This window comes from Electrona antarctica, assembly GCF_951216825.1.
Source record: "Electrona antarctica genome assembly, chromosome: 15".
Classification (NCBI taxonomy): domain Eukaryota; kingdom Metazoa; phylum Chordata; class Actinopteri; order Myctophiformes; family Myctophidae; genus Electrona; species Electrona antarctica.
Genome location: NC_136796.1, coordinates 33,216,065 through 33,288,153, shown reverse-complemented (window position 1 = coordinate 33,288,153; position 72,089 = coordinate 33,216,065). Strand labels below are relative to the sequence as shown.

Sequence of the window (72,089 nt, the reverse complement as noted above, 5' to 3'; positions counted from 1 at the left end):
TAACTTCATGTCCTCTTTCACTACATCCATAAATCTTCTTTGGTCTCCCTCTAGGCCTCCTGCCTGGCAGTTCCAACCTCAACATCCTTCTACCGATATACTCGCTGTCCCTCTTCTGTACATGTCCAAACCATCTCAGTCTGGCCTCTGGCTTTATCTCCAAAACATCTGACATAATGAGCTGTCTCTCTGTACTCGTTCCTGATCCTATCCACCCTTGTTACTCCCAGAGAGAACCTCAACATTTTCATCTCTGCTACCTCCAGCTCGGCTTCCTGTCTTTTCCTCAGTGCGACTGTCTCTAAACCATACAACATAGCTGGTCTTGTACATCTTACCTTTCATTCTTGCTGATACTTTCCTATCACACATCACACCTGATACTTTTCTCCACCCAACCTGCTTTCATGCTCGTTTAACATGATTCATTCGTGTAAATTGCTGGTAACCGTTTAATGAAAATAATAACTTGAAGCTGTGATTTTGCATTCACATTGTATAATCACAATGTATCACGGTCTCATTATTCCTTGTATATGTAATAACTACATTGTTTCAAAGCCAATATGATTAAGTTCTGGTCTTCCTATTTCCTCTCGTCTCACTACTTCTAGTATCTCACACTACATCTGAATTTCAGTGTTATGGCGTCTGGGAATCTCGGATGGCTCAAAGAGACACTGGTCTTGCCATTTGCCTGCTTTTTTTTTTTAATTAAAATTTTGAAGAGAATTTAGGCCAAAATCTTGTTCTCTGCCTGGTATAATAGACAATTCATTTGACTTTGTTTGAGCTAGAAAAGAACATGACACAATATTGGTGCATAAAGAACAGGTGATCATTATAAAACGCATAAATGGCAACATGCAGGATTGCCGGTATGGAACAAGTTTTAAGCTCAGCACCATGTCTCAAGCAGCATAAAAGTGGAATGGGGAGATGGACCCTAGACAAAACTATTAGTGATGAGCTCACCTGTGAAAGACAGATTGAATATAATCAACATATGCATCCATATTGAAATGTATAAATATCAAAGTACAATCCTAATTATATCAGCAGCTCAGGGGAAGACCAAACGAAGCTCCATAAAACCAACAGAGCAATGATAACTGACGATAGATGAACTCCTCCACTGTCCCCTGAAATACTGTTTTCCATAGTTGGGTATTTTGTTACTGTTAACTATTCTGGGTGTTATTGAAAAAATATTTTTCAGTAAAAAAAAAAGTCTGTGTTTTGGCTTCTGACCTGTAACTTTGACTTGTCTTTGCAGAGGGCCAAAATGAGCGACTTCGACCGCTTCAAAGTAATGAAGGCAAAGAGGATGGTAAGTTTAAGATAAACACCAATGCAACCCTTTCTAGCAGCTGCTTGCTCCAATTTACACCCTTTGCATTTTTAACCTTTTTCATTCTTGACCCATATTTATACTTTTTTCACCCTTTGCACTTAAATATAAACCAGTGTAGAAAAAGCAGTTTTTTCTCTTTCTCTTTTTTTTATCCTGGTTAATATTGAAATCTACCATTGTGCAGCTAAAAGACAAAACTTCCACAGTTTCTTATTTCATTTTATCTAAAGCATGTCTTTCTGTGTTCATTCTGCAGAGGAACAAGATCATCAGGACTGAAGTCAAGAAACTGCAGAAGGAGGCCGCTGCAAAAAAGTGATCTAATCCTGAGAAACTAAATAAAACAGTCTTGACTTGTTCATTGTTATCCTGTCTCTTTTACAAATGTAATTTTACCTGATTAGTTAAAGGTAGGGTAAATTATATTTATTGATGATAAATGTGTTAAATGGCTCTAATACTGATAGTAATCATTGCTATAGTCAGACTGTTTGTTCATGTTCACTTGTTCAGTAACGGATCTCTCCAGCTTTAGGTTGGTATTCCAATTCCAACAGGATAAGTCAAATTGGGAGAGATGAGAGAAATTTGCAGACAATTTTTAAACTGGGATACTATAAATTTGAAGTTGATAAATGGGTTGGTTGGCTGAAATTGGCAACCCTTGAAATATATTTTCTGTTTATTAGCAACCCTTGAATATGTTTTGTTTAAAGATCTGAGGAGTTACTGAACAAATGCTGTATCAATAATTACTACCTGACTATTGAGCTTTATATTTTTAAAACATTTTTTTTTAACAAAGTATCACCCTATTTGTTAAAAGAATTAAGCATGCTTAAAGCCTTATTTAGACCAGTGAATTGTTGTGAAAAGTTCAGCCAACTGAAACTGTTTGGAGCAAGGATTTAGCAAGTTTTAGCTGTTCAGATCGTTTCAGGTACTTTGTAGTGAACTTGAACGTGTCAGGTCTACAATAGTTTTTGGTCTCTAGGTGTTCTTTATAGGTACTGTATACTATTTATGCATTTCTCCAAGTATGTTCATTCTTGTGGTTAAAAATGTATGCACTTGTATCCCTGTAATAGAAATGGTGTGAACTCAGATGGCCTCCCAAGGCTCACATTAAGCACGTTATGTCAAGTAGTAATGTGAGATGGCTGCTCCAAAGAGTAATAGATTTTCACAGGGCTTTGCTTTGCATCGCAACTTCTAGCATTTTGGCTAAATACCATTGGTGATTTCTACATCCACTAGGTGGCAGCAGAAGATAATTGTAGGCCAGACAGACAGATTGCCCTGGCCTAAATTAAACCTAACGGAGCCAATGCGAACGAAAAAAGCCTGGGTACCGAGTCCTACATTGACTGGATATCTTAGAAGTAGAAGATCCTTGAAATATATCACTGTGGACTGGTTTTATAGTCCACGTTAAGCAGTGTTTAATCTCAATATACAGCTCTATTTATTTTTTGCCGAACTGTCCCCATTGAGTTTTTCCACCCGATGCACTCACTTGTTTTATTTGCATTGTGCCATTTACTCATAAGAAACTGCTAAATGTGTTAGGCCAGCCTACATTATTCATGTTTGTTTCTGAGAAAGGTCATAGCCATCTACAAGGGTCAGTCGGTATTTATTAAACCGACACCAAATGTCTAGGCTTACTAACGTATTTCCCCAAATCATGGAAGTCAAAATATAGGCTGCAGTGTTATGATTACTGTCAACGTCGGAAAATAGCTGATCTGCAGCTCACCAGGGTTGGCTATTTTAATAAGCTACCAGTAGTTAATTGACAGTTGACCTACTTTTACGTATTTTGCAGTGCAGTGACGTTTTGGCTATTTTCTGGGTGTTCATTTAACCGAATGAATACATTAATCAAGAACACTTTAACAAGGTTCTATACAATGTAGATCGGGTGGTTTTTAACTGTTAAATCTGTTAATTGAAAATAGCTGATCTGCAAGCTCACTAGATGGATTACATTTACTAATAGTGATATATAAATAAAATCATGACATGACCAGCTAGACACCCAATTAAAATCGAAACCTCATTGATTATATAAATGTGTATGTGGCTTAATTAAATGACCAGTGCTTGGCTGTTCTGCATGAATGCATGGTTCTGTGCGCCGTCAGTACACATTTGAAACTTAGTCCAGACAATAACATCATTCCTTCTAAAGTCCTTCTGTTATGGCGCAAGTATGAACCGAGCAAATCTGCACCATTAAAGTAGTGTAATAGTAATAGCATGGAAAAGTCACTGTTCGGCCACGGAGCCGACTTGGGGACCCAACGCAGCTCCTCCAAGGCAAACAAACAAAGGAACGGAGCTTTTTTCCCCCCTCACTGTATATGTTTCTTTTCCCTTTTTACCTCCATTATGATGAATTCCTGTTCTGTTCTTTGTCTATATAGAAGTGTCTATTTGTACGTCTCTAAATGTTTTGATGAATTGAACATGGTGGACCCTAGTCTTGTAAACAAGTGTAATGCTTAATTGGGTCGTCCACAGTTAACAGCCTTTGTATTGAGTTTGTGCTTGAAATGTACTGTAATTCTGCAAACTGTTAATACATATTTCAATCAATCAATCAAATCAATCTGTTTAGGCTACAAGCTCGTCATGTCACTCTAGCAAAGTGATTGATCTGTGTCTCCTAGGGCGGGGGGGGGGGGCACAACCCAAGGAAGCTCTGAGAAGGAAGTGAAGTGGTCACGTGACTGGGCTGCGACATGACCCCATATAAGGGGCCAGTGAGGCACTCCAACGTTGAAGATGCCACTACCTACTGGCGAAATGTGGAATTGCAGCACTTAATGGAAGTGGACGGACGTTCATGACGTGAGCCTAGGAGGGCTGGGCTAGGCTAAACTTCCGCTCGCTCGAGCCATTGAGTTATCATTATACTTCCGGAAGTCTTCCGGGTGCTTCAAAACGCCACTGAGCAACTTCCACTGAAATGAATAGCGGGGGGGCGGGGCTAACGCTCCAGTTCGGTCTCTATCCTTTATATACTCTATGCCCCATTATACTCTATGCATGACCCGCTGCATATGCATCGCGAGACTGTCAACGGCCAAAACATCTCACCAAAACAAACAACGCATGCTAGTCAACGAGTGAGAGTGGCGTTCCAGCCTCACTTTCTTGATCATAACAGTCTGTGTGTGGAACCGACCGGAGGCGGAGGAAAGCAAGCTGAAGTCTAGCCCCATATGTGCCCTCTCCCTACGCTCATGAGCGTAGGGAGAGGGCACATATGGGGCTATCTGAAGTCAACAAAGGGGGTATTGTATTGAAATTAGATAATTTACGCATGAATGATAATAAATATAGCTTTGTGTGTTCCTAAACTTCCTAATACGAAGATAGAAGCCATTAGTAAATTGGCATTATCATCAAGTGAGAACCTAGAAAGAAGTGGCAGCGGTGGCCGAACGGATTGCGGAGCGGTCTTGATACCGGAAGGTCGCCAGTTCGAATCAGCGGTCCGACACGTTAAAAATTACCACCGCTGAAGTGCCCTTGAACAAGGCATTGAACCACTACGATGAAATGTGTTCTATGAGCAGGGCCTGGCTGGAAACAAGTTCTTGAGCTTAGCCCAGATACCCTGGGTAAATATAGTAATAATTTCATTTCAAGTTATAATACTCTTAAGATATTCAGTAGTTAATTACATTGCAGTTACATTTAATGTGCCCTGACCCATTTAAACAGTGCTTTACATTGAACAAATACTTGATTTAGCTGAACATTTAGCTGTCACATTAGAGCTCTTGCTAGGAGCCCACTAGCCCCTCTCGGAACCCTCGTAAAAGGTTTCTGACATTTGGATGTTTACCTTTAACATCCAAATGTCAGAAACCTTTTACGAGGGTTCCGAGAGGGGCTAGGAGCCCACATACATAGAAACATACGTGTGGTTGACACAGACAGCATAGATTAAATGGTACACCGCTATGAATGTGCCCTACAGTTTTGACCACCTGTCTGCAGCCATGCCGTCTTAACTGTTTGTCTCTCCCCCCTCCTTTTTCCATCTATAGCCTACAAGAAAATAAGTCAGTGCTGGGACAGACATCTAAGGAATGCTTCTATTTAACACTTAATTCAAGATATGAGGTACCTGCCTATAAACATTAAGCCCAACTTATCAACTTCACATTACTGTCAGATCACAGGATGTTTGGTGCAATAAGATCCATGTTTATTATATTTACTATAGGCTACACATAACATATTCATATGGTGCAGTATGTACATGTGTATGAATATATAGCAGCACTCACTGTACATTGGTAGGCTGTTCAGGTGCAAAAAGATAAAATAAAAATATCAGCGCATTGTACATGATATTAAGGTGCAAAGAGTAACAACGCATTGTCAGGTTCAACCAAGTTGAAATGCTAAAACAAAGGTTTTTTTAAGGTGCAAAATATATATATCAGCGCATTGTACATGATATTAAGGTGCAAAGAGTAACAAACAAAGGAAAAATGCAGGCTTCTTTTTACCTCTGCACTAGGGCTGGTCAATAAACTGAATATATCAATCAAAATAATGTTGCTTAACCATTTAAGACCTGTATTACGAAAATAGCACATCTACAAGGACAATGCATTGATTTTATTTTTTAAAAGGTAGGAAAAAAGATATGTAAAAGAAAAAAAAACATTATTTAACAGATGTCGCTCTAAGGGCAGACTTGCTGTCATATTGTTAGATTTCACCAGTCTGGCTCGTTTTGTGCTTTACGAGCATATGCAGCTTTAAAGTGGCCAGTCTCTTAATAATTTTTCTTGTCACATTGTGACACGGAGGGAGCCAGGTGGTGGTGGTGTCCATCCACCTCATGACGACATCTAAAGGCTTCTCCATTGTGAGGAGTGCCAGGTTTGCATCCATGAGGTGGTGGAGCCTCAAATGCAGGTGATGCACATCTGAGGATGGGTGCAACAGTTTCCCCTTGCTCTTCACTGTAGTGAGTACTGCCTCTCACTCCACGGGGTGGAGGCTGTGATAGCCGTGCTCGCTAAGAGCATTGCTTGAGAGGCAGTACTCACTACAGGCTTCACATCCAGTCTTCCGTAGTTCTGTGAACACGGCCCATCCTGAGAGGTAATACAGAACCTTGTATCAAGGGCAGGGGTTGTTGCTCATCTGAGGCCTGAGCTGGCAAGTCTGGGATGTTGACTGGCTCTTCTGTTTTGGCCAAGGTGTCCATGTAGTCAACCATAGTATATTCAGTTGAGGGGCCCTTAATGCCTTCATATTGTGAGAGGGCAATAGCCTTCAATCTCCCACGGCAGGTTTTGGCACTGGGGTGGATCACGTTGTCTGCCCTCAACTGAGAATGCAATTTTAATTTGCATCCGTGGAGATGCGCCCAGTGTAGAATCGGTTGAGGGCTGATCCTTGCCCTGTCATCTGCACCATCCAGACCCTGTTTGCTGGCAGGAATGACGGGGGAATGGATGGCAGGTGCTGCTCCAGTTCCTCTGGGAAGAGAGCAGCACCTGCTATTACCAGTATGGTGGTGGTTGCCATTCTCACCCCAGTCTGCGATGGCTTCCAGGCTGTGAATAAAACAGATTAATTTAGTATTGTAAGTCCCATAACTGCTGCCATTAATTCTGCTTTTGGTTGTTTCAGGCACTTACGTTGCGTCCCCCTTTTTCTTGTTGCGAAACACGATGGCATTGAATGTTCCCATGAACTCCTGGAGCCTCTCCAACTTCCACTTTGCCCCGGCAGTGGCGTTAGGTGGATAAAGTGCTGCATAAATCAAACACATGTCATTAGTGTCAAACACTGCCTGGGCTCAGTTGATTTCTCAATCAGGTGTTCTTCAGTGAAACAGGTAGGTATACTGTATATTTATAAATCCCCAAAGTTCAAGTTAAGAAGTTGTGTGTGTGTGTGTGTGTGCGTGTGTGCGTGCGTGCGTGTGTGCGTGCGTGCGTGCGGACCATAAAGGGGACCTCTCGATGTCATCAGGTCGAACCAGTCATTCACCATGTCGATAAACCAGGCTGTTGTTAAGGCCTCATTTGGGAGTTTATGACAGTGCACCAGCATCCGGATGGCACTTGCGGTGCTGTGTGAATACACCTTACATGCAGGTAGGACCTGAAGAGAACATAAATGTTAAGTATAGAAATGACTGCACATACCCTGTCTGTCTGTATCTAGATCTACCTCATTGTATGTCAGATAAAGAGAAGACACTTGTAGTATTTGATACACTCAAGGCCAGACCAAGCCTTTTGTACCTCATTTTAGATACTGTCTGCACTTAAACATTAATCATTGAATTTAAGGCCTTTGTACATGAATATGACCGTCAGTGTTTACAGTATACCAAACCGTAAATGTGTGTTGTCAGTGCAACATACTTTCATTTTCTCAAAGCTGTTGCCTGTTGATATGGCTCTTTCAGTCAGACCAGGCACCAGTTTCTCTGCAGTGTCAGCCTGCACAGAGATAACCTTCTCAACCGCACATATGGACACCTGGAAAACATTTCAAGCATTCAGTAAGTACAGTATATCTCATTTTGGGTGAACATTTATGAATGATGTTGCATGTCAAAATCATCATTAATTTGCTTTTTGGTAATTGGTAATTGATATGAGTAGCATCCAATCAGTACATGTACTCACTGTATCACCAGGCAAACTATTGTTCCTGACAATGTCATCTGGTAAGACAAAGTCATGTTTACAGAGTGCTGTTTTCATGGCTTTTAGCAGGTTTTTGTCAGGACAAAAGAAAAGGTATGCTCCCTCAAAATACGGATGGGATATATATGTCCTGTCCATCGATTGACCAACGCGAATGCCAGCCTCCCGCCACATCGCCTGGTTGGACGAGTCCATATCAGAACACTAGAAGGTGATATAGAAGGTAAGAACATTCATTGACATAATTTTAATAGCAAAGCTGAGAATTAATCTTTACAAAGCCATTAACTGGTTTGTTCATATACAGTGTGGTGGTAAATTAAAGGCTAAAGCCTGAACGTACCACAGCAACGACTTGTATGCCCCGCTCCGCCACAATAATGGACTGCATGTAGGCCCAGAGATCTTTCCCTGGCACCAACGGCCCAGTGTAGTCGTATGCCACAATCTGTTTAAAGTCCTTTGTTAAGGAGGCCAGAATGGTGGTCAGCACCTTTGTTGCTCTCATCTCATTTCGGAGAGGCAAGGTCACTGTACCCAAAATAGCTTTGCTCCCTGGGTCATACTGTATTTCCTTTTTGATGGCCATTTCATCAATCTATTAGAAAAAATATATATTCCATTAAAAGATCAAATGTGCAGATGAAACAATACTGTATAGGATATGGGAGTGAAACAAACTCTTGTCAATAAGCAACACGAGTGTAAGTTCAACAGTGTGCAGTCATGAGTCTGTATGTCTGTTCTGTAAGTGTCTTTTGGGAAATACTATACTGTATGCATTTGTTGTTGATCATTCTGATTTTATCGCACTAATGAAACTATACAAACAAACTTTAAATTTTCATTTTAAGGCACCTTAAGGACAGCAAGACGGGCACTGGGAGGAAGATCCTGCAGTTTCAGTGTCATTAAATTCAGGATTTCGTGTTGGATTCCTGGTGAGAATGTTATGGCCTCCAGGCGCGCGCTGAGTGTCCGGTAGCATGGCATGGGCAAATTCATCTCTAGAGTGTGTAAAGATATATTAGCGAAGTTTGTACTTTGTAGTCTCTTACTCTCTTCCTTGTTAGAAAAATGTAAATATGTTATAACAAGTCTAGGGCTCATACCTTTTCTTAAATATTCATAGCCACTGATCCTGGTGGCAACTCTGACTTTTAAGCATTTAGCTATGGTTGCAGATGACCATTTGTTTACCCTGTCTGCAGACTCTGCTGGTTGAAATCTACAGTATAACAGAAAAATTAATTGAGAGAGACATGAACAGGCAAGCACTGGCAGCGACTGTCACCCTACCAATAACTGCAACAGTGGCTTGGTCCTGTGTGTGTTGTAAGTCTGTTTGTTGACTGTATTGGTATGGTTTAGAAATTGTAATCTCATCTCCCAATCTTCCCCTATGTTCAGACTCAACCTGATCCATCCATGATCTTACGATTTCAACTGTAAGTATTGGAACTTCAATGTAAGTCACACAGTACACCACGTGTGTTGCTTGGCCCAGACAGGTCGACATTTTCAACTAGACTGCACTACTGGCCACAACCTGATCATGATGTAAAAGTGATATTACATCATGTTTAGTGTGTGACCAGAAGTTCAACATAGAGTTAAATGCAACAATAGTTTTCTGAACTTTACAAGTGAACTTTATTGATGTTACTCATACTTTCCTTCTTTGGTCTGCTACCACCTTGCCCTGTAGTACTGTAAGTAGTGATGTAGTTATTATCTCACCTGTTTTCAAGGCTCTGAATTTGGTCAGTGTTGAAGACCAGGCCAAGCATCTTATTCTGAAAGAGGAATAGTGAATGGTTATGGCAAAAGAAAGGAGAAAGCATTTTGCATTAATGAAGCTTCTGAAACATTTGGAGATAAAGTATACATACATTCATCTCTAGCTGAGCTTCAAGTTCAGCGATCCGTGTGTCTTTGCCTTGAACACTCTCCTCTACAGGTTCTTCAACTCGTTCTACAATCAGCCCTGCAGGAAAGTGGACAGTGTCAGTGATAACCCAACCTCAGCATGGCTGTGATGGAAGGTGTCTGATGCATCTAAGTTTCAAAGACTATGATGGTGCTATCACGCTTTGACAGCGAATAATAATGTACATTAATGGTAACATCTTCACAATGCATACTGTAGTTTATATGTTTATGGTTTACATTTCAAGAATAAGGAAATACGTCAAGTATTCCCACATTTAATTAACAGCTGCATGTTTTGGGAAATCATTGTCAGTAACTAATGTGACTTGTGTACAGCAGGCTAAACATGCAACGCTACTGGCATGGTCCTTTAATATACATGTATGATACATATTTATTTAAACATTAAATTTTATGTTCATGCAGACCTAATTAAAAACAGAAAAATGTTCTGCATGACTGCATCCCATGTCTCTTTACCAGTTGATTGCCTGCTATAAGTGTGGTCACTGGCAGATCCCATGGGTGTTCTGTTGCCATTACTCGTGGAAGAGCCCTCAGTGGTGAAGATGCTGCTCTCAGTGGTACCGGGGAGGTTCAGTTGAACACTGACTGCTGTATGGAGAAGACAGGCTTTTAAAACTGATTATGTTCATCATGATTACTCTTGATTAAAATGTTGATGATGAGATTATCATGTCTTTATTTATTTATTTTGTACCAGTTGAGTGCTTGCTGTAAGTGTGGCCCATGTGTGTATTGGTGTTACAGGGGTCCTCACTCATGACATCAGGGACCGCATTGGGCAAAAGACGCCCATTATGTTCAAACTGGGTGCTTGAAAAGTGTTTCTAGTTTAGAATAAAGAAAAAATGAGTAGTGAACTCCTGTGAAAGTTTTGACACTGAAATATCCTTGTGTGTTTGATGTACTATACCTTACAGAGCCTTGATCCAGGTGTGGCTTTCCAAAGTGGTAAGCCATCTAACCCAGCTCTTTTAATGGCTTCTCACTGGGTCATCAGGAAATCTATAGAAAGAAGTGTTGCATTTTGGTGCTGCACAGCCAACCATTGTGACTGTGAAAAGACGCATTAGATGTGCCCAGTAAAGCTCATAACATTGCATCTGAACTGCAATCTGACTGTATTATGACTTGATCATACTTCATAATTGATATTTCTAAAATTATTTGCAAATTAAATCAGTAGTAACTTAAACTGCAGTTTGAATTATTACAAAACAGACATATTGTGCCTATATTGTAGAGCAGCTGTAATCAAGGTGAGTTACTGTACCAGTGCCTGTGTCTGTTTACTATGACAAATGAAACACTAGTCTGTCTGTATACACTATGTGAGATACAGTATGATCATATGCTACATGCTGCTAGGGGTCACCTAGTTAAACAAACCCCTGAACAGATGCAGCATACAGATCTTTAATGTATAGGGCAATTACAATATGGAACACATTATCAACTGATCAGTGAACTACCCAGTAAGACAAGTTTTAATTGTTTTAAACTCCTTAAAAGACACAATCAATAACCCTAATGTTATTAACTGAACTGAATAACCTCAATGGAATGTGATATAATGGATTGTACTGTATACTTTTATTGTATACAGTTTTATTGTATTGCTATTTTATTGTATTGTATAAGTACAAAATATACTGCACTACAATGTACAATATCTGACTGGTTGTTCTGTAGAGTAAATCAATAAAAGAAATTGCTCAGCAGTCCTAAGACTCACACAAAGCAAGCCCACTTCTCAGCAAGATGGTCAGACAAGGACAAACCAAGTTACAGGCTAGTGTAAAGCCTGGTGTAAACACATGTGGATGCTGGTTAATGGGTGATAACTATGGAATGATGTAATTCGCATACCCCCAAAACAAACCTTTATAAACATAGTTCCTGCAACATACTAGCGTCATGTCCAAGGGGTGTACTTGTACATCAAGCTGACTCACACTACAGAAACAGGATAGGCCCCTATGCTCAGCAAGGCCTACTTACTTTCTAAACATAAGATAACATGAAATATTACTTGGATTATGTAATTAAGGTAAAGGACCGACTGCTGTCGGCTGTCCACAGGCGTCGGCTACTGGGTGCGAGTGGGGGACCTCAGGGCGTGGTTTGAGGACCGCTGCCAATCACTTTTTCTGCCCTCACTTTTATCTTCAATATGTACTTTGGTCAGCCAATCAGCCGGCAGGCTAAGACTGGGAGATACAATTGTATGATGCGCACAATGAAAAGATAATGATTCATAACCAAACGAAAGCTCAAGTTTAAAAATGATTTACTTCCCTTTTCAGTACACCAAATATTACAATATACAATTTCCAATACATATGTAATACATATGTGCAGAGAAATAAATAGTGAGCAAATACGAAAAGTGAACTCCAAGTTCAAACATCAAGGTGCGCAGGTGAGAGCCTGTACTAATTATTCTGGGTTCTGGACTGCGCATATTCTGAGTTCTAATATCACTCCGATGTTCGATAATGCGCGTCTTAAGTGCTCTTGTCGTCATACCAACATATGCCAGTGAATGTATACTGTACCAACTATATAATAATTTATAACCTGTTCTAAAAACCTTATTTGACAAACAAAATAAAAACATCTTAAATGTGCTTCAGCTCTTCCAGTTGTTGTCTCCCACTCACCCACTCTCACTGCTCACGCACTGCACCGACTGTCTCTCTCCCACCCATGACCCTTCCATCCTCTCTGCAGCCATGGACCGGTCCTCACCGGGCGAGACCTGGCAGATAGGCCTGGAAAAAGGTTTCACTTGCCAGGGTTCCTGAAAAATATTAAGTATTTGCAACATGATTCCTTCCTGGTAAATATCCCAATATAATTATCTTAATATAAAATAAGTATTACAATTATGTTTTATAATTACAGTCTGAACGCAGTCATTCTATTTAACTATCTTTTAAATCGTTTTACAGTTATAGTTATGTTCAAAGTGTGAATGAGCACTGTTAATGTGTGGCCAATTCACCTGGGATGAATTGGTTCATGTGCAAATGAAAACTCTCCAGGGAAGTTGAGCCTCTGGCACACCGGTATGTGGGAAGCACATGCCCAGCCTTCTTCAGGGTTCCATTCTGTGTGTACAGCGGGAAATCTAATGGTTCCTGTAGTCAGGGGACGTGCTTGCTATGTCTCAAAGACAATCTTCATATTCTGGGTGTTGATGTTGTGACCCCTCTCTCCATATTTTATGCACTGCTTCAGCATGGTCTGCGTCAGTCCTTCTGCAGTGAAGCTGCATCTCTGATCTGGTGATGTTGCATATCATGTCAGCTTCTGTGGGACGCTGCTGGCTGCTTCAAGCTCTGCACGTTTGGCTTTCCTGAGTCGGTCCAAGTCAGTCGCATCCCACTCAAAGATGCAGTGGCTGAACTGGTCCATGATGCTCCTGTAGAGAGGATGGGACTCTGTGAAGCATGCAGTGGCAATCCTCCACATGAAGTGCCATACATCCAACCAGATCTTCATGCCTAGCCAGTTCTTAAAGAGCTTGAAGAGGTGAGAGTTGCCGCAGCAGTCATGCTCCACATATAGGATCTCTGGGGGTGGCATCTGATAGATCTGTGATCAAATCAACATATATTGATTAGTTATGGATCATTTTGTGTTGATTTTAGCATGTCCCCTTGGACTGACTAACCATTTGTATGTGTATATGGTCAAAGTGTCTGCACCTCACAGACATGGTTGGTTGGTCATGTTTTCTTGTGTTGGGCTCCTTCTGCCTCTAGAGTTGCTTAAAATGCCAACAATCCTAGTTGCCCAGGGAACTACGTATGTCATGATGGTTGACGTGATGACGCTTGACGCAACCAGATGTAACATTCCATAATATGTACTGTATATAACTCACGTCAGTATAGAACAAATCTGGAACTATGCCTTTCCAACGCTTGTAACATCTCTTCTCTGGAATAAACCCAAATAATATTATAACAAGAAGTTTCCTCTCGGTTATTGATTTGGTCTATGGTAAATGGTGCATTTATATACTGTAGTGCCTTTATCCAAGGCGCTTTACATAGATTGTGCATCAATTCACACACACATTCATACACTACACCGATGGCGGCGGAAACCATGCAAGGCACCAACCAGCACATCAGGAGCAGAGTCTGAGCAGTGTTCAGTGTCTTGCTCAAGGACATTACGACGCTAGCTCTGGGGGAGCCAGGGTTTGAACTGGCAACCTTGCGGTTACCATCCGGCCACTCTACCCCTGAGCCACCACCACTGCCGTCTATAATTTATATACTGTCAGATAGATATGAACCAGGACTTACAAGGTTAACCCAGCTTTTTCACAATCTTCTTTGTGGAGTCCATTTTGAGGCCTGCCGAGGACATCCTGTGCATTGATCTGCATCAGCCAGCCATGTTTTGCCACTAAAGGCATAGCTGGTTGCTCTTGGTTGATTAAACCATCCGCGACATCTTCGTGGATGCAGGAGTGCGTGCGTGCGTCCGTGCATGCATGTGCGCGTGCATGTGTGTGTGTGCGCGCGTGCTTGCGCGCACATCCGTGTATTCATGTAGAAAGTAGAAACACTGAGACGGACGTCGTTGGATGAATCAGAGAGAGAGTCTGATTGAGGTCAGATCAACTTAAGTCATATCATAACGATCTGGCCCAGAATAAGCTATATTATTTCATGGTGAAGATGTCCTGGAAATGACGTAAAGATCATCCCCATATGGGCTGTGATCTGGCTTAGTCCTGAACGTCATCGGAGTCACTGGAGGACGTCATCATGATCATTTGGTCATTTGGCTTGCTGGGTTTCCTTCCTCTTCTTCTCAATGGCCCAATGGCCCCTCAGCATACGATGAGATGTACTCAGTGAGTGCACGTTGGTTGCTCTCCTTTGAGTTCTCGTTTCTTTTCTTTTTTTCCCCCGACTGCTCAAGACATCATTCAACAGAAACGCAGCACAGCCAATAGCATTTTCAGCCGACAATTTAAATGTCTCACCTTTGAATGACCATATATCAACGCTTGCTTATAATTCGCACCGCAAAAGGGTACGGAGGCGTGGACACGGCCGCCTTGAGTGACAGGCACGCTGGCCCCGCAGGGCTGCTGTTACTAGAAGCAGGTTGAAGATATCGCATCAGCATTGGCTTTTGTGGATGTCCAAGAGTCTGCCAGACACAGAGTGCCATCCTTCTCCTTTCTGAATATACGATCCATTCTGCATGCTTGAAGAAAACAGCAAAGACAACAACAACAACAACAACAAACCAACAATTAGAATATGCTTGGTATGAACTCTTTACCTCACTTTAGCATAATTCTCCCTTCTTACATTCTACCTCAGTATACTGCATGAATGGAGCCTGCGTAAAAGTCAAGAATCTCTGCCATTGCATTTAAATGATAAAGTTGGAGAACACTCCATCCATCATGTATTTATTCCACCCTTTTTTATGAATTGAGTATGAAGGACCCCAATGGAAACAAGTCATAGCCCTTCTTGGGTTTTAAATCCTCTTAGCAGACTTGTATTGAACTGTAGCCTACTTTTCCTGTGCTTTTTGCAAGCTGCTAATAAAGTATTCAATCAAGTTGACAGTGTTTGCCACGGGACACCTTCGAGAACAAAGCTTAAATCACAGCAGTCATGATATCATACAAAGTTAGTTTTATGTAAATTATGTTGATGGATATCGTGGCAGCGCTCCTGAATGTTATTGACAAACATTAGCCTAGTATTGAACATTAGCCTAGTACAAGATGATATAACGGCAGTCCATGTAGCCTATTGGTCTGTCTGATTGATAGATTGAATAATGGGTAAAGCATTGATAATGTACCCATGGGGCACCCATGTTCAAATCATAGGCTATAGGCCTACTTTACATTACATCCAACCACTTCACAAAGCATTAGAACAGCAAATACCTGGTGCCCACTATACTGACTAATCTCAGATGATATCAGACATCATTAATTGGTCTTGAGTAACATTTCTAACGCTATGGAGCTAGGCAAAAAAATCTTGAAGAGGTGCTGTGGTCTGGTTTGTTATTATCGCTCCAGCCAGGTATACAGGGGATGGGATGGGTTAACTTCAGCGTGGAACTGAGACGTGACCTTGAGATCAGAGGTGATTCCTAAATGTTTCCCAGTCAGATAGATACCTTGTACAGCTCACTGACTCTCCTGGCTGTGGATGTATGGTAATAAGCCTCGTAGTCAGCAAACACTTTGGAACTGCAGAGAACAACAGAGCACACAGGTGTGAATATTATCATACTTGCATTGAGTAGAGTACCTCTCTGACTAAAATAAACCATTTACTGGCCAAATGACATCTGAATCATCAGATTTCACTGCTTCCCCTGAAAGTGAATGGACCCATCTGATCAATCAAAATGTATGTTCCATCAGTAGGATATGTTGACTCATCTGAGTGGATGAGTTAACCCAAATCATACTTAAATGTGCCCAGTTTTTTGGGGGGGGGTTACAGTTTTCCCTATTTAATACTTAGTTAAAATACCCTATCTACAAGCTCACAGCGAGTCCCAGCACAACATATTGTTAGCTTGTATATTGTGATGGCTTTGTGTGTGATCATGTCATCGTCGATTCCTCAGAGGTGACACATTGCCATCAGTGTCAGTAAATGTTGGAATAAGGGGTGAGCCGTGTATTGTTGTAACTCACTGACAATCAATAGAATCGCATGAGGTTTTCATGCAAGGCCCTGTTGTAACAGTCCAGTCAACATGGAGGCAGCATACCGTAGGTACAGTAGGGCCACTTTGAGGGCAACGTAGCCTAAGATTTAGACTCTCGTATGTATTTTATCGATTCTGACATTTTCAATCAAAATGTCAGAATCAATCAATTATATCTACGAGAGTCTAAATCTTAAGATAAGGCCAGCGCACATCACACCAGTATAACTGGCCACCAAATGGTGTCAGCATTGCACTGTAATATTAACAGATCGATAAAGCTGCATGGATGTAGTTTCCACTAAGACAGTGGTTTTCAACCAGTGGTCCGGGCCGGCGTGGCTCAAATGCTGAATAAATAATGGGCCTTGATATGAAACGGGTTGAAAACCACTGCAATAACTCACAGAACTTGCCGTTCAGAGGATGCTTCTTATCGTTCTGGGAATGGCGTACCGTTGTACGGAGAAGTACACAACACACAGTCCATGCGTTCAGAATGCTTACTGGGACTTTCCGGGAGGCGGGCCTAGGAGTTTAAGGAAACCGCGGCAATCCAAATTGGCAATTATCCGTCATCTTCAGTCAGTATCATCACAGACGCATTTCTTCTTGGTAAGCTTAATTTAAACTTGAATTATACTTCTGTATACTGAATAAAACATGTCATGTTAGTAAATGTTTTGATTGATTGATTGATTGATTGATGAATTTATTAAAAGTTTGCAGAATTACAGTACGTTTCAAGCACAAACTCAATACAAAGACAATCAAAATGTGGTATCAAATGTGAAGATTCTGAATGATATTAGCTAACATTGAATCTGTTTGTTTCTCTTTCTACAGAAAACATGACCAACAGGCCAAATGCGGTGGGTAAGTGTTTCTTGTTTTATCATTGTTATCATTGTTAACGTAGGTGATTATTTAATTCACAGTATGTAGAATGGGTAGCCTACATTTCAAATGAAAGCACAAGTCAATACAAAAACTGCTACTTTGTGGACCAAACCATATCAGGGTCCACCATTTTCAATTCATCATAACAATTAAAGACATACAAATATACACTTAAACAGTTAATCATCATAAGAAAGTAAAAAAGGGAAAAACATCTGGGAATGAGGATAATAGCCTCACCAATTTGTTTTGGGAAGTCTTGAGCCTTGTTTTTCATAACAAACAAGGGACTAAATTCTTTCCGCTTTTATTCCACCAAAATGTGGAACGCCCTACCAACAGTCATTAAGACATGTGATTCACTTGACTCCTTCAAAACCGCTCTCAAAGGGCACCTATGGACGGCTGCAATTCGAAACTGGCCTCCGTAGAATCTGAATCCCCTACCCCCACCACCCTACCGTCACCACCCACCCCTTAGTGTCTATTTGTACGTCTCTAAATGTTTTGATGATTTGAACATGGTGGACCCTCTTGTAAACAAGTGTAATGCTTTATTGGGTCGTCCACTCACAGTTAACAGTCTTTGGATTGAGTTGTGCTTGAAATGTACTGTAATTCAGCAAACTGTTAATAAATATTTCAATCAATCAAGAAGTGATTTGTGTCAGTGTCATATTCGATATTGAAAGTGCTAAGCTTGTGATGGCCTTGTTCATATATCAGTGTGCATGGGTCTCATGATATTGGAGGCAAGCAGCTGATGATGTTCTTACCCGCATACAGGTCTGTAACTCTGAGAGTGTACAAATGGACCATTACGGGTCCATTATATAGCCTAATAATAATCATTATTTGTGTAGCACTTTCCAAAAGCAAGTTTACAAAGTGCTTCACAACACAAACCACAACAAATGTGTGGGTCTAAAAACATTAAAACAAAAGCAACAAAATAGTTAAAAGCCATAATATAGATTCGAAGTATAGTAGTATACAAGTACAGCTTGTTTCTAAACAAACTATTCATTAATTTATTCATTTTCAGTCCAATTATAAATGAATGACATTCTTATCGAATATGTATTCTTTTTCTTTTTTATAATATTTGTTTTTGGCTTTTGTGCCTTTATTGATTGTTACAGTGAAAACAGACAGGAAAGAGAGAGGGGGAGAGACATGCAGCAAAGGTCGTCATGAACGGGACTCAAACACGCGACACGCTGTCAGGCCATAGCCTATATGTGGCATGTGCCTGGACCACTAGGCCAGCGGGCACCCATATTTATTTATTCTAACAGTGTTTTCGGGTTGTATTCTCCCAACCTGGTGGAGCATGCACTGCAGAATGAGAAGAGACCCAGCGAGCCTTTGAAATATTGTTCCCTCTTGCAAAGAGTATTGTGTATTGTGTAATGTGTAATCAATCGTCAAGCATCACTATTAACCTTTTTCTTTCTTTTTTATTGTCATCCCTCAGCGTGGGACGGGACCAACCCAACCCCCCTGGAGTTTGAAATACACTGGGTAAGTTTGGACACTAACATCCATTTTTAATTAAGGTTCAAGGTTAACTTTATTGTCCCTTGTGGGAAATTGGTTTGCAGCCAAGTAATAGTAATATACATACATCAGATGAACATCAAACTTAAAAAACAAACAAAAAAACAATTAAAAAAATAACTTAAAAAAAAGGACGTAATTTATTCTAATTGTTGTTATTGCAATTTACGAGCTGCGTTCGCTTCCCGCGTTCACGCGTCTTACTTGTATCCGGCCCTGGACTTTTTGACTTAGTGTGTCTGATGTGTTTTTCCATACTTTTACTGTCAATGACTATAGGGCATCTTCGACCTTCCAAAAGTCCGGGTCCCAGCCCCCGGCCCAGGCCCGGTCCCAGTCCCCGGCCCAGGCCCGGTCCCAGCCCCCGGCCCAGGCCCGGTCCCAGTCCCCGGCCCAGGCCCGGTCCCAGCCCCCGGCCCAGGCCCGGTCCCAGTCCCCGGCCCAGGCCCGGTCCCAGCCCCCGGCCCAGGCCCGGTCCCAGCCCCCGGCCCAGGCCCGGTCCCAGCCCCCGGCCCAGGCCCGGTCCCAGTCCCCGGACAATGCGACCCAGGCGGATGGGCTGGCAAACTGCCACTGCAGTCCTCCAGAAACTCCAGCACCTGGGTGTGGAGCCCAGCCCATTACCATGTAATGTTCTGGTGTTCTTACAAAATAGTAGAAAAGCTTTGTTTTTATGTTGTAGCATTTCTTGTACATCCTGGTTTATTTTGAAATCCTGAGAAAGGAGAGAGGACGTTTTAAAAGCTCCCAAAGTAATTTATTGAAGATAGAGCGGGAAAGAAATAGGCCTACAACGTTTCGACCTAACCGGCCTTCGTCAGGTATACTGAAACAGCAAGTCAAGTCAAGTGCAATTGATGTTGCCCTATAGGCCAGCACTTTCAGTATACCTGACGAAGGCAGGTTAGGCTGAAACGTTGTATTTCTTTGTCTGCTCTATAAATTACTTTGGGAACTGTGCGGAACTCTACTCTCCTTTCTCAGTCTTTTTTTGGATCCTTTTTTTGGATGTGCGTGCACCTCTTCCAATATTGTGAAGCTAAAAGACAAAACTATACATGTTGCATAACTGTACTGCTTTCATCAACTTCCCCAATTTCTTATTCCATTTGATCTAAACCATGGCTTTCTGTGTTCACTCTGCAGGGCTGAAGAGGAGACCACCTTTTTTTTCTTCTTTTTTGTTCTTAATTGTGTTGTGTTCTAACTCATGCAGCATGCACTGCATAATTAATTGTTCTTGTTGTTAAATAATAAAAATGTTCATGTTTATCCTGTCTCTTTTGCAAATATAATTTCACCTGCGAGCAGCTCAGACGATTTAGGCCCTTATTTTATTTGTAACAGGGTGCAAGTAGAAAGCGACAACGTTTCGATGTGTCAGTTACATCTTCGTCAGGTCATATCCCGAGGGGGCAACACAGTAAGGCTTAAGTACACACATGGTGCAGGGGGCAGGCACTTAATTAACCAATGTCACACAGCCAGCAATCATTAGTTCATACATAATTTTCATGTGGAACCTAACAGTGAGGGATTATCCAGATGAAAGTTAAAGTGCATTGAGACTATAAATGTACAGACTATAAATACACAGGTGTAGAAAGAATAGTACAAAAATAGAACATATTTGGTTTTCGAGACAACTATCAAGTTCATATTTAAGTAAGGTGTCAAATACAAAAATAGAGCAACATTTTTGGATTAAGAGACAACTGTCAAGTTCATATTTGAAGTACATACATTAATAAATATATAAGATTAAAACCAAAATTAAGGCAGAAGACCAAAACTAGTTTGGGGATAGACTGCTTTGGGGGCCAAGTAAATGGCCAAGGACATAAAGCACAAATAATAATGGGGCCCCAGTAGGGGGCGGGCGGCAAGGACAGCGCAGCAGCAGTGGTGTAGAGCAGAAGCAGCCTGAGTGGTGGTCTGGTGGTGACACACAAGGGAAAATTAGAGGAAGCAGGACAATTTAAGTTCCTTGTTTAGGCCTATGGGTTCGAGTGTGTTAAGAGTGTGTATCCAATGGGCCTCTCTGCATAGCACTTTCTTAATAATGTCTCCACCTCGTGAGGAGGTAGAGATCTTTTCTATGCCCCAGAAGCGTAGTGATGCTGGGGAGCCATTGTTGGCTTGTATGTAGTGCCTAGCCATGGCATAATCTAGGTTGCCAGTGCGTATTGCAGTTTTATGTTCCCCAATTCTAATTTTTAGAGATCGTTTGGTTTGGCCCACATAAGCCAAGCCACATGGGCATTTCACTAAGTATACCACATGTGTAGAGTTACAGTTGATGAAGGATTTAATTTTGAACCTTTTACCAGTACGGGGGTGTGTGAAATATTTGGCGTTGGAGGAGTTAGAGCATTGGGCGCAATTCCCGCACTTGTAGAAACCCTGGGGGGGGTGGGGGGTTTAAACCAAGAAGGGGGGGCTGGGGTAAGGTCAGAGTGCACCAGACGGTCTCTCAGGCTACGACTGCGTCTGAAACCGAAAAGAGGGTGGTCAGTACAGGTATTGGACATTTGTGGATCACTTTGAAGGACATGACAATGTTTTAAAATGATGTTTTTAATAGAGCCTGCTGCTGGTGTGTATTGAGTGGAGAAACACTCACCTGATTAGTTAAAGTTAGGGTAAATTATTATTATTATTATTTTATTTCTTGATTATAATAAGTGTTAAATGGCTCTATACTGACTAAATAGACTGTTAAGTAACAGATCTCCAGGTTTATAATAAACCTAGTTTTATGAGTATGGTTAGGTTTACCCTTTATTGCCCTTGGTGAGTAACTTGACTCAGAGCAGCAGAGAGTACACTGGGTTCCAACTTGGTGAGTAGGTGAGGGTATTGACTAAAGAACAGAAGGATGTGATAAATCATAGTCATATCATGTTAATCCACTAGGTGGCAGCAGAAGGTAATTGTATAATCTATAATTGTACTAGGCCGCCGTAAACCTAACTATGAAAGTAACACAGTGTTTTAACCAACCCTATGGGTTTTAACTTTAAAAAGACACATGTGCAAGTGCTTGGTGGTGGGGGAGTTTATCCTGGCCAGGTAGCTTCTGCTTTCCACTCCAGACATAGCAGGTAACGAGGTAAGTGCTCAGTGCTCACAAACGTTACATAACAGCCAGCAGGGGCCAGCTTTCATTCCAATGTGATTTCACTAATTAGACCTGTACCTGTCAAGTAAACTACATTTATTCATTGGGTATTTAATCTAGGCCTAGCATGCAGACTGAAGGAGAGTCCGTTTAATTTGAAAACAACTGAAATATTTTTGGCTGTTTTTGGTTGGATTATTTATGTTCTATAATTACTTTTAACGCTCTCCGTGCTTTTTAATATTGAACTACGTGAGAGACAAATGGGAAATGGCCTCTATATAATAAGTCCAATGTGTGTGGTGTTTGTTTATTATTATCTAAGATTATTATAGGCCAGCCATGATGATGATAAACATGCTTCTTGAGTACGTAGTTGTGACGTCAGGGATGAATGGGAGCTATGCAGTGAAGGAATCATACAGGCAGTCTGAGGCAGACATTACATTTGGCAATTTGACAGATTTACACACGGACGCAGTGTGTACGTGGGATAACAACCCAGCATGTCAGTTTGCTGTTATTCACTACAAAATATGCATCAGCTGTAGCATATTTCAATCAGATACAACCCACGACAGAGTGTATAGTGGACCTGCGCGCCTCTGGACAGTGAAACGGTCTTCAATAACATTATGCGATGGATGAGGACGTTTGACGCGGCTCTCACCGCTGATTCATAAAGCGCTTCACTATATGGTAAGTAAGGAGGCTATGATGATACTATGTTTGGTTTTTAGCTCCTGGGCGAACCTCCATGCATGATCATGCGCATCCTCCAATAAGGCGCATTTTATTATGCTGCCTATATGTTTTATTTTGACTGTTCCCGTAGCCGTAGATAGTTCTATGCAGGCAGGTGATTCTGGATGTACAAAAGGCAGGCTGTGCGACAGTGGGTGAGTGGGCTGTTCGACATTCAATTCAAAATGTATTTTGCTGAAGGGCCTTATATATATAAAAGGCCAGTTGTTTTAAACTATAGTATACTATAGTAGGCTATGGAGTGTGTTTTTGTGCCCTAAATATCTCGTGGACATTTTTGGTTGCAAATTAATTAAGACAGTGAAAGTGAGTGGATCAGTAAATCGATTGTGTGCTGAGAGGTCACTGCTTTGATAGGCCTATCCATGATAATAACATTAGGCCTTGACTGTGTGTGTGTGTGTGTGTGTGTGTGTGTGTGTGTGTGTGTGTGTGTGTGTGTGTGTGTGTGTGTGTGTGTGTGTGTGTGTGTGTGTGTGTGTGTGTGTGTGTGTGTCAGATGTTGGACAATATGAGCCCAGTTGACTGGGGTCAGCTCAGCAGGATGTAACATTGGGTGTTCCTAATTAGATTTGACTGAAGATTGATAATATTAGGGACAGCGTTGGGCTTGAGGTAGGATCAGCAAATAGTGTGTGTGTGTGTACATACTGTATCTATTCTATCAAGTTGTAAACCTAATAGAACACTGGCTCCATGTACAGTTATACAACCGACCGAAGTGCGTCCATGGTATGTTTGGAATGTAACCTCTTCACATCAAGGCTGTCTGGCTGTCTTTTGTACTTACATTTTCAAAATGTAGTTTTAGTTTGTGCACTGGGATCACACTGAGCTTGAAAAATCATGAAATTGACCAGGAAGAGACATGCACGCATGCGCACGCGCGCACACACACACACACACACACACACACACACACACACACACACACACACACACACACACACACACACACACACACACACACACACACACACACACACACACACACACACACACACACACACACACACACACACACACAGAGAGAGAGAGTTTATTCAATGTGTTTATGTCCACACACAGGAAAAGCATACAGGGAGTCAGGGACACAGTAAGGTTACATCCACAAACTCATGGTGGATATGTCCTCATGATACAACACATAATGTTACTCAGCACTCCATGGGCACAAGTATAGTGGGGCTCCGCCATATAGAGACGGCACAATATACTTTGCCAGCCTTTTGGCCTCGTCTTTGTTGTCGAAACCCTCCGACAACCAGTCCGTGGGTATATCCTAGGCTGGATCACCAGACTTGCACTGCTGCTTGGTGTTAAAGCGCTCTCTGTAGTTGTTCTCATGGCATGGCTGGGAGTCCGTTGTCTCTAAACGAGAGGGCTAGGTCAGGTAGTGTTGGCTGTTTATAGACTCCACCGGTGAGCAGTGCCTTCTTGTATGCAAGCTACATAGTCCACAGAAGTTGCGAATGCATCCACTGCACCTACTATATTGACGATGGTAGTTACAGCGGAGCAGTTTAACGTCATGAAACACACACACACACACACACACACACACACACACACACACACACACACACACACACACACACACTGTTGTAATCCGTTCAGATCTAAAGGTGATGCAGAGATTTATCTCGTCATTTATTCAGTGATATTTGAATGTTATCACCCTATCACACAGACGACTGACATCAGAAATCTGCAAGGTGTTAGTACTTGGAGGGTGTTAGCTGTGTGTGTGTGTGTGTGGGGGGGGGGGTAATATGAAAGACAGAGACATGGAAATGTTATTCTCCTATTATAAGCAATATGAGTCATTCGTTTCTCACAGTCTTAGTCCTTTGGCAGTGCAACGCACGCACACGGGCACGCACACACAAGCCTACAGTGGGTTTCATGCTTTGATACTTTCTGCATAAATGTTATATAACTGCTCGTACGACTCTTCAGGACATCTTTGCATTGGTTTTCCACGCAGTCACGTCGATGGGCATGCTGGTCCCTCCCTTGACAACTGTGTTTGTCTGCCTAGCGTATCTATGGTTCCTGACTGTGTGTGTGTGTGAGTGTGTGAGTGAGTGAGTCCAATTGAATAGAACACACCCAGCCAGAGGGTCACCTGTCAGGAATGTGCTCAGCGTGTCATCTTGTGTCTGTGTTGTTCCATGCTCTTGGCGCGGTGGATTCCTAGAAAAGGATCAATGCCACACCTCCCTGCGTTACATAACATACCGAGTTGTACAGCAGTGCACACCTAGGTAGTTTACGTTGAACCAGTCTGCACATGATGGATGTTCTTACCAGAGCAGTTCATTATGCATGGATTTGTATTCATAGTTTTTCATTCTTGCTTTGTACATTTCAGTCCCTGAGGGAATGTATGTACACTGTTGAATTGTGTTGTTATCTTGTTTGAATTGCTTAAACAACAAATGCTCATGTTGTTTAAGAATAATGTGTAAAAGTAGCTCTTCTGAACCTCTCTGTCGACAGGTAACTTACAGTACATGGTCACCATGAAAGTGTCACTGTGTCATTCAGACTGTAACCAGTTCTATATGAATACACCCATCCCTAGTACTACTATACAAAACCCTATCCAGTTCAATATGAATTCATCCTACTAAACCAGTGGTTTTATACCTTTCTCGTATCAAGGTCCATTATTTATTCGGCATTTGAGCCATGGACCACGATGAGATTTAGCCTCTCAGACCCAAAACTAACGAATATTTTGTTATTGTTGGATAAGATTTTGTCCACAATTCCATGTTGTATTGATGTGTGGTACCATAGGAGAGATAACAGGCAAATAACAATAATTTGAAATTCTCTAATTGTGTAGACTTCTTTCATTGTTTCTTTAAAGCATTCCCAAAGATTGACTGATGCGGGGAAAGAAGTTAAAAGAAAACTTGAATGGAAAATCTTCTTGATTGTACCATAACAGCAGAATAATCTGTAATTTGTGAGTTTCCAAAAGTATTTCAATACATACAATACTTTAGACATAAGTGAAGGTACTTAGAAATACTGACTTTAGAATGTATTTTTAGAATGACTTTAGAATACACCGAAGAAAGCTGCTAAATTACTTAGAGTACTTGTAATTAGTTTACAATCTATTCAGGATTCACTCTCAGTAATTTCCAGTTCCTTGTTGTGCATTTATTTTCAATTAGAATGTACTTTGCGTGCGTGCGTGCGTGCGTGCATGTCTCTTCCTGGTCTATTTCATGATTTTTCAAGCTCAGTGTGATCCCAGTGCACAAACTAAAACTACATTTTAAAAATGTAAGTACAAAGTACATTCTCGCTCCCTGTTTCCCCCTTTTCTCCCACAGAAGACAGAAATGCAGTGTGTCCTGTTACCATCATATCCTTAGAGGGCCCGACCACATCCACCTGGGCTGGAAGCCTCACGTTGGTGCATTGTCTGATACCCCGTCCACCCAGCCGATTAAGTCCTAATCACTGACACCTGTGGAAGCATGGAAAACTGACCAGCTGCGAGGAGACAGACGCCAGGCTCCTTCCGGTCCGCAGCCATGGCAGGGTTCAAGCGCGGACACGATGGGAAAATCGCTGGACTGTATGACTTGGACAAGACACTGGGCCGTGGACACTTTGCCGTGGTGAAACTCGCCAGGCATGTCTTCACCGGGGAAAAGGTACACCTGCTCTAAACGTCTGTTTAAAATGTACTTATGTGTGTAAGCCCCAGCCCCCACTGCTCTGTTGGGGGGGGGGGGGTCAAAGGGTACAGATGACCATGGAACAATGTCAACAGGTGGCTCAGGCAAAGGTCTCTGTGGTTGACCCTTAACCATGTGAACCCTAGCGTCCCTATTCTGGGTATGACATTCTGCAAAAACAGCAGATCTACATGCTAGATCGGCTATTTTTGGCAAAGACATTTGATGTAGAGGGACGAAAGAAAGAAGTACAGACTCCTGCGGTACCCGGGTGAACAAAGTATATATATGGTTTAAGTGGTTATTAAATGGGATCAAGTACAACAGTTTACTGACTGACATAAAATGAAAATTAAATGTACTGAAATGTGCTCATAAAAACCCATTTCAATGTGTCATCTGATACCCCACACCCTGCTGTTATTGTGAAAATGATGCAGTTCGAAGCACATAACCATGCAGTCAGATGTTCAGAACAGATACACACACACAACCCACACACAACCCACACACACACACACACACACACACACACACACACACGCCGTTTTTGTAAAGTAAGTACCTTTAGCTTAGATAAGTAAAATGTATCACCAAAAATCAGGAGCTCCAAAAAGAAAATCCAAGCTACAGAGAGAACGAGAAAATGAAAGGAGCAGAGAGGTAATTGCCAAGTCTAGCCAAAAGAAAAGTGTGATGAAGCTCCAGCCGAAGCTGAATGTGCCAAACGCCAAAGGTCAGAGTAGCAAATAAAACATTAGATAGCTCACAGGGTTTTCTAAGTGGGGGCTGCCAGGAAGCGGAAAGGAGAGGAAATTGAAAAAATAATAAGAAGAATATTAAGAAAAATAATTTTAGTTCATAAGCTTATTTTATTTTAAGCCGTTTCACATTAGGGGGACTGTAGCTAGAGGGCTCTTGGCATGGGAAACCCTGCTTTCGGCAGATTCTAAAAAAAAAAAGCCTTCTAAATCAGTAGTTTATTACCCTTTCAAGATTTTTCAATTATTTTTCTTCAAACATAGCAAATGTACAAGTAAGTTTTTATGTCTGCTATTTTTGAATAGCCAACGCTAAAATCTTTTCCAGTTTGAATGGGTAAAAGTAACAGCATGATCACGTAACCACTGACAGTAAACTATATACAGTACTATAAACTTTACACTTAACTCTTTGACCGGAGTCCCCCAGGAGTCTATACTAGGCCCCTTCCTTTTCCCCTCTTCCACTTTTCGCTGAAAATAGCTGGGAGGCTGATCGCTGCTGCTGCATTAACGACTCCTCCAGGCTGTTCAGTGGGTTGTGGAACTGAGAGGAATAGCGTGTTCCTCCACATGCGTCATATCATGTCCACCCAGTGAAATTCCTCAATGTGGATTGGAAGAGACACATGGTTGTCGATAGCCTCCCACCTGACCATCTGTAGTGGTTGGCACTAGTGACAGTCAGGGACTACATGTGAGGGGGAAAACTGAATTTAGCAGAATGGCTAAATTGAGAGAAATGGGTTGTAACAAAAGTAAATGTATTATTCCACTTATGATTGAATGTCTTGCCAAAACCGTAATTCGTAATGGCTTGCCAGGCCCCAGCGTTAATTAATAGTTAGTTAGTTAATTAGTTTGTTAGTTAATAGTTTGTTAGTTAGCTAATAGTATTACATGTGAATGGGTGAATCTACCCATTAGAAGGGAATGAAACGCAGAGATACAGAAGTTTTGAATCATTTTTGAAATACAATGGGCCTCATGCGCCAACCGTTCTTAAGAAGTTCTTAAGAGGAAATTTGTTCTTAGACCCACTTAGGAAGTTTTTAAGAAGGTTTTGGGATCCCTCAATGTTTTCTTAGCTGTAATTTGTTCGTAGGTAAGAACAGAATCTACGCACACTGTGGAGCACTCTTAGGGTGCCTTTTTTGTTCTTAAGTGCAATCTGAAAACAAAGGAAAAACAGCGCCCTCTGCATGATGCTCAAAGTTTGGTCTGAGGACCTCAAAGGGTCCTTGAGGAAGTTCCAGGCAGTCCACGGCAAAATATGGAACATTTTACCACTTTAATCCCATTTTATACTTTGATAATAGCCAATCTACAAGCTCACAAACGTGTCCCATTACTGCCCATTTTGAGCTTGTAGATCGGCTATTTTCGAAACATTTTGATAAATCTTCAAAACATTTCCCTAGCAGAAAATATTTTCATATGGGGGTCTGCAGAATGCATGTCAATTTGGGGGTCCTTGACATGAAAATGTTTGAGAACCACTGGTTTAGACTTTACAACCCAACCCAAACAAACACACCATACCCACCACATAACCCCCACCCCACCCGCCATCATCCCCCCCCTTTACACCCCCACCCCGTATACCAACAGCCACCACCTCCATTTTCCTGTAAGCTTCCTACCTGTTAGCCCCCCTATCCCACCCCTTGCACCACGATATCACCCTCAACACCCCTATTTCCTCACCATTACATACCAAGCAGTTGCTGCCTTAAAGCCCCTCCATATCCATGCACCCTCCAGTGCTAACATGTTTTATATCCACTACTATCCACTACTTCTGAACATGACATATGGATAATATGATAATTTCAGCAAATTTACATTGATGTCTAGTGGTGAAAGTTGACTATTGTGAGATAAATAATAAAATACATTCATGAATATTGAAAATATTGAAATATTGAAAATATGAACATTTCTGTTCACTTCAGTACCTCCACACCACAGTACTATTGCTTTTTAATGTTTGGAGTCTGGTGTTCCACCATATTTAGACTTTAGTTTAGGTATTCTTGACTTCACTCAACTATATTTCTGTGTATGAGGTCCTGTGATTTCTGTGTGCTGAAATCACACACAGGTGTGACTGCAGGCAAGGCCATGGAGTCATGCAAAAAAACACCCACCTGGGTAAAACACAGGTAGGAAAGTGAATTCCCAATGCCTTATATGGGATTGTGGGGCGGTTCCCTATGGTAATTAGGATGCTAATTAGGATATTTGGGGCGTCTACCTATGATAATTTGAATGAACTGGCACACCCCTTCAAGTTACGAGGATTTGGATTCATCATCATAAGAACATGCTTACGAACAATTCTGCCTACTTAAGAACGTTTCATGAATCTGACTGGACTTCACTTAGGAATTCACTTAGGAAGAAATGTAAGAGGAAAAGTTAGGAACTTATTGGCGCATGAGGCCCAATGCTCTTTATAGAAAATGCAATATGTTGTTTTTGTCTGACAATGTGTGTTGAGGAGAAAGGTATGGATTATAGCATGGCTGATATGACAATATGCACCTTGCAGGTGGCGGTGAAGGTAATTGATAAGACCAAGTTGGACCCGGTGGCGCGCAGCCACCTGTTTCAGGAGGTGCGCTGCATGAAGCTGGTCCAGCACCCCAACGTGGTGCGCCTCTACGAGGTCATCGACACGGCCAACAAACTCTACCTCATCCTGGAGCTGGGCGACGGAGGAGACATGTACGACTGCATCATGAAGCACGAGGGAGGCCTTGCCGAAGAGGTGAGTGTGGCAACACTGGGAGTAGCGTAGAGTCAGTGGTTTGCAACCCTTTTCGTATCAAGGCCCATTATTTATTAGGCATTTGAGCCACGGACCAGCATTTGATGACATTTAGCCTCGCAGACCCAAAACTAAAGGAATATTTTGTTATCGTTGGATAAGGAGAGATAAGTTGATCAAAATTATTCAACATCCTCTAATTGTGTAGACTTGTAAATTCAGTAGTAAATGCTGTAACTCTTGAGAGCGTAAAATGAAACTAAATGGACCCGGTCCATTTGGTTTAATTTTACACTCGGGTCCATTTGGTTACCAACTCTCCATCATTTAGCTGGGGACCACCTGGAACCCCCTCAAGGACCACTGGTGGTTCCCGGACCACTGGTTGAAAACCACTGGTGTAGAGGTTCCCAAACCTTTCCTCGCCGAGGAGGACCCCCAAAAAGAAAATATCGCCGAACTCAGCTTGTAGATCAGCTAGTTTGAAAGAGTCTGGAAATAACATACCGGTACCCAAAATAGGGGCCTTAATTTAGCACAACAATCTTATAACTTGGATTTGAATTTGGATTGAATATTTGTATTTATTTATTTAGACGTACTTCAGTCAGATAACTCACGAATAGATTGAACAAATATTTATTATAGAATGAGTATTCATATAATATTATATCTTGGTGTTCGGCTCTGCTACATTTTCTCCCTGCTCGGCACAATTATATAGATAGATAGATAGATATACAACTAGAAAAAGTGCAGGAGGAGAGGATAGGAGTGTGTGTGTGATGTTTGGCAAAATGTTTAGGAGCAATATAAGTGTGTGTGTGTGTGTGTGTGTGTGTGTGTGTGTGTGTGTGTGTGTGTGTGTGTGTGTGTGTGTGTGTGTGTGTGTGTGTGTGTGTGTGTGTGTGTGTGTGTGTGTGTGTGTGTGTGTGTGTGTGTGTGTGTGTGTGTGTGTGTGTGTGTGTGTGTGTGACGCGGCTTGGCCTGTTGTAGCGCCACCATGAGGCTGATTTGAAAACTGTCAAGTGGCATTTCTTCCAAAGCCTAGTGGGAATATGCATGCATAGTTTCACCACAATCGGACGCTGTGTTGTGTAGTTGTGGCGATTTGTACAAAACGGGTACAAAGCGGGCTACTCCTGAAAAGTTTAGAAGCCAATCGTAGCCTGAGAAATCTGAAAGACCCGTTTCGTTGAATGGATCTAGAGAGACTGTGTACCAATTTGCGTGATGTTTGGATAAAATCTGTAGGTGTACTGTCCAAAAACTTGTTTTGCACAAAGCGGCCTCCTGGTGGCGCTATAACAGGCCGTTCTGGAAATTTTGGGGCAGAGGTTCATCGTTGGCATCCAGGGAGTGTGTGTGCAATATTTGGCATCGACCGGGTTAACGGTGCCGGAGATTAGCTGTTCACAGACGGAAGGACGGACGGACGGACGGACGGACACACACGCACACACACGGACACACGGACGGACGGACGGACGGAGTGCAAAACATACTCTCTCCCCATGCCTTCGGCCTGGTGGAGACAATAACAACCCCCCCCCATGGGGAACAGAAATAGCAGAGCCCACTGGTGGTGGCAACGACAACCAGGAACCATATGCAGGAGGAAGGCAGGAAGAATGTAGTCTTAGGTGAGCTTAAATACCCCGCCCAATTGGTCAGCTGATTGCCACATCAGCGTACGTACAGCGTGTATACACACCACATAGTAATGCAGCGTATTCACCCCTCGAGTACATCTGACTGAACTAACTCCGCAAGCTACGTATCACTTTTTTAAATCTTCCTCCAAACGTGTGGCGTAGTGTACTCAACTGTATATATGCACATACTAGTTTTAGCCTGAGAGAGTTCCATCACTCCCCTAATTCTCATCATCAATCATTCTCCCCCCCAGGAGGCTAAGTGTTACTTTGCCCAGATCGTCCACGCCATCTCCTACTGCCATCGGCTGCATGTAGTGCACAGGGACCTGAAACCAGAGAACGTGGTGTTCTTCGAGAAGCAAGGGCTCGTCAAGCTCACCGACTTTGGGTTCAGCAACAGGTTCCAGCCAGGAACCACCCTCAACACCTCCTGCGGCTCCTTGGCTTACTCAGCCCCTGAGATCCTGCTGGGGGACGAGTATGACGCTCCCGCCGTGGGTGAGTGTGTGTGAGATGGAGAGAGTGTGTACGGGACAGAGTGAAAGAGACCAAACGTGTCCAAACGTGTGTGTACAGTATGTGAGAGAAGGAAGAGACAGAGAGAATATCAGCGTTACGTAGATATTTTTTTAAGTGATTTTTCGACGTGTGTGTGTGTGTGTGTGTGTGTGTGTGTGTGTGTGTGTGTGTGTGTGTGTGTGTGTGTGTGTGTGTGTGTGTGTGTGTGTGTGTGTGTGTGTGTGTGTGTGTGTGTGTGTGTGTGTGTGTGTGTGTGTGTGTGTGTGTGTGTGTGTGTGTGTGTGTGTGTGTGTGTGTGTGTGTGTGTGTGTGTGTTCCTTTATGCTGTGCCTGTGACCGTTTTCACCACTCTTTGACGTCACTTTGAGTCCATAGTCCAGTGTGTGTTCCCAGTAGAAGAAAACGGAACGCAGTGTCCTCTGATAGCCCTACACACAGACTATGTAACAGATATGACCTATTGTACATCTTGGCAGAGAGACGGACAACTTGACACACTATCAGCCAGCTGATAGGATGCAAGGACATGTTGCAAGGGTACTGTATGCCAATGTGTTTATAAACCAGATTCTATCCATGCAATAGAATACCTCCATAGCACTTTAGAAGTAGGACACCACACAGTTTATCCACATCAAGATTTAATGCTTCATCCCCTGGCCTATACTGTACAGATACAGAAGAGTAACTTTCTTTGGTTTGCGTGCGTGCATGCGTGCGTGCGTGTGTTTCTCCACAATTTAGTTTAGTTATGCCAATTATTTCCTCCATGCACACATTTCTGTGTGTTGTCAATGCTGTTGTATTGTACTGACTGACTCACCTGCCAGTGAGGATCCCTCAGCAGGAGGATGTTAGAATCTCTGTCCTACTCCTCCCGCCCAACACTCCCCACTGACAGGTGCCGCCCCAGACCATAGGATTACATGCAGCATCATTTATCCTCCTCCTCGCCCAACTTCCCTCCCCTGAACACGGGCTGTGTTCGTATATAAGAGCCTATATGAACACAATTATAGCGTCTATACTGTAGACACTCACCAAAGCCGGATGCATCACTGTGGATTCAAAGCCCCAGAGTCCGTGGTGGTGGACAGCTACCTTTACCACTGCGCCACCCGAGCGCCTGTGTGTGGGATGTTTTTAAATAATATAATAGTGCGTGTGTAAGATGCTGTGTGTGTAGTTCCTGAGAAATGCGAATACATGTGTGGTTTGTGCGTGTCATTAATTAAATAAATGCTGACTGCATGTCAGAGCAAGGTTAAATTTGTAAACCCTCTATTCTTAGTATATATTCTTAGTAATAGTTGACCAGGGTCAGCTCGGCTCTGTATTTGGTTGGTGCCCCCCCCCCCCCCCCCCCCCTACACCAAATCTCAAAAGGTTATAATTGTCTGCAAATATCCCCCCAGAATAGGGCCGCTACGGTTCATGTAGTTAAGTGATTGTCTTCTGTGTGATCCTCAATCCCCCCCTACCCTGTGCTCCTTCGCTCTCCCTCTGACAGTGGTGCTGATCCTAGCTCTGCCACAGTTGACGTATTGAAATTGAAATGTAACAGAAAAGAAATAAAACAAACGTGGAGCGTGGAGATCGTTCTGACGTTCAGAGCGGCGGAGAGATCATTCTTCCCTAGCTAGAGGCCTTTGTATTACAGCAAAAAATATAAAAGGAGAGGCGCAAGAGCACAGCAGCAGAAGCGCATTCCATTTTTTCTGACTGAGTGGATAAGCTGTGGCTATTTTCTCCTGTCTTTATCTGCCACCTCAGTTTTTTGTGTGTGCAGAGCAGATGAGCTGAGCAACGGCTGCAACGTGTGTACGTGTGCGTGTGTGTGCATGTGCGTGTGTGTGTGTGTGTGTGTGTGTGTGTGTGTGTGTGTGTGTGTGTGTGTGCGCAAGCAAGCAAGCTACAAATAGCGTGCAGGCATTGGCCGGCACTGAATATCTGAAGTCAGCTGTCCATTTAAAAGCCCAGCCTGAGCACTTGACCCAGATTACAATAGTACAATAGTGCATGTATAGTACTGTACATTTGTGTATACTATATGGCAAAATCCTGAGTGTTTAATCTAACTGATAGCATCAAAAATCGACTACTTACCAGTTACCACGCTTAATACCCTTAATTCTCTGGAATTGATTGGGCATGCAGGTTCACATGTCTGAATGAATGTTTGCTCTGTTGTGAACATTGTAAGGATGTTGCATTCATCCTGGATGTGACATTGTGTGATTGTTGCTTTCAGTAGAATAAAATAGATGAATATGGAATCAGCAGAACCTCAGCCGGGTGTTCAGTACAACACAGTCTTTGGAGGCTTCATAGTCACCGGGCCGAGTGTGATAGCTGCCATTATAATTCCTGGGTGGCTGTTGGCTGTTGGGGTGTGCCAGTCAGTTGCCAGGTAGTGCTATGCCTGAAATACTGCTAGATTTTACAGATACACGTCCTGTCCTTTCAGAGCTCCCCATGAGATGTGCTTGGTTGATAAAGAGGAGTGGTAAACAAATCCAGTTTGGCCTCCTTGAGCTTCTGCCGCATTCCTGTGCGCTAAAGGAGAGGACTTGCTATTTAGTTCCTATCGGCAGTGGAAGATGGTGAATGCAGATCTTGGCCTGCGGTTAGATGTGTCAGACAAATGGAAGGGGTGTTGATTAACTGTGAATGGCCAGTGTCATAATGCCATATATCTCCATTCCAAAGAGACTGTGACAGGGGTAGTCTATGCTCTACAGCCACGCAGCAGCTAACGACAGCGACCGTAACATGTCGAGAGAGAGCAGTGTTGTTTCAGAGATGTCTGAACCATCTGGCTTATAAATGGAGTTATCAAGGAAGTGACTGGACCTCTGACATTGTAATGAAGGACTACTGTCATGGTTGCTAGGATACGTTCGATAGGGGATGATGGTTGTGGTGGGGGCTTGTGAAGGCAATTTAAAGGACTCCTTCACAGCTACGATGGAATAAATACCCACCGCCTACAATAAACCTGTTGGTTTTTACTTAAGAGGATGACAATCTAAATACTCTGATGTGAAGTTATGTTACAATACATGTGAAAGTCCCATAACTACGGGGGGTAGAGCGGTCGCCTGAGAAAGGGAAATGCTCCCAGTTTGTTCCCAGCTCCTCCCGGCATGGCGTCAAAACGTCCTTGATCAACACACTGAATCAATAACGACAGCTTCCCGGCAGCTGTTCAGTAGCTGCTAGCTGCTCACTGTAGAGTTAAATGCAGAGGACATGATTATCATTGCATTGTTGGGTGAAAACCTTGTATGTCCAAAACCTTTACTTTTCCATGATTTAAATTCAAAATGAACACAAAATAGTAGATCTACAAGCTCAAAACACGTCACAATATGAGCTTGTAGATATGCTATTTTTGCAACTTTTTTGTGGCACTGTAGCATGATAAAGTAGAGCATTAATTATTTCTCTGCTATCTACGATTATAATCGTACCTCCTAGGTTAGTGTACGGCATCATCGGCATGTGCCACGTAGTACATGTTCGTACCCCCCGTATACTCCATAAAAGTCAATATATGAAAGCGGCGACCGTCAATTTACCTTTTAATAATAATAATAATAATGGATTTTATTTATAACGCACTTTACATTCCAAGGAATCTCAAAGTGCTACAGAAAATAAAAGCAGAAGAAACAACACACCATTAAAAACATCTAATAAAACAGGAACATTTAAAACATAAGGAACATTTAAAACAAAAGGGCAAGGCTATAAAAATGCTTTAGTAAAAAGTGAAGTTTTTAGTCCTCTCTTAAAAATGTCAACCGACTGTGGGGCTCTCAGGTGGGCGGGGAGAGCGTTCCACAGTTCGGGGGCGACCGAGCAGAAGGCCCGGTCACCCATGGTGCGAAGGTTTGTTTTTGAGGGTTTGAGGAGGTTGGTGTTTGAGGAGCGGAGGGAGCGGGTAGAGGATTGAACTGTGACAAGTTCCTTGAGGTAGGGGGGGGCATTGCCGTGGATGCACTGGTGGGTTAGCAGGGAAATCTTATATTCAGTCCGGAATGAGATGGGGAGCCAGTGGAGTGAGCGGAGGATGGGTGTGATGTGCTCGTATTTACGCACTCTCATCAGGATCCTAGCAGCGCTGTTCTGAATGTATTGGAGCCTTTGAAGGCTCTTGCTAGGGATCCTGATGAGAAGTGCGTTGCAGTAGTCCAACCTGGAGGAGACAAAGGCGTGGACCAACTTTTCAGCATCAGGTAGAGAGAGGGTGGGACGGAGTTTGGCTATGTTTTTTAGATGGAAGAAGGATGTTTTGCAGAGGTGTTTGATGTGGGCCTCGTAGTTGAGGTGGGGGTCCATTTTAACACCCAGGTTTGTGACAACTGATGAAAGTGGAATGTCCTGGCCAGAGAAGGTGATGCTTGTTATGGGGGATGATTGAACCTGGTGTGGGGTGCCGATGAGAATGGCTTCTGTTTTGGAGCTGTTTAGTTGCAGGAAGTTATGTTTCATCCACGCCTTTATCTCCTCCAGGCAGATGGTGAGTGTGGATGAAGGTGATGAAGATGGTGACGGGGAGGACAGTGGGGCAGCAGAGCGGGGAGGGGTTGGGTCCAGTTTTATGTACAGTTGTGTGTCATCAGCATAGCAATGGAAGGATAATCCATGCCTGTTGATGACACGGCCGAGGGGAAGCAGGTACAGAGTGAACCGGGTGGGGCCAAGCACAGAGCCCTGGGGGACACCACATGTGACAGGCTGGGTCCGGGACTTTGCACTTCCCAGGGAGACACACTCAGTTCTGTCTGTGAGGTAGGATGTGAACCAGTCCAGGGTGGTGTCGCAGAGTCCGATGGTGGAGTGCAGGCGGTGAAGGAGGATGGTGTGGTCAATTGTGTCGAAGGCTGCAGTGAGGTCCAGGAGGATGAGGAGGGAAGGGGAGCCAGCATCAGCTGCCATGAGGATGTCATTTGTGACCCTGACCAGTGCGGTTTCAGTGCTGTGGGCGGAGCGGAAACCAGACTGAAATTTTTCTGACAGGTTGTTGGTGTGAAGGTGGGTTTGTAGTTGTGCGGCGACGACTTTCTCCAACACCTTGGAGAGGAATGGGAGGTTGGAGATAGGTCTGTAGTTGGCATGGACATCCGCGTTTAAGGTGGGTTTTTTGAGTAGGGGTGTTATGATGGCAGTTTTTAGTGCTGATGGAACGTGGCCGGACTGAATGGAGTGGTTTATTGCATTGGTAATTAGAGGGCTAATGGCTTGGATGTGTACTTTGAGCAGGGCTGTGGGGAAGGGGTCCAAGGTGCAGGTGGAAGGCTTCATTCGCCTGATGATATCCTCGATCTGTTGCTGAGTGGTGGGAGTGAAGCAGCAGAGAGGCTGGGGGGATCCCGGCTGTGGGCTGGCAGTCGGGGGAGATGAAGTGGGGGGGGCAGAGAGGGATGAACGGATGGTGTCAACTTTCGTTCTGAAAAATGAAAGGAAGTCGTTGCACTGTTCAGCTGTGGTTGCTTGGTTTGAGGGGGTTTGGGGTTTGAGAAAGTGGTTTATGGTTGAGAAAAGTTGTTTTGAGTTGCCGGGGCTGTTATTAATGATGTTGGAGTAAAATGTGGATTGTGCATCTCTGAGGGACTTTGAGTAGGCCTTTTGGTGGTCTCTGTAGGCCATTTTATGGACCGTGAGTCCTGAGGCCTTGAGGCGCCTTTCAAGGACACGCCCTGCTGCCTTCCTTTTCCGCAGTTCACTGGTGTACCATGGGGCTGAACGGGAAAATGTGACAGTCCGTGTCTGTATTGGGGCGTGAGTGTCGAGGAGATTGCACAGTGATTTATTGTAAAAAGCCACCGATTCAGTTGCTGATGAATGGGAGGCAGAAGACAGGTGGTGGAGGTCCAGGGTCAGGGTGTCTGGGTTGATGCGTTTGAAGTTTCTGAAGTGGATTTGGCGTTTGGGTTTGGTATGGGAGGGAGGGAAAGGCAGCTCAATGGAAATGACTTTGTGGTCAGACACACCCATGTCGTAGACGGCCAGGTTGCTGACAGGAGCGGAGTCGGTGATAACCAGGTCTAGTGTGTGCCCCTTGTTGTGTGTGGGGACATGGACGTGTTGTGATAGATTTAGGCAGTCCAGTAGTGTTAGGAATTCTGAGGCAAAGGGGCAGGAGGGGTTGTCCACGTGGATGTTCACGTCACCCAGTATTATGGTGTTGGTGGATGTGGTGCAGAGTGAAGTGAGAAGGTCATTTAATTCTGAGATAAAGACTGAGTTTGGTTTTAGTTTGGGTGGACGGTAGATAAGTAGTAAAGTCATGTGAAAAGGTGGTTTACATTTAACGGCCAGGCATTCAAATGAAGATGGAGAAGTGATGGGGAGGGATGTCAGTTCCAGCTCATTTTTGTAAAAAATGGCTAAGCCACCACCCACCCGACCAGTGTTGCGTGCTTTTTGAAAGTAGCTATAACCAGGAGGACAGGCTTGATTCAAAGATGAATACACCTCGGGCTGGTGCCAGGTCTCTGTGAGGCACATGAGGTCTAAGCCTTTATCCAGAATGTGTAGATTGATGAGTGGTGCTTTGAGTGTGAGGGATTGTGTATTAAAAAGTTCTATTTTTGCTGTTGGTGAGGGGATGAATCTCGGTATGGGTCGGAGTACACTGAAATCCACTCCGTGTTTTCCAAGCTGCTGCTTGGTCAGTAGTGCTCTCGCGATGTTTCCAGCGCTACAAACTCCAGAGGCGACAGTGCTCTGATGACGTAGCGAAGTTGCGACGGGACGTACGACTGAGCAGATGGATGTGATGTTATGAGCAGGAGAGGAGTAAACAAACTGTCGATGGGTGCTTCTGTGAGTGTAACGTGATCGGCGGAGAAGTCCAAGTCGTTTGATGACTGAAACACACGCTGGAATAGTGTGATTGTTGAGCTGTAGCAGCCGTGACAGGGAATATGTCGGCATTTTGCCGGTCAGGAAGGTGTAAAATCCTGTTAGCCGTGGAGGATGCGGTCTCAGGCAACGAAGTCCTCCGCTCCAGGGCTGATGGGCAACCCTGGGGAATCCTCACCGCGGCGCTGGGCAGAGCCGACGTCTGTGTTGTGGTGGAAGTAATCCGGTGGCTTTGCTGTAGGCGTGGGATGCGGTATCAGGCAATGAAGGCCTCCGCTCCTCCCGGGCTGAGGGGCAACCTGGGGAAAATCCTCACTCACAGCAGCGCTGGACAGGTACAGGGAAACCCGAGCAGTGCGGCCACGGAGAAAGACAGGTAGGCAAACCAACGCACCGAGACTCAAAAAAGAAAAAGGTCCAACTTGTAGACAGCTTGAATCCGTAGATTCAGCTACCTGTCCTGAGAGGGGTAGCACGCTGCCAAGTTGTTTAAAACACACAAATTAAAAGGAGAACCAACCTTAAAACTATACTTAAAAATAAAAACTAACCCTAGACTAGCTCCGGTGGAGAAGCGGCGATCATTCAGCGCCAGCGTCCTCTCTCAACCGGTGTCTGAATGGTTTGAATGGTTCTCAACAGTGGATATCCAGTGGATAACCTTTTAGCATTGCTTCGGTTGCTATGGAGAGCCTCCGTCCCCACCAGCTATGGGATTTTTAAATCCAGCTCCATTGAGCCTCCATTATAATCTCTAAAGCTTCGAGCACTGTCCATGGTGAGCTGTCGAGCATCCCGACGATCGTAAATCATTTGTGACTTTGTCTCGCATCGCTCCGGACATGTAACGGTTTCTAACTGTTTCTGACGAGAGGTAAGGGAGGAAGGGGTATGAGCTTACGGCTAACGATCACTGAGCTTAACAACAACAGCCACCACCTTACTGATAACCCGGAAATGAAACGAGGATCGTACGGACGGGTGGCACAGGTTAGGTGTGCTTATGCTACCACCTAGCAGGCAATAATGGAGTTAATTTACACAAAAACGTTTGGGAACCACTGTGTCACAGTATAACTAACACACAGTGATGTAAATAGGTTTTCAATGTAATGAGTCCCAGGATGCAGATTCTATGAGTCCCACCCACTTCAATGACGTTAGGAGTCATATTTTGCCATTTTCACAAATTGCAGCATTTCACTTTCATTTCATTTTATATGGTTATAATGTGGTTATATTCATGTAGAAAACAGGAGAAGAAATTATTATAACTAAAGCTAGCAAAATAAACTGGAATAAAAAACAGTACAGTAGTACAGTAGTGCATCCCGTGGATGCAGAGGTCGTTGTTTTATTGCGTCCCTTAACTATAAACTGCATTTTGGGATGCAAAATGCACCCTATTTTAATCTCTGGCAGTGATGTAAATAGGTTTTCAATGTAAGGAGTCCCATGGACATTTTATGAGTCCCACTTCAACAACGTTAGGAGTCATATTTTGCCATTTTTACAAATTGCAGCATTTAACTCCCATTTCATTTTATATGGTTATAATGTGGTTATATTCATGTAGAAAACAGAAGAAGAAATGATTATTATAACTAAAGCTAGCAAAAACTATAGAATAAAAAACAGTAGGCTACAGTAGTACAGTAGTGGATGCAGAGGTTGTTGTTGTAGTGCGTCCCTTAACTATAAACTGTGTTTTGGGATGCAAAATGCACCCTATTTTAATCTCTGGATATGCTATTGGCCATTGTCTAACATGCAAACAGAATATGTGTCAGTGGACCATGTCATTGACAAGGTCACATGGTCAAATATCTTGAAGACACACATTTTGTCTTTGAAACGCCCATTCGGACCGAGAAGACTGTTCTATAAAATTTGTATGTGCGTGATGCTGCTGAAGGACGAGCACATTAACCCACTTTCTGTGTGTGTGTGCCTGCCTGCCTGCCTGCCTGCCTGCCTGCCTGCCTGCCTGCCTGCCTGCCTGCCTGCGTGCGTGCGTGCGTGCGTGCGTGCGTGCGTGCGTGCGTGCGTGCGTGCGTGCGTGCGTGGCCGGCCAGCAGCAGGTAGCAATGCAAAAGCCCCAGGCAGATACATCCTAGGCTAGTGTGTGTGTGTGTGTGTATATATATACACGGAAATGGCTCCAATAAAATATGATTCATGCTTCGTTTGAATGTAGGAGGATGGATATTTTATTTATATTTACTGTAATATCTAGGTCACCTTTATTATCTACACCCAATATGTCCAGCTCACTAGGCTCAGTCCGCTTATCTACTGCGTTCTCTCAGATTCTGTTGGCTGTCTATTTTGGTTTCTTATTCTGCCACCTTTGACGTTGTGTTGCATATGTGCACACCATGCTATCTGACTGGGATACCAGTACTCTATTTAGACGTCCTGAGATTGACGTCACTGGGCAGTTTCCCATGACCTTTTGATGATTGGACAGATTGACAGCCAATGACATGCTTCCAAATTAATTCCCATGCTCTGGGCAGACGGAACATGAATCGATAATGTAGCCAAATGCAGGCATTTCAGCAGCAATATGCACGCACGGGTCACACACACACACACACACACACACACACACACACACACACACACACAGTACATGGATTTCTGTCCCCAGCCGGTGCACACCGACCAGCGAGAGGCGGCTTTGTGCCCACTCTGCCAAGCCATGTGCCTGGCCAGAGGCTCTCGCTTACACCGTCAGAGACCCAGAGCATAAAATTACAATAGCGATTTTCATCATGTCAATAAATTAGCATAAAAAAACTGCACCCCCCCTTTCCCCCCCTGCGATCGCCGGTGAACGTAGCCCAAACGGACTGTTTTTGGCTTGCAAACACTGTACAGCAGTTGTGATGGCACCTGTCGCGATTGTAATCAGCCGCAGCTGCAGCCTGTAAAAACAATCCCAAACTGCGTGTTGGTTTATAAACAGTGGGGCACTGTACAGTTGTAGTTGTAGATTTGTGAACGTACCTGGCTGTCGGGACTCGAGACTGGGAAAGCCCACTGCACACTAGTCTCTGACTGACTGGCACGTGTGTGCCTATGATGTGTGTGTGTGTGTGTGTGCTAGCAGCAGCCACACCACCAGGCCAAACTTTGTTCAACTCAACTGTCATTGCACCTCTGTATGTGTTTATAATTTTATTTTACAGACGGCACGGGTGGGCGGCTGTGTGCCCCCCTTGCCTCTGGGCCCCCACGCAGTCGCGTTGTCTGCGTTGCGCTAGTAACGCCCCTGGGTATCCAATGGCATTACTATGTGATTTGTTCTTGTTGAAATGATAAACGCTCTTATATTCTCTCTCTCTCTGTCTCTTGTCAGGGCCCAGACAGTTTTTTATGATATCGGTATCAGCAATTATGCCGCTGATGGGTCATGATTCTCCGGATTCTTACAAGATATACAAGCTCATAATGCGGTGCATTGTGATTGTCATTTTTTTTCCTTCCATATTTTGAAGTTTAATATACTTTTACACTTTTTAACATTTTTTTCAATTTAATTTTTTGTTTATAAGATCAATGTTCTCAAAAATAAACTTTAATCAAATCAAAATTCCCCCCGCCCCCCATATTTAAAGACCTTGCACATTTTCTCCCCTAGGGTATGTTCCCTCCAAAAAACATGCAGTATTCCTGGTCTCTAAACTGCCTCCCCCTGGCCAGCTGGGGCGCCTGATGGAGGGGAAAGGAACTGGTTGGAATAACGTGTTCCTTCCACGCGCTGCGTCCAAACAGGGAAACTCCCCCCTGTCAGGTGTAAAGGAGCGACTTGGACACTCATGCATGAAGGAAGCATGAGTTCAAGTCCGTTGCTCTCCCCAGGTTGGCGGAGGGTGTGTAGAGCCCAGGATCACATTAGATAATTGACACAGGGGTGAAAAATGGGTTACAAAATCATGGGATAAAAATTTAGAAAACAAACAAACATTGGCAATCGGTCTATCTACGGTAGGAGTCTCCAAAATTGAGATTGGTCAGGCTTGAGTCCCTGTCTCTATCTCTTTCTGTCCATCTTTGTTTCACCACGTGTGTGTGTGTGTGTCTCTGGTTGTGTGCAGACATCTGGAGTCTGGGTGTGATCCTGTTCATGTTGGTGTGTGGCCAGCCTCCCTTCCAGGAGGCCAATGACAGTGAGACACTCACTATGATCATGGACTGCAAATACACAGTGCCCCCTCACATCTCCCCTGAATGCAGAGAGTGAGTAACACACACACACACACACACACACACACACACACACACACACACACTTACTTGTTGGTATTACGTAGCTTGTAGAACTAGTGGCACGCTATTTACTGTTATCTTTACATCAGCACGCAACTATATGTATAAATCAGAAGATTCTGACTTTCTATTGTACAAACATTTTCTTTTGATTGTTCCACTTTTTTGCTTTGGCAATGTAAACATATGTTTTGTTGCCAATAAAGCCAATTGAATTGAATTGAATTGAATTGAATTGAATTGAATTGAATTGAATTGAATTGAATTGAATTGAATTGAATTGAATTGAATTGAATTGAATTGAATTGAATTGAATTGAATTGAATCAGGCACAACTCAAATCATAACTCCTAAACCTAACCTCTAAATGCCTAATCTTAATCAATGATCATATACGATACTGAATCCTGTCCTAAAGCCTAACTCCCCAAATCTTAAAAGGAGGACCAGGGAAATGTACTATACACGCACACGGCACGCATGCACACACACACACACACACACACACACACACACACACACACACACACACACACACACACACACACACACACACACACACACACACACACACACAGAGCTGCACAGTACTCAGTGCATGTGCTGCATATTTCATGTTTATAGATGTGTGAAGAGATGGAGACGAGAGAAACAGTGGCGAGTGCATTTCTTTTGTCCTCCTTGTCCTCTCTCCATCTCCCTCTTCCTCTCTCTCTCTCTCTCTCTCTTTCTCTCCTGCCCTCTCTCTCTACCCCCCCCCCCCCCCCCCCTGCCTTGTTTCGCTCTGTACTGCAGTCAGCTGCTGTAGCAGAGATGCAGTGCTGTTAAGTGTGTCTAATGCATCCATTAAAATCTGCTCTCTATTTTTAACATTGTGATGTTTGCATGGTGTTTTGAAACCGTCCAGGGCGGCTTAGCGTGAATTCATTTTGAATGTGAATCCTGGGGAATTGCTTTAGATTAATTCTATCTGGGTCTAATTTGTGGGGTTTGTTTATGCGTGTAAGTGGATTATTAAATCAAGCATACCTCACGTAATTAAAACATTTAAAGCTACTTTGGGGTACTACACAGTACACACTGTAGTTTTGCAAAACATGGAGCCGGTTAGACACGTGCATGTGTTATTCATGCATTATGAAAGTGTACAGCAAGCAATATGGCAACATAAATTCCAATGAGGGTCCCTGTTGTACAGTGGTGGAAAGTAACTAAGTACATTTACTTAACCGTTTTGCCGCCAGCTTTAACATTAACATGCCAAGTAAAGGTTTTATCACACGTAACACTTATTTTGAAGAGCCAAATATCTGTAACCGCATGTTACAATGACAAAATGATGTGTGTGGTGTTACAATGACAAAATACGGTGCAGTTGTTGTTCTCTCGCTCGGTGGTGGAGAAACCCGACCGCGAGTATCACATCGCCGGCTGTGGGCAGTTGAAAAACCTTGTTTTCACCAGAAACGACATTCATTGCGCCGATTTGGAGCGCATGCAATGCATGTAGATGCGCGTGCATCTTCAAAATGGCCACGGCCACTGTCCCATTTGGTCTGTTGTGCTAACGAACGGTGGCTAACGATGCGATCGGATCAAAACATGGATTAAAGAATATAAACCCCTGGATAACGTAGCTACGGTTCTGGCAGGCTAGACAATTAATTTAACACTGTTTTCTATGGTTGTGGCGGGCTGCGTGTTAAGTACTGTACACTAAGTATAATTTTGAGGTATTTTCAATTTCCAATACTTTTACTTCTACTCCACTACATCTCAAAGGCAAATACTACATTTATTTGAAAACTTTAGTTACTAATTACTTTATAGATTTTGATTATTATTACAAAACATACATTAACCACTTCAGCTCTATGTACATTTTGACAATTTGAAAATAGCCAATCTACAATGCGTCGTAATGCGACACATTGTGAGCTTGTAGACCTGCTATTTTCAAAAGATTTTGTACACATTTGAAAACATGAACATTCTGCATAGTGAGTACTTTCTACTTTTGGTACTTTAAGTACATTTTGATGATGCCACTACTTTTGTACTTTTACTCAAGTACATTTTGAATTCTGGACTTTTACTTGTAGCAGAGTATCTCTACATTGCAGTATTGATACTTTGACTGAGTGAGTACTTTTTCCAGCACTGCTGACCAACTAAATCACCGTGGTCACTGTCTCCAGTCTTATAGGGCAAATGCTGCAGAGGGACCCCAAGAAGAGGGCCTCTCTGGAGCTGATCGAGGGACACGATTGGCTGCTGGGCGTCGACCCGTCCCCTGCCACCAAGATGTCCACCCCACTGGTGTCCCACCGCAGCCTGTCCGAGGAGGAGCACGGTGGCATCATCCAGCGCATGGTTCTGGGCGGCATTGCAGACCGAGACACTATCACTGAGTATGAAACACACGCACACACACACACACACACACACACACACACACACACACACACACAGAAGGACTGAGTACTCAGTGCACATGTGTTTAACATCAAGAGTATAGAGGCATGGATTTTTCACCCCACCACCCCCAGAAAATTGAACCCTGCGTACACGCAATGTGACCACGATATTTCCTCTTTTTGATTTTGGCATATTTGCACAGTCATGCACTAGTCCAGCTGGTGCTGCAGGTCCATCTGAAGGTTGTCATCAGTTTAGCTGTCTACTAGCAACCTGCTGGCAGTCATCAGTCCCCTGCTGTGGCCAAATCAGATTAGTTTTCCAACCCCCGTCACCTCGTTTTCACTCACAGTCAGCATCACTTTCTGGATGCTGAGCGTGTGTGTGTGTGCGTGTGTGTGTGCGTGCGTGCGTGCGTGCGTGCGTGCGTGCGTGCGTGCGTGCGTGCGTGCGTGTACAATTGAATCTTGCTCCCTGTCACTCTCAATTTTAGTGCAATACCCCGCTCCTTCCGGCATCCACACTTTTCTCGAGCAAGGGAGATGATACAAATTGACGTTATTCTGCGTCCCCAGATATCCTGACTCTCCGAAATAGTCCGAACCAGAAGTCTTTTCCGATGTCAGAAGGATCATAGCCTGGTTAACCACTCCCACTTGAAAGCATTGCATTCTCGCAGAGAATGGAATGAAATGTGGGCGATGGTTAACCAGGCTAGAAGGAACAGGACCTTAGGGCAGATTCACACTGGTCCCGGATGCAGACTTGGGGCCACTTGGCAGATGTTGTGGTAGTGTGAATGCTGCGTGTGTGAATGCTGCGTACCGTTCCCTGGAGTGGATCACCCAACCGTTCCCGGGACCACATGGAGGTAGTCTCGGGACCGATTGAAGTGTACTCGGATACGGAAGAATCAAGGCCAATGTGACCAGGCGGGGTCGCCAGTGGGGACCAGGCAATCATAATTATATTCGGGAACAGTTTAAATCAAATGGACTCAGTGTGAATATGCCCCAACTATCTCTTTCTCTGCTCCCCTCTCCCTCTGCTCGGTCCAGAGCCCTGGAGTCCGACAAGTACAACCACATCACAGCCACCTACTTCCTGCTGGCTGAACGGATCCTGAGGGAGAGACAGGAGAGAGAGCATCACAGCCAGATGAGATCAGCCAGCCCCAGCAAGGCCCAGTTCAGGTACAATATACAGTATTTAAACACTGTCAGTGGAATCCTTGTACTCACTGTGTGTGTCCAAAACCGTTGTCCAAAACCGTTGCTTTTCAGGAAATGGAGAAAAGATCCTGTATTCCAATGAATCAAGTGTAGTTATTATTTAGACAAGCTCTCTTGTTAATACTTTTCATTGGTTAACAGTTTGACTGCGGATCACGACATTCCCGTATTTTGTTTTCATTGTTTAATTCGCCGTTTATACTACGTTTTAAGACTTACGGGGTTTCCATCGGACAGAGTGGGATAGGTGACGTGTTCGGTTGACGTCACCGGAAAAAGATAAGTCGCACTGGCTTGCTGAGGCTTCTGGGATATTGAGGCCCAATGCATTCCTATTGCAAAATAGTGGAAATAACAGAATTACAGTACAAGCTATTCACTATTGTTGCGTGTCACTGTCATACAACAAAAATAGAAATTGGGACATTCATTTACTGTGACAAATAATAATAACAAAGTGCTTTACACAACAGGAGCAAAATAACATAAAATCGTCAAACAATACAAATATGATGTTAACCACTTAAACCCCTGCATGCCTAAACATTCGCCCAAAAATAGCCGATCTACAAGCTCACAACATTGTGAGCTTGTAGATCGGCTATTTTGGGCAAATACATTTGTCGTAGACGGAAAAAGGCAGTCCACGTGCAGTAACTCAGGTCAATTTCAATAAGACTATAAATATTTTTAGTATTGATTTAGCCAACCTGAGCTCCTCAGCTCCTCAGAGCAGAGAGTCCGTCGCCTAATGAATATTAACAGGTTTAGTGTCCAAGACGTGCCGGTTTTGGGGGGAAATGGAAGGCGGGGCTTTTCAGAGTAAAATCTGCCTCATCTGCTGGGGCACTCTGAAAGATGGGTAAAAAAAAGTGTTAAATTGTGGTTCCTTGATGTGCACACAAACTGTGCACACAAAATGTGCACACAAACAAGAGCGTTCATGCCTCCCTGTCTTCTCCGCCAGGTTTGAAGGCAGCTGCAGGGGGAGAAAAGCTTTTGTTTGGCAGAGAAGTAAACACAAAAATGTCAGGGGGGGCTTATGGAACAACAGCACCACTATACAGTGTCTACATCGACACAGTATGTATGTGCCTAAAATAATATTTTTCCCAGCCTACCCTAACCTATGTTGCCTCCTTCACAGGCAGTCCTGGCCCACCAGAGTCGACGTGCACCAGGATGTCAGTGATGGGCTGGGGGGTCCCAGCATCTCCCACCCGGGGGGGCCCCAGTCTCCTGCGCGCAGCGCCGAGAGCCTCCACACTGGCCCCAGCCCCAAAACCACCCTGCTGGACCTCAACCAGCGGCAGGAAAACCACACCACCGCCTCCCAGAAGCCTGGCCGACAGAACCAGGAGAGGGGCGTCAGGCCTCTGGTCAAGCCTCACCTCAACCCCCTCAGGCTGGGTCCTCTGGCCCCCACGCAGGGGCCCTGTAAGACGCGCAGCCCCAGTCTGTTCAGTGTGGAGGAGGATGAGGAGGAGGAGGAAGAGGGGCGTTTGTCTCCGTCTGCGCCGCCCATGCAGGTGGTGCTTCGTTGCAAACCGGCCTCCTCCTCCTCGTCTGCGTCCTCCGCTTCCAATCGCCTGGCATCTCGCATGAGCGCCCCCGTCCTCAACCAGATCCATGAAGAGGAGCGGGAAGAGGAAGAGGAGGAGGTTAAGGGGTTATGTGGACTCGGCCTGCCAAAACCTAGCCTCAGCCTCAGCCTGGCTCCTAGGATACCATCACCGCCACCAGCCTCGCCCTCGCCCACCGCTCCGTCGCCAGTCACCTCAGTGACACCCGGCTCCCCAGTGACTAGCGACGACGACCTAGAGAGTCGTCGTCAACGACAGACACACCGGGGTAGGAGCGAGAGCGACGCGAAAGTCCAGGTTATGGAGGGGGCGAATCAGGGGACGGGGCAGTGCAGCCCGTCCAACTGCACCAGTCCGGGGTCAGGCCAAGGCAAGGGCCCGGCCAAAGCGGCCAGCGGGCTGGTGGAGAGCCTGAAGCTGATGAGCCTGTGTCTCAGCACCCAGTTCCACAGCCTGACAGGGGGAGGAGGAGGTGGGGGAGGAGGAGTAGGAGGAGGCAGCGTGGGGCCCAACGATCCCCAGGACCGTCCCATGTGGAGGATGTGCATGGGCGGCTCCACGGGTAGCCTGGACAAGGTCTCGCTCCTGGGTGGCCCGTCACCCAGGGGGAACCAACAGCACCATCACCAACGGCCTCCGCTGGGCGGGGACCCGTTGTTGGGAGATCCCCTGCTCGACGGAGGGCCCTGCTCGGGCACGCTGAGGCTGGGAGAGCTGGACCTGGCCAGGGAGAACCACAGGAACCTGAAGAACCGGGTGCTGCAGCTGCCCCTATCCGACAAGACTTTGTCCGTCAACATCCACCGGAGCCCCAAGGAGGGCCTGCTCTGCACGCCCACCCCACACAGCTGCTGTCAGGTCATCTAGGGCAGTGGTTCTCAAAGTGAGGTCGGGGGACCCCCAGCCCAGGCGTCCTCCTCGAGGGGGTTCCAGGGGGTCCCCAGCTAACTTTTTGATAGTTACAGGTCTGTAACTCTGAGAGTGCGCAAATGGAACCAAATGTACCCTTACGGGTCCCTCTGGTTCCATTTGTGCACTGTCCGAGTTATGGGGGTCTGTGGCCTAATACCTACTAAACTGGGGGTCCTTGAAATTAAAAGGTTTGAGAACCACTGATCGAGGGATCAAGACCACTCCGCATAGCTGCTGTCGGGTCATCTAGAGCCCAGAAAAGCAGAAAGAGCGAGTATACATTCTTCGGCACCGGCTGGTGCCGGAAAATGCACTCGCTCTCTCTCCAGAAAACATCTACAGGTAGATCATCAAGGCCTTGGGACGTATGACCTGCTGCATGTCTGCTACATGTCACGACACTCGCCTCTCTCCCCTCCGTCCCCCTCCGTCCCCTAATCATCCTACACTAGTGGTTTTCAACCATTTTCATATCAAGGCCCATTCTTTATTCGGAATTTGAGCCACGAGATTTAGCCTCTCAGACCCAAAACTAAAGAATATTTTGTTGTCGTTGAAAATATTTTGTCCACTATCCATACTTAACTGTATTGACGTTGGTACCATTAGGAGAGATAACAGGCAAACGCTGATCAAAATAACAATTCTGCTACATTCTGTATGTGTAGACTTCTTGTAAATTAGGTAATGCAGATGCTTAACAATAATGTAACTCTTGAGAGTGTAAAATGAAACCAAATGGACCCCACTCTCAGGAGTTAAAGATCTATAAGCGTCCAACTCTCCATCATTTAAGTTTAACTGGGGACCACCTGGAACCCCCTCAAGGACCACTGGTGGTCCCTGGACCACGGGTTGAAAACCACTGTCCTACACAGTAAAATCCTCAACGTTACAATGTAACGTTACAGAGTTTTTGAATGAAATGAAAACTGGAATCTTCTGTGTATGTATGGGAGGAGAGGTGTGCTGTTGGGGTTTACTTCTCTTATCACTGACTTGTGGTCAGAGAAGTATTTTGGTTATTTTGACTGTTTCTTAGATTTTTCAAGCTAGCTAGCGTTTTGTTTTGTGTTGTTATCTTGACAATCTTGAATATTTCCGAAGAGTGACACCATCGGACAAGTATAAATTAGGCTTAACAACACACAGCATTTCTCAGTGGTCGAATCGTGGTGGGCGCTCGGGGACAGGCGGAGCGCCTGGTTCTCCGGGCCTGTTCGGAAATCGTAGTATAGAGGAGTCCCAGTGGCGGGCGGTCCTCCGGGCCGCGGGACCCCACCTCTTAAGGCCCAGCGTTAATGGGAAAAACATAACGCTGTAGTTTGGACAGAAAGACCTACAGTATATATATATCACAAGGGATACAGCATTTTACTTGACGTTGCACAGTGACAATCTTTTGTTCTTCACTTCCTTCGTTACACATACACATAACTTGTACACACACACACACACACACACACACACACTCATTACACACTGCTCAGCTGGTCGAGCCGATGAGTTTAAATGTCACATTACTATGTCAGGCATTCTGTTTGTTTGTGCTTTCACAGTGTTTTTAATATATTTGTTTTAATTGCCAGGTCGAACTATTATTGTTTTTTAAACATGTTTTGGATCTTTTTTTTAAGTGACTGAAATGCTGACTGTGGTCTTTAATGAATTGCGTAATAATGATATGGTACAAACAGAAAAGGGGAAAGTAGCACTTTTAAGCCCAACGATACGGCATTGTTGAGGGGCGAAAAATAGCCGATCTACAAGCTCATCGACAGCGCATCGCCTTGTGCGCTTCCACGCGTTGTCAGCATGTTAGATCTGCTACTTTCCGGCGAGTGACTCCATTGTACAACCGAGTATAAATGAAGCGCTATGTAATGGTGGCACATAGTGTTAGTCTTATCACTGTTTTATTTTTATATCTCAGACGACGCTCTGCAGTCTCAGACGGGAAATGCACACTTAACTCATGAAGTCTCTGCATGCCTACTAATACACGGCAGAGTTTGTACATATAGTTATGTGAATACCGTAGGACTTTGAAGCTCCTTTTAGCATTGACAGTAGAGTTGTATTGCAGTAGAAAGTTGACTACTAGATCCCGTTAGAGACCAGTGTTCCTCTCTGCCCTGTGTCTAGAGATCTCCTGGGTGTACAGGGTTTGGGTTGAGTGGGTGGTTCACTGAAACCACACGGGGTCCTATACAGTTGGAGCCCATCGATATTGTCCTTTTCTTTTTGCTGAGGTTTGCGTGATCTGCGCAAAACCCCTTTTGGTGTTTTAAACATTATGTTATAATTTAGCTATTGAAAAATAGCAGATCTACAAGCTTGTAGGTCTGCTATTTTTGAAAAATCGTGAAAATATTTATTTCAGAAAACTGGAGGATTTAGAAGGATTTTTTAAAATTTTGAGGTCAGGCCTAAATGGGTCAAATGATAAGGGACAATATCGGTGGCACCCAACTGTACAGTAGTACACAGTGAAATCCTCAGTGTTAATGTAACTCTGGGAATGCACACAGATGTGGTTAGTAATTGTGCAACAGTTAATCGAACACTTATCGATGTAATCAATTTTAACTTTTTTTTTTTTTTAAATGTGATACAAGCTCACAACATTGTGAGGTTGTAAATGGGCTATTTTCACAATTTCTGTGTGACTGCCATCCCTTAGAAATAGTATGAAATAAGAGAAGTATAAGAGGGTTTAAGTGGTTAATCGGACTAATATTGATTTAGCTGAGTTAGTAAACAATTGTTTCACATCAATTTGTTGATACAAAAAAGAAAACGACCAATGCGGCTCAATTATTCGATTAATCAAACAAGATTAGATAGAATAATGATAGTTGTAGTTGTACCCATAGTGGTTACACTGTCAATGAGACATGAGGTTACTGGTTAGGGGCTCCTCTGAGCTGCGAGTCCTAGAGTCCTGAGTACAGAGTTTGTTCTCTGTAGTAAACGTGGGAAGGGTTGAATTGGTCAATGTTCTATAGCAGTGGTTTTCAACCCTTTTCATAGCAAGGCCCATTATTCATTCTGCTTTTGAGCCACGGACCACCATATGACATTTAGCCTCTCTGACCCAAAACTGAGAATGTTTTGTCCATGCTGTATTGATGTTGGTACGATAGGAGAGGTGACAGGGAAACGATAAAAATAACAATTCTTCCACATTCTCTAATTGTGTAGACTTCTTTGAAATTAAGTAATGTGAATGTTTAAACAATAATAAAGCGTCAAATGCTTTTACAGTTAAACATCTACAGTATAAGGGTCTTTTTAGTTACCAACTCTCCATCATTTAGCTGGGTACCACCTGGTTGAAAACCACTGCTCTACAGGACTAAGTAATGGGCCATCTCAGTCAGCAGGTGTTGTGTGATATGTTTTCAATTGGGTTGTGATCATTGCAGAGCAGACCCAGGTCCTTAAATTAGACTGGGCAGGTCTAACGGCATGGTTACGCTGGTTGTGCAATTTTGTTACATTACACTACATTGGTTATAAAGGGATAAATGAACACTGAGGATTGCAGTGTGTATTGCACTTCTTTTAGGTGTGGTTTCAGCTCTGTAGGCAGGGTTGAAGTCAAAGCTTGAGGACCATCATTTGTCATGAATATTAATGCTGAGATGCTGAGTTGGAGCCAAACCAGGTGCATTCTGTAGCATCTCTGAATCATGGCAGCCACTGTTGTAGAGTGTTCCAAGATATGAACAACTGAGGGGGTAAAAAAAAAAAAAGAAGAAGAAAAAAACGTGCGGCTCCCTGCTCCAATATTGGTCTGTGTAAATGGATGTTTGATGCACCCCAGCCCAGTGGAATATATAACTGACAGTGCATGTGTTTTTTTTTGTAGCAAGTGCAACCTTCAAATCTTGCCCATCGAGGACTATCCACCTAGTATATCTATCTAAACAATGGATCTAAAACTGTCACTTTACTCTACTGTAGACTCACAGCAATACCAATCCAACGACTGCAAAATGTACAACTAAAATGGATGTGCCATAAGGTCTGTCTTGAGCATATTGTACTGTATGTATATGATAGAGGTTTATGACAATAAAACAATGTGAATGAAATATGAAGTCATTGCTTCCCTTTTTCTAAACCCATGGCTTTTTCCACTTTATTATTTTCATTCCTAAAGCTGACAAATGTAACTCATTGTCCCCGACAGGCAAGTACAAAGTCTAGTCCCACACAGACATTTGACACCGACCCTGATTAGATGTCATTCCTTATCACTGACTAACAGCTGCTATGATTCTCCCTCCACTATTAGATGGCTGCTCGCTCTACCAGCTACCCAGGATTTGCTGAACTTGGTAGAGCAGCTTTGTCCTGTTTTGCACCCTGGTCATGAAATAACCTCCAGAGCAGTACAGCTTTACCAATTTAAAACATGCAAAAAACACAATATGTTTAGTCAGCTTCTTTTAGAACTGAATCCAATTGTTTTGAATAATAATATTAAAAAGAGTCACCAATTAGCCAAAAGGGCTATAAAATAAAGCAGCAATATCTCTTGACCTTTTAAATAAAACGTTTTCAAACGGTAGCCAACAAATCCAGAGAGTATTATGTAATATGTGTTAGTAAATAGGAATTATATTACTGGTTTGGCAGAGTAATACATTACTTTACTCGTTTACTGGGAAAAGTAATATTACAGTAATATATTACTAGTAACTAGTTACTGCCCAATAACTGCCCATGTGTATTTATAACTTCCTCTAATTTCCTTCCTTGTTTTATTTTTGTTTTTGACTCAGAGTGCTCTGTCCTTTAATGTGTGTAACCTTGTGATGGTGTGCCATCTGCAGGTCTCCCTTGAAAATGTTTTCATCTCAAGAGGCTTCCTGGTGTCATAACAGCATTGTGGCAGCGGTGGCCGAACGGATTGCGGAGCGGTCTTGATACCGGAAGGTCGCCAGCTCGAATCAGTGGTCCGACACGTTAAAATTACCACCGCTGAAGTGCCCTTGAGCAAGGCATTGAACCACTACCATGAAATGTTCTATGAGCAGGGCCTGGCTGGAAACAAGTTCTTGAGCTTAGTCCAGATACCCTGGGTAAATATAGTAACTTTGCTTTGCTTTGCTTTAGCATCAAAAGTAAAACAGTATAGTATACCTTTGAGAGTGCAAAAATGGTCCCACCCCTAAGAGAAGATAAGCGACAGACCAGTGAAAGACAGAATGCCCTGTCTTTATTTTCCTTTGTTTTGTTGTTGTTTTTCTTAATGGGACTACACAGCAGCCCTATATGTGCTGTAGTTGTAATCCCTAGAACATATGTGCTACTGTTCCACATCAGCCAGAGCAGCCACACACTGTGCATTGGACACACACGCCATATAGAATAACATGTACGCGTTCTAAGTCGAGCAGGCGGGGACCAGGCTGTCACATGGGTTTTGAAACTGAATGGACCATTGAGGATAGTGTTGCATTCAAGCAGTGTCATGAGCTGACACGTGCAGGAATTAGTTCCCTCCATCCTTTCTTGGTAATCCTCTGTGTATACTATCCCCCCTTTATAGATCTACTGTATGTCTCTCTCCAGTAGCCTAAAGGCAGTGTAAGGGATTAATGTCATGTTAGTTCCATGTATGCTGCCTATGAATTATACGCACCGTATACGTATGTAACGGTGGGTTTTAACCACAGGAACCTTAGCATCCCTATTCAGAGGTGAACATTCGGCGAAAGTATAGCCGAGCTTAGAGACATTCATGTCATGAACAGATATAGTGCAAAAGAACATCACTTACTGTATAAAGTGTGCATATATCAATAACTCATTTGGCTGGCCAACTGAAACACTTTAAATCCTTTTTTCAGTTTTGATTCTTTGCATAGTTACTGCACTTTGGCTTTATAGGGCAGTATAGGCCCCTGGGGGACTCCGATCAACAAAGTATATAGGGTCTAAGTGGGTTAATTTGTTAGGCCTGCCCTGGATTGCTCTTGGCTGCCGATTGGTAGATGTCTGTCAGCAGGCAGACTAAACAGACCATGAGAGAATACGGATAATACAAGATGACCTTTTGCAACCCAGCTGTCAGTGAAGCCAGTGATGCTGATCTTAAAATAAAACTGCCTCTGCAAACAAACCCCCCTGCTGTCAACGAGTCAGGCAGACCACAAACACAGACAAGAAAACTTTTATTTTGGTCAAAGTCAGTGACTTTGTTTGTTATTACATAATAGATGGATTCCCAGTAGGCCTACACATCTCCGTAAACTCCTTTAATGTGTGTGTGTGTGTGTGTGTGTGTGTGTGTGTGTGTGTGTGTGTGTGTGTGTGTGTGTGTGTGTGTGTGTGTGTGTGTGTGTGTGTGTGTGTGTGTGTGTGTGTGTGCGTGTGCGTGTGCGTGTGTTTCTGTCTGTGTGTCCGTTGACCGTGCGTGCTGCATTGTGCGCTTGTACGTCTGTGTGCAACCAAGTCAAACTCTGGCTTTTCTTGTTGCATTATGACAGACGTAGGCTACATCCACATCCATCAGGCAAAATGGCTTGAGGAACTCCATAATACAGAGAACATGACGACTTGTCAAACAAACCTTTTAATAACTGCAAATAACAGGCAAGCAACAGTCAGACATCAGAAAGGAGCCAACAACCATTAAAACCCATCTGTGACATGCAGCCATGATGACAGTCAAAACCTACTTAAAAACTGTCAAATATGAAAAGAAGCTCACAGAGAGAAGATGGTTTGATGGTTTCGTCTGAAAAGCATTTGGAAGAATGTGAAATAATTTCTCTGATAGTAGGCAACTTTGAACACAATGACAAAATTGACCATGTTTAAGGTATTTCGCAGGTCATGGAGTCACATCCTATGTAACAAACTGAAAATGGTGAAGTACAGAGAGTTGGAGCATGGTCTTGTTTTAGGTAGAGAGGCCGATATAGATTACTGTCTTCTGTCAGATCAATATAAAACCAGCTCAATTCATGTTTGAAGACCAGTGCTCTATAATCCTTTCCTGTCAGGAAGGATGGAATGGCATGAAGGTAGCCTGAAATAATCACTGAAGAACATTAGGTTCGTCGTCGAGGGCATAGGGATCTCACTTTAGAACTGAGTCATGCAATCAATATCTCTTCCCTTTTTTCCCCCTTATGAGTAAAAAAGAGAAAGTATCATCATTAGTTTTACTTTGCCCGTGGACAATTTCCTCCACAACTCGGCTCTATTTCTTTGTCAGACTACATCTGGCAGATGCTACCAATCAGAGTTCAAATGCTGGGATAATTATAGCCTGTCACTTATAGTGTAAGAGCCACGACATGCTGGGAGCCTGAGGAGTGTTTTGTTCACATAAAGGGTAGGAATTATTGAAGCTTTTTGAAAATTACGTTTTTGACATTTTGAAAGGCAGCTAATGGATTTTTGCTATTACCTTATTAAACCTAGTCTATACAAAGTCCTCACAAACACCTGGGACCAAGCAAAAATATGTCATGCTTACACATGGGATACGTTGTAAGACATAATAATAATAATATTAATAATAATAATACATTTATTTGTAATGCACTTTACATTTGAAACAAATCTCAAAGGGCTACACCAAGAGAAAAAGAAAAAGCAGAAATATAAGACCTTGCATGACAGAACATTAGTCTATAAACTGAGCACAGTTTCATTGTGAAATGCTGTCTCAGAATTGTCAGAAACAACACCCAGACGTGTCTATGATAATGATAAGGATTTACCATTACCGTGCCAAATGGTGACATCATTCATAACAGTTGTCCAGTGTACCGTTTGATGTCCGGTGACAGAACAATGCTTCTCCATATTAGCCAGATATCTTTGTGACATTGTAATGTTTTTATCCCAGAATAATCAACACAGCTTAATTGATTGGACGTGTTGTCCATATTCTACACCTACCGTAGACTGTATTTACTATAATACCAACTGGATATCAAAGTGATGAGTGAAGGGGCTCTGGCATGGAGTTATAATCACAGTCCAGATTTAACTGTGTAGGGCAGTGGTTCCCAAAGTGGGGTCCGGGGTCCTTGAGGGAGTTCCAGGGGGTCCCCAGCTAAATGATAGTTAGGAACCAAATGGACCCTTATGGGTCTGTAACTCTGAGTGTACAAATGGAACCAAATGTTGTAACTCTGAGAGTGTACAAATGGAACCCATTTGTACACTCTCAGAGTTAAATTAACATTGATTTTACAATATAAATTGGGGGTCCCAGAGATAGAAATGCATTTAAATGGGGGTCCGTAGACAAACTGAGGGTCCTTGAAAGGGTCCTTGAAATTAAACGGATTGAGAATCACTGCTAGTGCCGTAAAAATCTTCTCTTATGAGGGTCCCTGGCATGTATTTTCAAATGGGGGTCCGCGGGCTAATTAGTGTCAATTTGGGGGTCCTTGACATGAAAAGGTTTGGGAACCACTGGTGTAGGGGAGTGGACAGTCCATCACTGGGGGAATAGGCAAAACATAGCAAAAACAATAGCAGATCTACAAACTCACAACATGTAGATCAAGCTGTGAGCTTGTAGATCAAGCTCTCAACGTACATTGTGAGGCGTATATATGTATATATGTATATATGTATATTTAATATGTATAGTGTCATTATATAGATATGTTCTAGTTACGTTCTTAGCTTACGCATGTTTCTTGATAAATGCATTTTATATATGTGATGTATTCCCATACTTTTGTTCTTGCCTAATGTAAGTCGCTCTGGATTAAGAGCGTCTGCTAAATGCCTAAATTGTAAATTGTAAATTGTTGTGGGCTTGTAGATCAATTTTTTAGCTATATTTGTTTTTACCGTTTAGTTACCATTCCAGAAATGTTGCCTGGATTATATCTGTCATGCTGTGATTCTATAGTGCTCCTAGTGTTGCACGGTAGAACCTCACTAAGAAATATTGTCATTGTTTTTGTTGTTAATGTTAGTACATCAAAGCATCTGCTTGCCATGAAGTAAAAAATGTGTCTTCGGACTGTAAATGTCATCAATCTCTCATACAGGGGTTATAATTGCTTTGTTTAGAGCGAGAGGGTAGTTAGCTGCCTCTATCTATGTGTATGCCATTACACTAGCAGTACCACCACCCAAATTGATTGACTAGTCTCCTCAAATGGCAATAATGAGTCCCCATGGCACCATTTCCCTGTGGCCTGAACCCTGTGTCCGAGCATGCTGTATACGTGTCAGAAAATCAGAATGGCGATTACATAAGGGCTTGTGAATCATATTGTAGGTTCAGACCATGGCCTTGTTTCGGGTGCATCGGGCATCCCCATACATTCAGCTTCTTGTGGAACTTCACTTTTGTGGAAACATATTTTTGAGGGGCGCTAGCCCCTCCTATGTTCAGCTTTGAGGGTTTGTGTAGACACAAACATTGTCCTAACACAAACATTGAAAACAACTTCTCATTCTTGAATAAGAATGAGACGTTTTTTTGTGATAGCCAACCTTCTTTGCAAATCAAGGAGAAAAGTTAGTGTCAGCTTATTGAACTTTAAATCCCGCCTGGCTTTGTGAAGCTGTATGCTACGCAGTGGTGGTGACTACTAATTAACTTGGGTCCGACACCTGATAGGAGAGTAGAATGCAAGTAAGCAGCTTTCTGTGGTGCACAAGTGTGATGTTTGCATGTGTTTTGCATGCAGATCATTTTGAGCTTTTAATTATATTCCAAATCCAGTGTGAAAGCTCCTGTCACTGCGTTGTTTAATTTTTCTAATAAATGGTCAGTGTAAGTGTGACTGAGGGGATTAGAGAGAGAGCGTGCGTGAGTGGGGGTGAGCAAGAGAGAAAGAGATGTTTACTTGCTTATTAAATAATGGCCATCATGCGATGAGGATGTCCACATATAGCTTCTGGTAAATGTCCCTATACTGCTGAATCCACATCTACCAGCAGGCCTCTGTGAGAAAACGTGGCTACTCTGTTGCCAGGAAACCGCTCTGGCCAGGGGGCCGGGCTGAAGTCAGATGTGACAGCGATGGGTAGAGGTGACTGAGAGGTTGGACTGTTAAATACTAGGGTGCTGAACATTGGGAAAGGATGTCTCTTTATGTAATAGCATGGTATCCAGCCTAGCGTTCAGCCTGGCACATGTTATTGTACCTCTGTCATTTGTGGAAAAAGAACATTGAATGTCAAATAGTCTAGTCCCTGATTATAATACCATCCTGTTTAGGATATTTCCATTGGAAAAAAATGTAGTCTATAATGGTCTATTTTGACATGCCTAAATAGGGAGGGACGATAGGGTTAATGAACACAAATCGCTCATCTAAAAATAAACAAGAAGAAGGTTATGAATAGTAAACTTTTATACATTGATCATCACTGTTAGACTCCTGTATTGAACTGTAACATCATCATAGACTCCTGTATTGAACTGTAACATCATCATATAACCTGATCACATTCAGCAGTTGATCATCACTGTTAGACTCCTGTATTGAACTGTAACATCATCATATAACCTGATCACATTCAGCAGTTGATCATCACTGTTAGACTCCTGTATTGAACTGTAACATCATCATATAACCTGATCACATTCAGCAGTTTCCACCAGGTTCAGCATTGTTGATTCATTTCACACAATAAACAAAATCAAGGACAGCATTCCCAGTAATCATTTTTTAATATATCACACAAATATAGACTGGCTGAAGCTCTTGTAAATAATGTTATTATTGGGGAGTGAGTGCTCTCCTAGACTCCTAGATTCACTACAGTTTACAGTTTACAGTTTAGGCATTTAGCAGACGCTCTTAATCCAGAGCGATTTACATTAAGCAAGAACAAAAAGCATGGGAACACATCACATATGTAAAACGCATTTATCGCGAAACATGCGTAAGCTAAGAACGTGACTAGAACATATCTATATAATGACACTATACATATAAACTATAACTAGAACATATCTATATAATGACACTATACATATAAACTATACATATATGCTATACTATGCTGTACATATATACTATGAAGTGCTATGACTACATACAATGCACTTATTGTGCTGTCTACATGACATGCTATAAGTCTGTTTCAAATGCTATATAAGTCTAAGAAGTGCTGTCTAAGGGGGTCTGTCTAAGGGGGCTGTCTACCCAGGCTAAAACTTGATTTACACTGTGCCGTACAGCGTTGTTGTCAACACACACACACACACACACACACACACACACACACACACACACACACACACACACACACACACACACACACACACACACACTTCACCCCTATGGACCTCAAGCCCTCACAACCAAAAGGATCACATCTACCTCTAGCTTTCTACTGAACTCTTAACATTTCCATCCCCTACCTGAAAGTACCTCCCCCTTTAGGGATATTAGATTCACACAGTCAGAAAGAAGAAGCCTCTAATGATAACACAGGGGAGAGCAGGCCTATTTGAACTAATTTCAAGCACACATACACATGCACGCACACACACCTCTGACCCTGATCTGTCATAGCAATTGTGACATAGCAGAGATTGCTGACTGCTCTGAAAACCTCACTGCTCGGGTCTTCTGAGTAGGTCAGTCAGGTTCATATGTATGCTCAAGCTGCTCTGTGCAGGATGTGACACTAGCCATCTGCTAAACAGTGGCTGATACCGCACAGTGTCACTGCAGTGCCATCTGCAGGCCACTCTCAGTCATCGGCCCCTCAGGCGGATAAAATGTTGATCATTCCTGAAATTACCCACAGGTCCTTTGCCCTACTTACTTCTCCCTTATAAGCTCTCAGAGAGTAGGTGAAAGTAACATGCTGCGAAATGTTCCCCCGAACTCTGCCCACACAAAAAGCTAGTCCTTTTGGGAAATGCCTTTGCTGGAGAAGTTGAGCAACAGTTTTCCTTGAATTTGCATTTCCAGATAAGAGCGTGAGCTTTCTCTTTGCAAGGACATGACAAACGGGCTACATGGGAGGGTGGAAGTAATAAATAACAAAAGGAGCAACATGTGTGAATTTCACATTTATTAACAAATCTTATTTACACAAGTCTTATCCCATTTGCAGACTCACAGACCTGCTGTAAAACCCTGTGACAACATCAAACCTTTGACCTGAGCCTTACAGAATGTCAGACCCAAGAAAAGCAAGGAACATGTCCTCATTTATGTGTCTTATCATGTTTTACAATGGACGATAACCACGCAAGACAAATAATAATAATAATAATATCTGGGACTTCTATAGCGCTTTTCTAATACCCAAAGACGCTTTACATGTGTGGGGGCCGGGGGGGGAACAAGAAAAAAGGACAACTTTATTAGAAGAAAGAAAATAAGAATAAAACCAGTAAAACATTACAAGTAACAAGTTAAAAACACATCAGCAAGGCTTCAGCCTCAAATGTTCTAGTATGGTGACATGAAGCAGTTCATCTGTGGGTAATCATCTCTGTACCCTCATATCCATCCCCAGACTGAGCAAACTCTTCCTGACTACCGGTAAGTCCCTCCTTCGCAAATGCTTCCTCTGTCCCTTTATACTCATCTCTGTCCAATCTCTCCTCTTCTTCTCCTCTTCTGCTCTCCGTCCTGGCCAGAATGTGAAGGACAGTCTCGTTGAAGTCGTCTGGCTGGTCGGCGAACACATAATGACCTGCTCCTCTGATCACCTGAGACACACACAGACACAGCGTGAGACATAATGATAGTGAGCCAGACAGACAGACAGACAGACAGACAGACAGACAGACAGACAGACAGACAGACAGACAGACATAAAGTCAGGGTCAACTGTTGGAGATATTGGTGCTAAAGTTTACATCATTGCTGTCCTATGTCTGCTGACACAGTGATAAACACTGCTTCTCCTTCAGTCAATGAGAACAATAAATCCTTTGCTGAAAAGAAAAGGAAGGGCTGACCTTGATTTCCACGTCCGGACGGGTTTTCTTGATGGAGTATCCCGAGTGGCTGTCAATGCTGGAGCGGGATCCATAGATGAAGGAGATAGGGATGTCAGCACGGACCTGTCCTATCCTCTCTAACATAGGCCTCTTAGCCCAGCCATACGGGATGGTCATGCTCGTAAATGCTGCTTCTCCGCTGCAAAAGGAATGTGACAATAAGAAAACTAAACGCATTTCTATCCACCTTACTTCTCAGTGAATTGTGCCTTCTTTCTTTCTATTACTGCCATCTCATTGCATGTTGATGGTGAAACAGGTGATGTAAACAAAGATTAAGCTCAAATGATAATGTCTGAGGGATCGATTAAGTTTCAGTCAAGGGAGATAAAGTATAACGCCACGTGTCAGGATTGGTCACCTGGGTGTCTGTGCATTCAAATGGTAGATGTAGTCGGACGCGGTGTTGTCGTCAAATACAGAGGAGTACTTCTGCTTGAAGTCAGACCTGATGGTCTGCACCAGCATGGGGCCTGTGAGGAGAGGAGAGATTGCATGAGTTAACAAGCAAACAAACCCAACAGGTTGTTTTGTATCTAGTAGGAAGCAAATTAAACATTACTCTCTCTATCTCTGTGGCCCCTTTTCCTCCGGTTGGTTCCCAATGGGAACCGGTTCAGTTCTTTTTGGTTCTCAGTCCATGAGCCAGAGCTCCAAAATTGGAATGTAAATTATGAATTGAGTGTGCAAAACCATACCTATATTAGATTGTTATCACCATGAAACTTCCCCAATTGAGTACTTACACGAAGACAATGATTTATTGTATTACAAATTTTACATGTTTAAATATGCAAATGAGGCATTCTGTAGAAAAATATGCAAAATAATCGAAAATATGAAAAAGCTACTACTGTGGAAGGGTTATCATGTATTCATTTACTTGTATTGATCCTATAAACAATGTAATATAGGTCTAGTTTTTCCCACCAATTTTGGAGCTCTGGCTCATGGACTAAGAACCAAAAAGGACTGAACCGGTGGAACCAACCGGTGGAAAAAGGGTCTGTGTGTCCGTGTGTCCGTGTGTTTGTTTGTTTGTGTGTGTGTGTGTGTGTGTGTGTGTGTGTGTGTGTGTTCTAACCAAGAGGCCCAGCGAGTCTGAGTCCAGCCATAGGATTAAAGGGAGTCATCACTGCCCCCATGGCTCTGATCCACATTGGGATGGTGTGTTGGTGGGGGTTGTCTGGTCGCGCTGGGAAACCCCACGGCTCCACCAGCAACAGGTGTTTCACCCTGCAGGAGCGCACACAACACACACACACACACACACACACACACACACACACACACACACACACACACACACACACACACACACACACACACACACAGTACACGGTCTTACTTTCAAATATATCCAGGATATTCTTGGGATTTGTAAAGCAATACAGACATTTTTGGTGTCGAGCCATTTCTGGAAGAGGATCTATTTGTTTATATAATTATGTGTATGTACGTGGTTATGATACCGAAATGTTGCTATTCCCATTCAATATTTTTGCTTGAATTTGATGACAGTGTGAGGGAGTTTTGTCTTTAATTAAATTCACACTCAAGGTCCTTGTGGACTGATACGTTTTTCAGGGTTTTTTGCTGCGCTTTTCTGCCGTTTTTCTGAAAAATGGCAGCAGTCTGCAGGGACCATTACACCTTGCACTTTATCTCACTTTTATTGTTGGGGGATATCAAAAACAAATTGTCTTAAGAATTATTACATTTCTACTTAACCTTAATCTAACCACAACCACAATCAAACCACCTAATCCTACTCCCACCCTGACCCTCAATGTGTTCAGAATTGTTTAACCTTAGAAATGACCCTTTTCCTCATGGGCACCACCAGGACCATTGTATTGTATTGTACCCATGAGGTCAATTTGATCTGGTTTTAACATCCTCGTGGGGACTTTTGTTCCCCACAAAGCTTGTAGAACATGGTGTACACACACACACACACACACACACACACGCACACATGCACACGCGCGCGCACACACACACGTCACAAACACACCTGTGTGGATATTTGATGGTGTAAGAAGTGGCGATGTAGCCTCCCAGGTTGTGTCCAAGCAGCACCATTTCCGTCAGCCCCACCCTGGACCTCCAGTCCTCCAGCGCAGCCACAAACTGGTCCTCGGCCACCTCCGGGTCCGTGTTGAACTGCGGACGGCTGCTCCGGCCAAAGCCCAGCAGGTCGAGGGCATAGACCGGCCCACAGGCGGAGAGACAGTCCAGGTTCTGGGTCCAGAGAGCCACTCCGCCCCCGAAGCCATGCATGACGACGAGAGGAGTCCTGCGAAGCTGCACCGGCTGGGACTGTGGGCCGGCAGAGGAGGCTGGCTGGGGCTGAGCGGTGAAAGCTAGGGTCCACAGATAGTTGCCGTTGGATATTGGCACGTGCTGCCTAGAGAATGGGCACTTCACACCTGCAGAGGAAGAGAAACATATATACTGTGGGCTCCTCGGAGGAAATGTACAGGACAGTGACACACAAGCTAAATGGAACATATAAGGTGAGTGTGTGCAGTGTGCACACATGTGTGTGACTCAGTGTTGAGTGTGCATGCGTACACGGCACGCACAAAACGTACACTTGAGCATCTTTTCCTCCGCATCTTCCAGCTGAGAGAGAGACGTGGGACACCACGATGGAAGCCAGCTTGATATCCAGCAGCTGTCAAGACACATGCACGCATGTTGCACACGCGCACCCACCACAGCCAAGGAGACATGTTCAAACAAGTCATACATACAGTGACAGTAATGCACTTTGAACCCTATGTAATATACCAGCCCTCTCTCTTATCAGTGAAACATAGTCTTTAGAGTGTACTAGTGTAGAGATAGGCCTATAGATTTTCGTTTCCTCATCACTACAGCCAAATGTTTAATAAATATAAATAATGGCTGATGATAGACAAATTAAGACACTAGATATAATATCAGCTGTTGGATGCTAGGAGTTACAGTCACACAACAAGTTACCTTCCTTTGAAACGTTGATTGGTTGATTGATTGATTGATTGATTGATTGAAATTTGTATTTCACTGTCACAGTAGGCCTATGTAGAATTTGTACATTTCAAACGAAAGCACAAGAATACAAAAACTGCTACTTTGAATTAGCACTAGGGTCCACCATTTTCAATTCATCAGAATATTTACATCCAGAGTCAGACGTACGACGGTGTAGCACCAAAAATAGCCGAGCTCGAGTTTTTTGATCGAAACTTGTCTTTCGGCAACAAAACTATCAATCCGTGTCCATTAAGGTTTTCATAACAATATTGGTGCTGTTGTAATATTCAACTCACCCCTGCTGCTCACTGATGATGGGCTGTACTTCCTCCGCCATCCTCCGCATGACTGACGATCACTCGTCCATTTGGAACAGCAGCGACTGGTGGTTTAGGATTGTGAAATCGAGTAGGAGTGGTGAGAGATTGAACAGTGTGCAGACAGACAGAGGGACCGCACCTCCCCTAAAGCGCGACAGAGAAACACAGGGACATGTCACTTTGACTTTATAATTGCGGACAGTCTGGACAGAGGTAGGTATGTGTATACCGTATGTAGCTCAGTAGCTGTAGCTGCAGCCTAACTTATTACATAGACTGTTCCAGTCAAAACGCATTGATCACACCGGCACTTTGTATCCTATACTAGAGTCCCATCGCTAGAAGTAGAACTTTTAAGCCCACCCACAACCACTATCTCTGACTCTAGCACACGTGTTGTTGACACTAAAGATACCCATCCCCTCGCTGTCGAGCTAATCGATGAAATTCTCCTTCAGTGGGATGGATTGACCTTATTCTTCTCAGACGCCTGATTGATGAAAAGGGGGGATTGAGTTGACATTACAGGTAGAGGTAGCCGACCCAGAGCCTACCTCCCAATGACTTACCGGTAATTGAAAATGAATAGGTCTAGACCTATGCGAATCTAACACAATGTTAGGTCTAGGCTAGACGCCTATACCTAACCTAGAATGGAAAATACGAAAAATACGAGGTGAAAAGCCAACCTTCCACCTTCCTTCAGATTCTGAACCTAGCTGCTTGTGTGAATTATAGCCTAAGCAGCAATGATGAAAATAGATGAAGGTTCATGCATGCTGTCTTGTGCAATGGTAGGCCAGGCCTATAGTAATTTTGGTATCACAGAAGAAAAATAAAATAAAAATCTAGACCTTTAGCCTATAAAATTGCACAGCTTCTTTGTAGCCTATATATAAGGGTGTACAGAGAATGAGAAACTTAAAGGACAACTTTAGTTTTTTTCAACCAAAGTTCATGTTTTAGGTTGTTATTAGAGAAAGTAAAAGATGAGTGTTCTTTTTTTTTAATTTGCTGCTTTCTTTCGTTTTAGGGATTTTAGCTGTTTTTGACATTCGAGCATGGGGCTAAATATGTATTTTTTTACAACATTTTATAGCGATTTATTTTTTCATTATTTACTATAGTCCTAATAAACCCCAGGAAATTTCATCTGGCCACAAAAGATCACGAGATCTACTGATGTGTGTCAAACTGACCTATTGAGCCTATGACACACATGTGGCTTCCCCCCAGTAGGCCTCCTTCACATTCAGTAGATCCTGTGATTGTTTTGTGGCCAGATATCATTTCCTGGGGTTTATTAGGACTATAGTAAATAATAAAAAAAGAAATCGCCAAAATATTTTGTAAAAAAATACATATTTAGCCCCATGCTCGAATGCCCCCGCCCCCCTGTCAAAAACAGCTAAATTCCCTAAAACGAAAGAAAGCAGCAAATGAAAAAACAACAACACTCATCTTTTACTTTCTCTAATAACAACCTAAAACATGAACCTTGGTTGAAAAAAACTAAAGTTGTCCTTTAATTCACATCCTCAGGGAATTGAACATAATCACGGGCCACCTGCTTAGACATTGAGTAATAGTCATAGAACCGCAAGGGGGTATGCCTGCTATAATTATAGATTAGAAGGCCCTAGTAGAACTATTGATTTACCAAAGCCATTCAAATTCTTTCCTTGAAAAGCTTTAGTAGGTCTATACACAATAAGAATGTTAATAATTTCACTGAGAGTGTACAAATTAATATACAAATTGAACCAAGTGGACACTTATGGGTCCCTTTGTGTTATCTATTCGAGACCAGAGCTTGCCTGATACATCTGTGTAATAGGCTTATAGTTTCATGAAACCTGAAATATTATTATTATTATTATTATTATTATTATTATTATTATTTATTAGCCTAGTTTAGTGTCAATTTCAATATCTGTAGGTTAGTAATTGTCATTAATGAACCTTTTGACTGGGAGGTCATTCAAAAACAAAAAAGGACATATGGTATATTGCGATTGGTGTGAGTCCAAACAAACAATCTGTTGTTGTCTTCTATATTTCTATATTCTATATTTTTCTATATTTCTTCTAATTTTTTGAATTCTTTATTTTTGAATTTCAAAAATGATGTAAGACATACAGACAAATAACACACAAGACAAAAATAAAACCAAAACAATCAAAAAAGAGTTTATGGGATGTATGGTACCAAATAACAAAAACATATTTTACAGGATTTGAGATACATTACAATTATCAATAGGGAGGATGAAACCCATATCCATAATAGATCTGCTGTGCTTATTAGATTTGAAGTTTTAAGGGCTCTGAGACTCAGCGTATTAATCTATTCATAAGATCTTAACTAAAGCAAAAATAATTCTGGTGGATAATTTGAACGGGTGTTGTGTTGTTTTCACACTCTACAGGTGGTGGACACTTAAAGGTGGACAGGTGATGAAAGCGAGGACAAAGTCCCCATCTATGCTGGTCCACAAGATGGCGTACTTGCATCCACTTGAAGAAGTGACTACTAAAACAGGTTTGAACGCACGCACGCACGCACGCACGCACGCACACACGCACGCACGCACGCACGCACGCACGCACGCACGCACGCACGCACGCACACAAACACACACTACTTTGCTATGTCTCAAACACATACCACACACTTTTAGTGGCTCTCAAACTGGCTGAGTGAGTGGTTCCAAATGGATTCAAACCACTCTTGACTCTTATCACACACACACACACACACACACACACACACACACACACACACACACACACTTGTTTCCTCTCTCTCATAGATGTATGTCATCCTCTTGTTCTCCTTCATCTCCGCGGCCATCTGCTCACTTATGCCTAATTTATGCTCCATCGTATGACGTGTCGCACGCCGAAAACAGGCGATCTACAAGCTCACATCGCGTTGCTACGAGATGCCTTGTCAGCTTGTAGATCGGCTATGTACGGTACGGTGCACGACTAAGTATAGAAATCAGCCACTCATACTGCTGAGTAGAGTGCTCTGAGTTTCATAAGCCGTGTGGTTTTCAACCAGTGGTCCGGGGCCCGTCACTGGTTCCAGGTGGTCCCCAGCTAAATGATGCAGAGTTGGTAACCAAATGGACACTTATAGATGTTTAACTCTTGAGAGTGTAAAATGAAACCAAATGGACCCGTACAGGGCCATTTGGTTCCATTTTACATTCTCAAGAGGACAATTGTGGACAAGATCTAATCTTAATGACAACAAAATATTAAAAGTTTTGTGTTAAATCTCATCAAATGGTGGTCCGTGGCTCAAATGCTGAATAAATAATGGACCTTGATACAAAAAGGGTTGAAAACTACTGGCATATACTGTAGAGTGGTAGCAGCAGTATAAAGGCAGGGTGGTGACTGTCTGGAGACCACTAACTGGCCTGGGCTTTTAGGGAGGGGATGGTGAAGAAACATACAGGCTGGAGCCAACCTGCTGAGCCCTGCTATTCTGTGTGCGTCTCTCAGACCTTCATTAGTGGCCACGCAGGTCTGTAGGTTGGCAGTTATGTTGTGCGTGAGTGTGAGAGAGAGAGAGAGACGGCACGACGGAGATGGAGTGAGACAGATTGAGACGGAGAGGCAGAGAGAGACAGACCGATCGAATCGGAAAAGAGGCAGACTGAGACAGAGAGACAGATTGAGACGGAGAGACAGAGAGGGACAGACTGCGAGAGACAGACAGACAGAGACCGACAGACAGAGAGTCACAGAGAGAAAGGGAGAGACAGGAAGAGAGAGAGAGTCGAGACAAAGACGAAAAGAGTAGAATATGGAGAACATAGCCTATAAACAGAAAAGAAAGAGTAATTTAGTAAATGATGTGTGTCACTGCGTTTATATGTACCTGTATATGTGTACAAGAATGCCAATTTTGGATAATTCATGAACAATTTTTCTGCAGTCTGTGTGTGTGTGTGTGTGTGTGTGTGTGTGTGTGTGTGTGTGTGTGTGTGTGTGTGTGTGTGTGTGTGTGTGTGTGTGTGTGTGTGTGTGTGTGTGTGTGTGTGTGTGTGTGTGTGTGTGTGTGTGTGTGTGTGTGTGAGAGAGTGCATGATCGCCCCGGAAAAATCACCCAGTATGATGTGCATATGTCGTAGAACGTCGCACTTATCGTTCAAGAAGAAAACCGATGCCAGATCGGTCGTCTCTCACTCCCAAGCACGCTGTTGTATGTTTCTGGAGGTTTTTGCACATTGCAGCGTTGCAGCGTGGGTAATAAGAATGACCAGGCTCTTACTGGAAGAGAGAGAGCCAGAGAGAGAGAGAGACCGAAGGGATGGAGTGGGGGCGGGGGCTGTCTGGTTGCTAGGCTACGAGGCTGGCGCCAACAGCGGATATGATTTATAATGACCAGTCTCACCGTCTCGCTTTCTCCGTTACTTCTTCCTCTCCTCCCTCTCACTTTTCCACCGCCTTGCTCCTTCCTCTGCCTCTCTCAACCCACCCCCTCGCCCGCCCCCATTAGGTGCATCTGTCACTCAGTGGACAGAGTGAGAGAGTGTAATGCCTACAAGCTCACAATGCGTCATGTTGTGAGCTTGTAGATCTGTTATTTTTGGCCTGTGACACTGGCACTAAGGATAAATCTCGCTTTTATCACAGTGTATGGTGGTTCACCTATACTGTGTCTTTCTGTGTGTGTGTGTGTGTGTGTGTGTGTGTGTGTGTGTGTGTGTGTGCGTGTGCGTGTGCGTGTGCGTGCCTGTTCATCGGCACATGGACGATATCAATTTACAGAGACCTGATCCACATTGGGATGCAAAACAACCCTAAAAACTCTAAACCGACAGTGAAAGCATAGGTAACAGAAGGCCGAGTGCAAGGGAAGGAGACGAGGAGACAAAGGAGATAAATACATTAAAAAAAAGACGTGGGAGAGAAAGGGTTAACGGCGAGGCTGTAGTGTAGGAACACTGTCAGGGCTTTCACTCCTCACTACTTTATTCTTTATTTTTTCCTCCTGTTTTTCAGATGCAGCACTGGGTGTACAACGGCTGAAGCCTCTTTTGACAAGTAAATGGTAAATGGTGCATTACTATAGCAGCACCTTTCTCCAAAATGCTTTACAATGTACATTAGAATCCAGGGACGTGCAGAGAGTGTTAGAGAGGCAGGGGCTGAAATCCCGTAAGAGGGCACTTTTGGACCAAAATAGCGAAAATAGCAGATCTACAAGCTCTCAACGCGTCGCAGCTTGTAGATCTGCTATTTTTGCTATTTTCAGCTATTTTCGGGGCGCAACCCAGCACGCTAGTGGAGATGCGGTTGTACGACCTGGATTTCTAAACAAATTTGTTCAAAGCAAAATGCTGTGTTCAAGTTCTCCTGAATGCTGCCTTCCGGTATGGCATGGAAAGGAGAGGCATTTGCATTTCTTTCACCACAGTAAATGCTGCATCCGTGGTCTGGAGAGGGCAGTTGTTATACAGACAGGTAAAAGGGCAGGGGCTGAAGCCCCCTTTGATGTCTATGTGTGCACGTCCCTGTTAGAATCACACGCTCAGACATTGGCACGCCGCCAGTGGAAGAAACCTAGCCCCATCTTACCCTTACCTTACCTTACCTTACCTTACCTTACCTTACCTTACCTTACCTTACCTTACCTTACCCTGGAGCTCAGCCACATAGTGTTAACCCATTAAGACCTGAGGTCGATTCTAATCAAAAACTCTACATACTAGTTTTCTGAAAATCGTATGTTGCTATAATATAAAAATCACGCCTGTGTGAAGTGAGGGGCGCTCTTATCATCTTACAACATTGAGGAGGGAATTCGATATAGCTTGCTATGATTGCTATGATTAGGTGATCAAATGATTAGGTGTCAAAACAAACACTAAATTCTCTTTATTGTTGGGATTTAATGTTTGTGTTAGGGACTAAACAAACATTTAGTCAAATCAAATCATTTCTCTTCATTGTCAATGGCA

The 72,089-nt window shown here is 43.4% G+C and overlaps 3 protein-coding genes across 5 annotated transcripts in view; 2 read left to right on the top strand and 1 right to left on the bottom strand.

Moving 5' to 3' along the window:
* The window catches only part of rpl14 (ribosomal protein L14), a 4,207-nt gene extending 2,494 nt beyond the window's left edge, over positions 1–1,713 (top strand). The window contains exons 5-6 of the mRNA XM_079521903.1: positions 1,277–1,330; positions 1,611–1,713. Of these exons, the coding sequence (XP_079378029.1) occupies positions 1,277–1,330; positions 1,611–1,673 (117 nt within the window). The 3' untranslated portion in view covers positions 1,674–1,713. The remainder of the gene's footprint in view (positions 1–1,276; positions 1,331–1,610) is intronic.
* A 21,004-nt stretch (positions 1,714–22,717) lies between these two features.
* On the top strand, positions 22,718–53,888 carry LOC306938143 (SNF-related serine/threonine-protein kinase-like). Of its 2 annotated transcripts, none has more exons than XM_079522160.1 (8): positions 22,718–23,014; positions 26,434–26,760; positions 30,100–30,318; positions 32,228–32,474; positions 43,472–43,613; positions 45,842–46,054; positions 47,120–47,254; positions 48,441–53,888. In XM_079522160.1, exons 2-8 carry the CDS (start codon positions 26,638–26,640, stop codon positions 49,741–49,743), a joined length of 2,382 nt encoding a protein of 793 aa, XP_079378286.1. In that variant the 5' UTR covers positions 22,718–23,014; positions 26,434–26,637; the 3' UTR covers positions 49,744–53,888. The 2 variants fall into 2 exon arrangements, with proteins under 2 accessions (XP_079378286.1, XP_079378287.1); XM_079522161.1 differs by having other exon boundaries at positions 22,718–23,018; positions 26,437–26,760.
* Positions 53,889–61,679: 7,791 nt separating this feature from the next.
* abhd5b (abhydrolase domain containing 5, lysophosphatidic acid acyltransferase b) lies at positions 61,680–66,195 on the bottom strand. Of its 2 annotated transcripts, XM_079523127.1 has the most exons (7): positions 66,085–66,195; positions 65,362–65,444; positions 64,782–65,196; positions 63,849–64,000; positions 63,126–63,237; positions 62,723–62,903; positions 61,681–62,470 (listed from the first exon to the last, which is right to left on the bottom strand). In XM_079523127.1, exons 1-7 carry the CDS (start codon positions 66,132–66,134, stop codon positions 62,231–62,233), a joined length of 1,233 nt encoding a protein of 410 aa, XP_079379253.1. In that variant the 5' UTR covers positions 66,135–66,195; the 3' UTR covers positions 61,681–62,230. The 2 variants fall into 2 exon arrangements, with proteins under 2 accessions (XP_079379252.1, XP_079379253.1); XM_079523126.1 differs by lacking the exon at positions 66,085–66,195 and having other exon boundaries at positions 61,680–62,470; positions 65,362–65,907.
* Between the last annotated feature and the right edge of the window lie 5,894 nt (positions 66,196–72,089).

Bases quoted from the DNA above. Each gene is read 5' to 3' on its own strand.
- LOC306938143 (XM_079522160.1), top strand. From the start codon at position 26,638: ATGGCAGGGTTCAAGCGCGGACACGATGGGAAAATCGCTGGACTGTAT. The intron at 46,055-47,119 runs GTATGAAACACA...TGCTCGGTCCAG, and splicing joins GACCGAGACACTATCACTGA to AGCCCTGGAGTCCGACAAGT. The intron at 47,255-48,440 runs GTACAATATACA...CCTCCTTCACAG, and splicing joins CCCAGCAAGGCCCAGTTCAG to GCAGTCCTGGCCCACCAGAG.
- abhd5b (XM_079523126.1), bottom strand. From the start codon at position 65,521: ATGTATGACTTGTTTGAACATGTCTCCTTGGCTGTGGTGGGTGCGCGT. The intron at 64,001-64,781 runs GTGTGTTTGTGA...GCGCTCCTGCAG, and splicing joins ACCATCAAATATCCACACAG to GGTGAAACACCTGTTGCTGG. The intron at 62,904-63,125 runs GTGACCAATCCT...TTCCTTTTGCAG, and splicing joins TTGAATGCACAGACACCCAG to CGGAGAAGCAGCATTTACGA.